Genomic DNA, 72089 nt, shown 5'->3' on the forward strand with positions numbered 1-72089 from the left:
GAATCAGATCTCTTGCTGAACTGTCACTGCACTCTCTGTTTAGGAGTCTGCTTAAGTATCGATAGGGCAGCTGTGACAGGACTGTGCTCAGGAAAGCTGGCTGGTGAATTTCAAATGTTGACCGTTAACAGCTAAGGGGAACGTGCTAGCCCAGAATGCTGATGCTCGTTAGCTCTTTCTCCCAGGAGCGCTTTCATTGCAAACTGCAAATCGCGATTACAAGAACACTGTACTATAGATTCTTCATCTGTGATTCCCCTGTTCACTGCAAAAACTTTCTGCCTAACCAACCATGGGAAGTTGCTTGTTTCCTAGAAAGCTGCATTAGAAACTGAATCTCTTGCTGAACTGACACTGCACTCTCTGTTTAGGATTCTGCTTAATTATAGATTGGGCAGCTGCGAATGGACTGTGCTTAGGAAAGCTGACTGGTGAATAGAAAAGGTTGACAGATAACAGCTAAGGGGAACATGCTAGCCCAGAATGCTGCTGCTCGTTATCTATTTCTCCCGGGAGCGCTTTCATTGCAAACTGCAAATCGCGATTACAAGAACACTGTGCTATAGATTTTTCATTTGAGATTCCCCTGTTCACTGCAAAACCGTTTTACCTAACCAAATATAGGAAGTTGCTTTTTTCCTAGAAAGCTGCATTAGAATCAGATCTCTTGCTGAACTGTCACTGCATTCTCTGCTTAGGAGTCTGCTTAAGAATAGATTGGGCAGCTGTGACAAGACTGTGCTCAGGAAAGCTGGCTGGTGAATTTCAAACGTTGACCGTTAACAGCTAAGGGGAACGTGCTAGCCCAGAATGCTGATGCTCGTTAGCTCTTTCTCCCGGGAGCCCTTTCAGTACAAACTGCAAATCGCGATTACAAGAACACTGTACTATAGATTCTTCATCTGTGATTCCCCTGTTCACTGCAAAAACTTTCTGCCTAACCAAACATGGGAAGTTGCTTGTTTCCTTGAAAGCTGCATTAGAATCTGGTCCCTTGCTGAACTGTCAATGCACTCTCTGTTTAGGAGTCTGCGTAATTATAGATTGGGCAGCTGCGACAGGACTGTGTTCAGGAAAGCTGGCTGGTGTATTGGAGACGTTGACCGTTAACAGCTAAGGGGAACGTGCTAGTCCAGAATGCTGCTGCTCGTTACCTCTTTCTCCCGGGAGCGCTTTCATTGCAAACTGCAAATCGCGATTACAAGAACACTGTACTACAGATTATTCATCTCTGATTCCCCTGTTCACTGCAAAATCTTTTTTCCTAACCCAATAAAAGAGGTTGCTTTTTTCCTAAAAACTGCAGACAATCAGATCTTTTCCTGAAAAGACGCTGCATTTTCTATTTAGGAGTCTGCTTAAGTATCGATAGGGCAGCTGCGACAGGACTGTGCTCAGGAAAGCTCGCTGGTGAATTGGAAACAGTGACCGATAACAGCTAAGGGGAACGTGCTAGCCCAGAATGCTGATGCTCGTTAGCTCTTTCTTCCTGGAGCGCTTTCATTGCAAACTGCAAATCGCGATTACAAGAACACTGTACTATAGATTCTTCATCTGTGATTCCCCTGTTCACTGCAAAATCTTTCTGTATAACCAACCAAGGGAAGTTGCTTGTTTCGTAGAAAGCTGCATTAGAATCAGATCTCTTGCTGAACTGTCACTGCACTCTCTGTTTAGGAGTCTGCTTAATTATAGATTGGGCAGCTGCGACAGGACTGTGCTTAGGAAATCTGGCTGGTGAATAGAAAAGGTTGACCGATAACAGCTAAGGGGAACATGCTAGCCCAGAATGCTGCTGCTCGTTATCTATTTCTCCCGGGAGCGCTTTCATTGCAAACTGCAAATCGCGATTATAAGAACACTGTACTATAGATTCTTCATCTGTGATTGCCCTGTTCACTGCAAAACCTTTCTGCCTAACCCAATATAAGAGGTTGCTTTTTTCCTAGAAAGCTTCAGAGAATCAGATCTTTTACTGAACAGACACTGCATTTTCTATTTAGGAGTCTGCTTAAGTATAGATTGGGCAGCTGCAACAGGACTGTGCTCAGGAAAGCTCGATGGTGAATTTCAAACGTTGACCGTTAACAGCTAAGGGGAACGTGCTAGCCCAGAATGCTGCTGCTTGTTTGCTCTTTCTCCCGGGAGCGCTTTCATTACAAACTGCAAATCGCGATTACAAGAACACTGTACTACAGATTCTTCATCTGTGACTCCCCTGTTCACTGCAAAACCTTTAAGCCTAACCAACCATGGGAAGTTGCTTGTTTCCTTGAAAGCTGCCTTAGAATCTGATCTCTTGCTGAACTGTCAATGCACTCTCTGTTTAGGAGTCTGCGTAATTATAGATTGGGCAGCTGCGACAGGACTGTGTTCAGGAAAGCTCGCTGGTGTATTGGAGACGTTGACCGTTAGCAGCTAAGGGGAACGTGCTAGTCCAGAATGCTGCTGCTCGTTACCTCTTTCTCCCGAGAGCGCTTTCATTGCAAACTGCAAATCGCGATTACAAGAACACTGTACTATAGATTATTCATCTCTGATTCCCCTGTTCACTGCAAAATCTTTTTTCCTAACCCAATAAAAGAGGTTGCTTTTTTCCTAGAAAGCTGCAGAGAATCAGATCGTTTACTGAACAGATACTGCATTTTCTATTTAGGAGTCTGCCTAGGTATCCATAGGGCAGCTGCGATAGGACTGTGCTCAGGAAAGCTCGCTGGTGAATTGGAAACAGTGACCGATAACAGCTAAGGGGAACGTGCTAGCCCAGAATGCTGATGCTCGTTAGCTCTTTCTTCCTGGAGCGCTTTCATTGCAAACTGCAAACCGCGATTACAAGAACACTGTACTACAGATTCTTCATCTGTGATTCCCCTGTTCACTGCAAAATCTTTCTGTATAACCAACTATGGGAAGTTGCTTGTTTCCTAGAAAGCTGCATTAGAATCAGATCTCTTGCTAAACTGTAACTGCATTCTCTGTTTAGGAGTCTGCTTAAGAATAGATTGGGCAGCTGTGACAGGACTGTGTTCAGGAAAGCTGACTGGTGAATAGAAAAGTTTGACCGTTAACAGCTAAGGGGAACGTGCTAGCCCAGAATGCTAATGCTCGTTAGCTCTTTCTCCCGGGAGCGCTTTCAATGCAAACTGCAAATCGTGATTACAAGAACACTGTACTATAGATTTTTCATTTTTGATTCCCCTGTTCACAGCAAAATCGTTTTAGCTCACCAAATATAGGAGGTTGCTTGTTTCCTAGAAAGCTGCATTAGAATTAGATCTCTTGCTGAACTGTCCCTGCACTCTCTGTTTAGGAGTCTGCTTAAGTATAGATTGGGCAGCTGTGACAGGACTGTGCTCAGGAAAGCTGGCTGGTGAATTGCAAACGTTGACCGTTAACAGCTAAGGGGAACGTGCTAGTCCAGAATGCTGATGCTCGTTAGCTCTTTCTCCCAGAAGCGCTTTCATTACACACTGCAAATCGTGATTACAAGAACACTGTACTATAGATTCTTCATCTGTGATTCCCCTGTACACTGCAAAATCTTTCTGCCTAACCAACCATGGGAAGTTGCTTTTTTCCTAGAAAGCTGCATGAGAATCTGATCTCTTGCTGAACTGTCACTGCACTCTCTGTTTAGGAGTCTGCTTAAGTATAGATTGTGCAGCTGCGACAGGACTGTGCTCAGGAATAGTGGCTGGAGAATTGTAAACGTTGACCTTTAACAGCTAAGGGGAACGTGCTAGCCCAGAATGCTGCTGCTCGTTAGCTCTTTCTCCCGGGAGCGTTTTCATTACAAAGTGCACATCGCGTTTACCAGAACACTGTACTATAGATTTTTCATTTGTGATTCCCCTGTTCACAGCAAAATCGTTTTACATAACCAAGTATAGGAGGTTGCTTTTTTCCTAGAAAGCTGCCTTAGAATCTGATCTCTTGCTGAACTGTCACTGCACTCTCTGTTTAGGAGTCTGCTTAAGTACAGATTGCGCAGCTGTGACAGGACTGTGCTCAGGAATACTGGCTGGTGAATTGCAAACGTTGACCGTTAACAGCTAAGGGGAACGTGCTAGCCCAGAATGCTGATGCTCGTTAGCTCTTTCTCCCGGGAGCGCTTCCATTGCAAACTGCAAATCGCGATTACAAGAAAACTGTACTATAGATTCTTCATTTGTGATTCCCCTGTTCACTGCACAATCTTTTTTCCTAACCCAATATAAGAGGTTGCTTATTTCTTAGAAAACTGCCTGAGAATCAGATCTCTTACTGAACTGTCACAGCACTTTCTGTTTAGGGGTCTGCTTAAGAATAGATTGGACAGCTGCGACAGGACTGTACTCAGGAATACTGGCTGGTGAATTGTAAACGTTGACCGTTAACAGCTAAGGGGAACGTGCTAGCCCAGAATGCTGCTGCTCGTTAGCTCTTTCTTCGTGGAGCGCTTTCATTGCAAACTGCAAACCGCGATTACAAGAACCATGTACTACAGATTCTTCATCTGTGATTCCCCTGTTCACTGCAAAACCTTTCTGTATAACCAACCATGGGAAGTTGCTTGTTTCCTAGAAAGCTGCATTAGAATCAGATCTCTTGCTGAACTGTCACTGCACTCTCTGTTTAGGGGTCTGCTTAAGAATAGATTGGACAGCTGCGACAGGACTGTGCTCAGGAATACTGGCTGGTGAATTGTAAACGTTGACCGTTAACAGCTAGGGGGAACGTGCTAGCCCAGAATGCTGCTGCTCGTTAGCTCTTTCTCCCGGGAGCGCTTTCATTGCAAACTGCAAATCGCGATTACAAGAACACTGTGCTATAGATTCTTCACCTGTGATTCCCCTGTTCACTGCAAACTCTTTTTTCCTAATCCAATATAGGAGGTTGCTTGTTTCCTAGAAAGCTGCATTAGAATCAGATCTCTTGCTGAACTCTCACTGCACTCTCTGTTTAGGAGTCTGCTTAAGTATAGATTGTGCAGCTACGACAGGACTGTGCTCAGGAATAGTGGCTGGCGAATTGTAAACGTTGACCGTTAACAGCTAAGGGGAACGTGCTAGCCCAGAATGCTGATGCTCGTTAGCTCTTTCTTCATGGAGCGCTTTCATTGCAAACTGCAAACCGCGATTACAAGAACACTGTACTACAGATTCTTCATCTGTGATTCCCCTGTTCACTGCAAAACCTTTCTGTATAACCAACCATGGGAAGTTGCTTGTTTCCTAGAAAGCTGCCTTAGAATCTGATCTCTTCTGAACTGTCACTGCACTCTCTCTTTAGAGTCTGCTTAATTATAGATTGTGCAGCTGCGACAGGACTGTGCTCAGGAAATCTGGCTGGTGAATAGAAAAGGTTGACCGATAACAGCTAAGGGGAACATGCTAGCCCAGAATGCTGCTGCTCGTTATCTATTTCTCCCGGGAGCGCCTTCATTGCAAACTGCAAGTAGTGATTACAAGAACACTGTGCTATAGATTCTTCATCTGTGATGCCCCTGTTCACTGCAAAACGTTTCTGTATAACCAACCATAGGAAGTTGCTTGTTTCCTAGAAAGCTGCATTAGAATCTGATCTCTTGCTGAACTGTCACTGCACTCTCTGTTTAGGAGTCTGCTTAAGTATAGATTGTGCAGCTGCGACAGGACTGTGCTCAGGAAACCTGGCTGGTGAATAGAAAAGTTTGACCGATAACAGCGAAGGGGAACATGCTAGCCCAGAATGCTGCTGCTCGTTATCTATTTCTCCCGGGAGCGCCTTCATTGCAAACTGCGAATAGCGATTACAAGAACACTGTGCTATAGATTCTTCATCTGTGATTCCCCTGTTCACTGCAAACTCTTTTTTCCTAACCCAATATAGGAGGATGCCTGTTTCCTAGAAAGCTGCATTAGAATCATATCTCTTGCTGAACTGTAACTGCACTTTCTATTTAGGAGTCTGCTTAAGTATAGATTGGGCAGCTGCGAAAGGACTGTGCTCAGGAAAGCTCGCTGGTGAATTGGAAACCTTGACCGTTAACAGCTAAGAGGAACATGCTAGCCCAGAATGCTGATGCTCGTTAGCTCTTTCTGCCGGAAGCGCTTTCATTGCAAACTGCAAATCGTGATTACAAGAACACTGTACTATAGATTCTTCATTTGTGATTCCCCTGTTCACTGCAAAATCGTTTTACCTAACCAAATATAGGAGGTTGCTTGTTTCCTAGAAAGCTGCATTAAAATCAGATCTCTTCGTGAACTGTCACTGCACTCTCTGTTTAGGAGTCTGCTTAAGTATAGATTGGGCAGCTGCGACAGGACTGTGTTCAGGGAAGCTCGCTGGTGTATTGGAGACGTTGACCGTTAACAGCTAAGGGGAACGTGCTAGCCCAGAATGCTAATGCTCGTTAGCTCTTTTTCCCGGGAGCGCTTTCATTGCAAACTGCAAATCGTGATTACAAGAACACTTTACTATAGATTTTTCATTTGTGATTCCCCTGTTCACTGCAAAATCGTTTTAGCTCACCAAATATAGGAGGTTGCTTGTTTCCTAGAAAGCTGCATTAGAATCAGATCTCTTGCTGAACTGTCCCTGCACTCTCTGTTTAGGAGTCTGCTTAATTATAGATTGCGCAGTTGTGACAGGACTGTGCTCAGGAAAGCTGGCTGGTGAATTGGAAACAGTGACCGATAACAGCTAAGGGGAACGTGCTAGCCCAGAATGCTGATGCTCCTTAGCTCTTTCTCCCGGGAGCGCTTTCATTACAAAGTGCACATCGCGATTACTAGAATACTGTACTATAGATTCTTCATCTGTGATTGCCCTGTTCACTGCGAAATCTTTCTGCCTAACCAACCATGGGAAGTTTTTTTGGTAGGGACAATAGCTTTTTTCAAGTTATTCTTAGTTGCGTCTAATTTCTACTCATAGGCTGTTTTGTTTTTGTTTTTCTCCTATAGGAATAGGAGAAAAAAAAAAAAGCTCCCAAATTACAGCCTGTTAGCTAACGAACTTATGGCAGCACAAAGCCCTAACAGTGACACCGATGAACAAGTAAGGACTCTCCTTTGGCAAGAAAATGCTCATTTTGTTCAAAAAGTAGGCTACGCCACACTAGAAAGTCTTATGCTGTTGACCTAAGTCGTGACTTGGGGAAGACAACCGTTTGACCAGCTAAACACAGATTACTCTCTTTGATGATTTTCAAGCCAGAATGCTTGAATTAACATACTGTATTACTTTGTGGTATTGTCCTCTTAAGCCTTAGCTCCTATACATGGTTGCAATTGCTCAAGAGAAGTTAAATTGAAGCTAATACTTAGAGCAGGGATACAGAAAAGTGTGCAAGGAAATGCTTTTAGCACAATTAATATTTAGAATGCTGAATAAAAACAAAGCTTTATTAAGGTTAGACAAGTTACTTTATTCACTTTGCTTTCTATTTCTTCAAAATGAATCTTTGAGATTAAAGAGGGGAGTCTGGAATGATGCTATTTGTCAAAATAGCAATAGAACATTTGATGTAAGTGTGCTCCAGAGGCAGCCAACAAAAATGAAAATATTTGGAAGCATCTCTTCCAAACCCAAACAAGCTAATGCTTTTAGCAAACTGCAGAGTGAGGTAAGCCTTACTATCCTTGGGTTCGGAAAACATTACCATCCATGAAGTTTTATTTGCTACTTGTCGGTCCATGGAAACTCAACTGGTTCTTCCATACATGATTCATGAGGGCAAAGGTCTTCAAAAATTTCCACATCCTCCTGAATGATTCTCTGTCTCTTATAATCTGCTTCTTCTTCCTCTTGTATTACGTCATGCTTCTTTCCTTTGCACCGTGCAGTTCTGCCATATTACTATTCATTTCCCTTACAGATCACCCTTGTTTTCTTTCTCTGTATTTTATCTATATTTGTTGGTACACAAAGTGGAACTTTCTTTGTTATATCTGTCTTTGAATCAGGGACTAGACGAATATGACAAGAATTGATACAAGGGACAGATTGTGTTCATTTCAAAAAGGATTTATTGAAAGGTAATGACATTTGCTGCTGGTTCAAATCTGAAGGGAGCGAGAGGTCGGTCAGTTCACTGAAGGGGCAAAAAATTTAAAATGGTTGGAGTAGATTCAGACCAACTTGTTCAGATGCCTCTTTTTCACTTGAAGCAAGGAAAATTCTAGTAACAGAACCGGAGGGGGAAAAAACCCACAACCAAAAGTGTAGAACATGTAATAGTATCTTTAAAGCTACTAAATTAAGAGAAAACGAATTGAGGATGGCAAATCTTACAAAAAGTACTACGCGATGTTTTCTAGCAACCAAGTATATAAATAATTTAGTTTTATTTTTAAGTGTAACAAAATAATGCTGAAGGTAATCAACCAGAGAGAAATGACTGCTACTTTATAAGTTTTCTTGGTCTCTTTGAATGTGAACATCATTTTATAAATGTAGTATCATCGATGGGTATTCAGAAATAAACGTACTTCTTGGATTCCAGCACCGGAGATGCCAATTTGCCATGGAAATACCCTTTCAAAATTGACCCAATCTTATGCTAAGCAGCACAAAATGTTGACTTTCCTACAGGCAAGATGAATTTAGAATGGATAAATCTTGTTGAATATCTTCAGACTGAGAGCACTGATGATGATGGAGTTGTTGTTCTATTATGATTGCTGGAATTAATTTGTTTTAGGAAGATCTGAGGATACACCTCCTGAAACTGCTGGGAATTATTTATTCTGAAGTCTTATCTGTCTGCTTCCAAAACAGAGACATTTTAAGATTTTATGCTTTGATGTAAGCAACTGTGTTTATTCTCTTGAATAAATATATCATGTAGTATTAGTATAAACAGGATTCTAAATAGTTAATATACCTGTATTTTGAATAAGTAGTCAGTGCCATCAGCAAGATGATCATGTTTCTTAACAGCAATACACGTTATTTTTGGCTTGGAGACACAGAGCACCCACAGGCACACCCCTTACAAAGCTTTTTTTGTTTTTTATCTTGAACCAAAGCACTTAAACATTTTGATTTAGAGTAGTTTGTTTTGTATAGTAGACTTTCAGCGTATAAGCATTAGCATTTATTCCAGCAAAATGTGCACTACTTTAAAAAGCAGACTTTTTTGTCTTCACAGCAATCCATTGTTAGATCTTTACACTTCTATAGAATATCTCGGTTTGTGTTATCCAGTAGCTTATTGTTAAGGAACCTGTGTACTGGTGTTCACAATTAGGTGAATGGAACTATGTTAGCCAGATAGATCCCGAGTTATGACATTGGCTATTCTAGATAGAGCTTTATTCAAAGATTATTCAGTAGCAGAATTTGTTGCTCATTTAATGACATTGAAAACATCTTTTTTATCCACCTTTTTCTCCCGTGGTAATCCTAATTTTTAATAGTGTTTGATAATTGTATCTTGTATAATTGAAACATTGGGGAAATTTCCTCCCACAAATCACTTAATTTGTACTTAAAGCTGCGTTCACTTTTTTCCACTTTTTCTCCCACTGTGAAAACCTTCAGCTTTGTTTCTCTGGAGGTTAAAGTATACTATATTAACTGTATTAGTTAATGTAGTATTTAGGGACTTATCAGTCTTGAAATGATTACTTTAAGGAACAGAAAATTAAGCGTTCTAAAAACACTTTTCAAAAACTATGTCTTGAGACTGATTGTAAGTTCACTCATATAAGAATAAGCTCTATCTTAATATGTTATTTGAAATGAGGCATCGGAATCATTTTCTCTAAAAGCATTTAACTTCCATTTTTCTAAATAATATAAGTGTAGGGGTCCTCCTTCTAGTCTCATGTGGAAACACAGTAGTGATGGTTTCAGGTGGAACGAAGATTAAATGAAGTGCTGCAGATCCAAAAAAACCAAATCTGCTGCTCTCCAGGTATCGCCTTGGAGAGCCGAGCAGCCCCATGAAAAAATCCAGACAACTGCCGATTTTGACGAATTTCACTAGTTAAAAGTATCCATTTAGCAGAAATGTTATGGGTGGTTTTTTACGTTACCTTTTGTTAACAAGTTCCTTTTCTTTTGAAATAGATTTTAATTTGTTTTTTTTCACCCAAATCAAACTACTCCAAAGAAACTTCCAAAAATCTAGACTGTGAACATAAAGTCAGTGTTGTAATGCGTGAAAGAGTGGAGAACAAACTAGGTTTGTTAGTGTTCCGCAGTTTTCTAAATGAAACTGAATGATATTACTGAATCGGTACAGTGATTATCTGAATAATTTACTACTTTGAGGTAATTATAAGGGTACATTTTTAAAAAAATAATTTAGTTTTACCTCTACTTGGAATCACTTGAAGTACTTAGAATACATTTCATGGTTTAGTAATTTGAGAAATCATAAAAAATTATTACAATTAAGGAAGTAGTTAATAATGTATATCTTGTTTATTTGTTTTATGGAAACCAAAGTAATTCTTGTTTAAATTGTAAAAGAGTTTAATTTAAGTAGTGGCAGGCAGATTAATCCTCTGGGTACTGAGAGTGGGGCTTGATTGCTTCTAGACAGGAATGCCTTTTATTATTAGTGCAGGATATTGGAATACGTGCCTGGTTCGATGCTGGAAATGGCCATACTGGCTGAATTCAGTGGTCTCTTTGTTTACCTTTCTTTGTTCAAAAACTAGCTAACTGCACGTGCTTTTGGATTTCAGAAAAAAAGTCTTACTTAGCCTACTTATCGTCAGCTTAATTCCACCTGGAACACAAGACCTGTGTAGGTTGGCAGCAGAGTTGCCAGAGAATTGGAGGAATTGGTAGGGACCGTTGTCCATTTTGCCTCTGTAAAGCTGACCAGAGACAAAGGAAAGTGAGCAGAGCATTGTGTAAAATCTTAATTATTTTCTATTTTATATAGGGCTGCACACATCAGCTGAGATGGTGGTGTAGGGGAGAAATAGTGTTCAGAAAGGAAGTCACCTTTGAGCATAGAGTTTCCAAGAGGACCAGAATATAATACTAAGCCACCCGTTTAATTTGCTTGGAACAGTCGCAAGGCATTTATCTTTACAAGCTCTGTTGGCACAGTTGTTGTTGTCCACAGCACAGAACAAATTCAAAGAAACTATTTCAAAAAGGCACGGTTTCTCTTTGAATGATGAGTTGTCCTGAGAGAGTAACCATATAGTATTATTGAAACAAAGGAACATCAGGGGAAGGAAGAAAAGAAGGAAAAAGAAGGGAGAAAATACACTGCAACTGCAGAAAGAGTTAAGCCATTTTTCTAGTAACACGGTTTATTTCACAAGTGTCTGACTCATTGGGCATAACCAGCACAGTTAAATTACAAAATTACTATTTGGTTCTTTTTTATTGGCTACAATTCAAAGCTGCTTAAAGCCTTCCAAATTTAATACCCCCAACTCTTTCCCAAGAACATTACCTTTTATTTTCAGCATTAAACTGTATAAGATACCCAGAAGACTACATGTGAGCTCACCCTCCATGATAGGAGCTAACAGAGTGTATCACTTGTTCATGATTTCCTATTCTCCTGTAAATTGGGAGAGGCGGGAGGAGCACTGGAATGCCAATTTTGTACTGTCAGCAGTTCTTTTGTGGGCTCGAGCTCAGGCAGTGCACAGCAAGGTAATTAATTGTGGAATGTTTCCAGCTCTTCACTCTGAGTTACCGTTTAGCAACCTGTCAAAACTAAACTAATAAGCCCATTGCATGTATTTTGATGTGCTTACTTTACTTTAACTGTTGGGATGCTGTTACTCTTTCCCTCTTTTTTGTTCAAATGAAGTTAACATGGAAGAAAAGACCTTCTCACAGAGACATGATGCTTCCTTTATGTTGCTTTGTCTCCTGGAAAATTCATTTGGATTAAAATATCAGAGATTTTTATGAGTGTATTTTGTAAATTTGCTCTCCTTCTGCTCCACCTCCTATTCTCAAATGAGGAGTTTCTTTGGTTGATTGCATTGCAGGTGTGAAATGATTATTTATAACTGTAATTGCTTAATTAAATTGTATTTTATTGGTGCAGATTAGCACAGAATTTTCGTATAAATTTTGACAGGTGACTTCTCATATGTATTTTGAAAGTCAAATAGTATATCTATTTATAATGGAATTAGATTTTAAAGTGTCTCAGAATCTGCTTAACTTGGGGATGAAAAATCAGTGTTTAGCAACAACGTTATTCAGAGGAAGATATTTTAAATTCTATTAATTTCTCTTTATTTCTAAAAGGACCCATAATCTGTAACACACACACATACACACATGCAGTTTAACATGTGCAAGAGTTCCTGCTTGCTGCAAGTTAGCATTTGGTTTAAGTTGTGACTGTAGCTGCAACATTGTATTTGAGAAAGTGGAGCTGTCTTCCCTTCTGGAAGAAATATATTGGCCAATTTGGTGATACACATGATGGATTTCAAGGTTGTCAGTGTTGCCATATTCTAATATACTTAATCTAGATTTAACTGTACTCCCCTTGAGAGATTTGTTGTTTATCAAACTTACATTTAAGGTATTTCTTTTGTTCTCTTTTCCCCCTCTAATTGTTTATTAATAACACTGAAGGTTTTTTCTTTCCACAAAAAGAAGAGACCTGTAGGAGCATAGGATGGAAAGGCACTGGGTATTGAATACACTGTAAGCGCAGATTAAATCTTTGCTGTAAATATCCTTCTGCCAATATATTGCAAACATCAGTTGTGAGGAACCACATTATCCGCAACAAACGACCTTACTGACCATCAGGATTTGCTTTATGTTTTGTTTTTCCTTTTAATTTATCCCTGCCAAAAATCATCTATTGACATTTCCTTGGACTGAATCCAGATTCCTCTTGTGAGCAAATTGATATCGGGCAAAGGTGTTAAAGTTGTCTTAAATTTGCCCTGTCTGTTGATGAATTATTCTAGCATAGGCAATTTGGCAATAGAGTTTGGACAAATGAGAGAGACAATTCATCTTCAGGAGATGCTCAGTTTCAAAAACAAAAGGTAAGAGGAAGAATAAAAGTAAAAAAATGGCTTGATTTTCTTTTTACTGGATGAAAAACATAACCTGGGAAAGGAATACTTGCAGGTTTTGAGAAATAAGGAATATAGCTGAAAACAAGGACAGTGATGCAGCACTAGAGGCGGGAGTTGCCTAAAAACTGAGGAAACAAAATGTACTTTAATTTTTTACTTCAAAAAAACTGCATTGTGAGCATGTTTTAGGGATGGCAGCTTTCATGTTAGTGGGAAGCTGAACCCTAAGTGTGTGGACAAACATGATGGCCTTGTACGTGCTGTTGATTGATTCATAGGCTTAATAGGTTCATGGCTACACTTCCATTTAATTACTTGTATTGTTAGTCTCTTAAGGTGTGGAATGGATGTTATACTGCCTTGATTTGTTGATTTTGACAGGTTTTTTTTTCCTTATAGATACCTAAATTCTTTTTGTTTGTCCTTCAGTGACCACCTGGTTGGAAAATGTTTTTCCTTGGAGGTACACGAGCACTTCCCTGTGAAGCAACTAGCAGTTCTTTTGTTCGCAGAGTTTGAAGTGGTTTTTTTTTTCATTGGCACGTTCTTGAAACCTAAGATGTGAGATTTTTATGCTGGTAAAATCTTAATATTTTAAAATATTCCTGGAATAATACATTGAAGCCTCCTTCCTCTATTTAATAACGTGAAAACTGATTGTATATATGTCTAAAGAGCCATATTAATTGCTTCAGGAATAAGCCTTTAATGCATTTTTGTGTATTCTTGAATTTATGAGTGTTCTCGTGTTCTTACTTTCCTACCGTTTTCTTTCCTCTGTCCTAATATCTAGATATATAAATATCAATATGGAAGAGTTTTCTTGCTTTCTACGCTTGTATTATTCTACTGACTATGGAAGGAACTACCCTACTTTCATATAGAACTGACTCTAGTATCCTGTTTTGTTACATCTTGGCCATAGATGTTTCAGGGGAGTTCTTTTGTTTGTTTTTTGCGGGGATTTTCGGGAAAGGGTATTTTAGCAGGTAAGTTGTTAGCTTTGCATCCTGGGAGTACTTTTGCAGTTAATATAGTGATGTTTGCTGACTTCCCAGGAGCTAATAAGTCTCCAATAATTATCAAGATAAAGCTTACCGATACACAAATAATGAAGTAAGTATTTACTACCAGCAGAAATTACCCTGTTTACAGTAGGTATGGTGTTTCCAAAGAGAATCATAAATAAGTAAAACCATGTATTCTACATCTGAGCAATAACCGTGAATTTCTTTCTAAATACTGAGATTCATATTAAATGTTGATACGTGGCAGTGTATGTCCAGTACCTACATTTCCTGGAGCACCAATAAATTGACAGTTGATGAGATTATAAAAAATACATTGAGAAAGGTTTCTAGTTTGGGGATTTTATGAAACTCTTAAAATAATAATGATAATAATAATAATTATGATGATGAAACTCTTAAAATAATACTTATAATAATAATGATAATGATAATAATAATAATAATCCCAAAGCCTTACAGCGGGGTAAAGCTCTAAAAGTAAAGTAATGTGAGGGAAAAGGACACGAGATCCTCTGAGTGAGATACTGATCTCAGGAGATCTGAATTCTTTTCTGAGTTCTGACACAGTTCTTGTGTAAGTTGGGAGATGTTTCTTTTTCCACACAAAGCTCTCAAATCGATAATTTGCTTAATATCGGAGAGATTCACAGTACCTTCTCCATGTAGTTGCCTTCTACCTTAGTCTAAGGGAACTGCTGCTTTCTCTGAGCAGACCAAGAGATGTAATTCAAACTTCAGATTTCCAAGGTACATAATATGAGTAACGTGCATTATCTTTCAAGACTTCAGTAGTTTTGAACTAAAAAAAGGTAAAAATAATTAATTAATTAATTTTTATATAATTTTCTTAATATTTTGAGAAATGCTGCTTGATTCTCAGCTACAAAGAAATGTAAGAGTCATTAAATTGTGATAGAGATTGATACATTTTAACCATGTGTGAATCTTCAGATTCTTTCAATCTCCATTTATAAAGTCTTTTAGGAAGAAAACCTCAACTCTAGTGCTGCATCCAGTTGTCTCAGAGATACTACTTGATTTTATTATTTAACAAATAATCACAAGCTGTAAGGTTGACATGTTTAGCAATGTCTCCTGTCATTGCTTTGTTAAATCATTTGTCTTTTCCAATTTCACTTGTGATTTGAAAGGGAAGAGACAGTGAGGATGTCTGAGTCTTTGAAAAAAGTAGTTCTGAGGAAGTTCTGTGGTTGGTGACTGACGCAAAAAGAATCGTTACTGTGTATGCACTCAGAAACACACGGTTATCAGGAAGACGTCTATTGCACCCATTAGCTTTAGCCAACTCCCAAACGTCAAACTGCTCTGTCTCTCTATTTCAATCCTTTTTTGAAATATTTATAATTGAATAAATGGTCTCTAAAGTTCGTAATGTTGAAGGTCTGTCACTGAGCATCGTTGACGACTGTTGCTGTTGCTCACTGGTGTGTTGCAAGTTGCCATTCAGGCTGATAGCCTTCTGAGAGAGTGATAGAGAGACTGATAGATCTGATAGAGTTCTCATGGGGACCTGCAGCGCGGCTCAGCTGCCGACCGGCTGGCTGCACCATGTGTCGGGTAGTAACAGAACTACAGTCCCTCGTACCAGTGGTCATCTCCTAGATCTTGATATGTGGGAATACTGTCTTATGAAGAGAATTCAGCAGCGCCAAGACTCTCCTTCATAGGTCTCTAGAGCCTAATAAAATAAAATAGGGTAAATATTTACCTTTCACTAACCTTACACGCTTTGGCAGATCTTTAAAAGCAAAGGAACATGGAGTGCAATTTGTACACTTTTGTTTTCCAGCAGCGTTTATTTTTTGCATAAAATAGCTGATAGATAAGATTAGTGTTCATTATGATAAATGTGTAGCAACTGGTGATAGACTTCCTGGTAAAGCCTAATAAATTTTAAGCCATTAGAGTTTCTTTGACATATTTTTGCAGTTTCCTCTTATTTCACAAGAATGATAGCTTGCCAGTGCTTGAAAGCTGGGATACAGCCACTTTCTTTTCTTAGCTCAGAGTGGAAGATGGTCTTTTGTGTAAATGTAAGCCAAAAGCACATAGAAGTAGAAGAAATCATGACTTTGATACTGTGAACTGTGAGAAAATAGTGTCCAAATAGTTGGTGTATAAGATGAAAAATTATGAGCTCGTGCCACTGAGGATAGCTGAGCTGCTGTATTACCTGTCAATGCAAAGTTACTTTGAACAAATCTGAAGCAGAACAGGGTTATACAAAATCGGTACTTTACGTCTTGTGATCATAGTGCTGCTGATCTGGTACAAAGAATCCTTACGGTAGATACAGAACCTGCCAGGCTGCAGCCTTAGAGTCTGAGAAAGGACTTGTTAAAGTACGTGGAAGAGAAATAGCAAAAATAGGAAAGATGTGGGAACACTGCAAGAATATGTACACAGATATAAGAGAAAAAAAATAAAAAAAATAAAAAAACTTCCTGGCTTGCGTGTTGGCAGGACAGAAAATGACTTGGAGGATGATCAGAGTAACCATTTCCTTCTGTACTTCAAGAAACAAGACTGACTGCCTTGTAAATAAGGGAACAAAACAGAAATAGCCCTTAAAGAATGGACTTGGTTAGACTCCAAATTCATCCAGAAAGAAATTGTGTTATTTTAATTACAAGTATAATTTAAGGTAAAAAAATAATCATCTTGTTTGGCTTTGTGCTGCTATGTGTGCTGCAATAATCTAAGCTTGTATGGCACAAATATTCTGGAAGGGCATCACATTTTTATTGGAAAATGTCAAAAGCAGATAATCCACTATTTTTCTTTCAAGCTCAGTTCAATACTTAGTTGTTCATATCGCTAGATTTTTGTTTTATCTGGCCCGCAGGTTCTTTCTGTGGACTAGTTAATTGCATTAGAGCAACCCCATTAAATGGTATAACTCCGTAGTAGTGGATCTGAGTTTAGTTTAGAAATGAAGTTACACCAGGGATCAAATCCAGCTTAGGGAAAATATCTTTACTGCAGTCAGTGAGGGGCAAGATGGAGGAGAATGGCTTTCAAATCCCAGGTTAAGATTGAGCTTGAAGTTAAATCAAACAACTTTCAACTTGCAAACAATTTCGCTAAAGAAATCTTTGAAGGAAAATGAATATGATACCCCAGGATACCGGGGTATAAGTATGATTTTACAGAACCATTCTTTGAGTTGAATGCCTTTATGGTATGAGCTGATGTGAAAAAAAATTGAGATATGAATTTTGATTTTAAATACACATTTAGTGGGATGATAATTTGCTTCCATTGGTTTTCTGTAATATTTGGAGGTGGCCAGAAGTTCGGCAGGATTTTACAATTTCTGATATTGTGCACTACTTTAAACACCTTCTAAGCTAAGCAGCTCGTCGTTCAGAATTTAGAATTATATTTGATCATTGCTTATGCAGAAAATCATGCAGCTTTAAGCCTGTATTCGTATCCCCATAGGATAAATGAGACTTAAGCATGTTTTTCAGAGTTTTACTTAACTGCTGAAGTACTTTCCTCAGCGGATTTCCTTACCTGGCTCAAGCCCTTCATGCCTTGAAGTGCTCATTAGCTGCCTATTGATTCTGTTAAGAGACTGTAGTCTTTCTGGGCTTCTCCAAACAGTGATAAAATCACAGCTGACAGTTCCCTTCTCAGTGTTATTGGCTGCTGGCTGCTTATGCTATTGACAGAGCTGTTATTTGAAGACAAGTTAAGTAAATACTAAGCTTGCATTTCTGGGCTGTGATGCAGTTAAAAGTCACCTTTGTCGTAAAAACAGCTTCATTTCTCTGATTGTTTTGTGACTGTGGAGCAAAGGTGTCAAAGTTTCTTCAACAAAACTTTCTCTAGGTTTTTGTTGAAATCTTGCCTTTTTGGTCTTTACCTGAAGTTAATACTTTAAGAAAAATATGCCATTAAACCTGTTTTAACCTGTTGCTGAGAGACATGGTTTAGGGGGCGTTAGGAATGGGTGGACTCGATGATCCAGTGGGTCCCTTCCAACCTGGTGATTCTATGATTCTATCATTCTGTTTGTTCTTTTTTGTGCTACTTTGAGTGTTTCAGGTGTACAGTTTTTAGGAGGTGGGTTTATATCATGACATTACAAACACATGAGCTTAATTTTACTAATGTGAAACTCTAGTTCTGTATGTCTTCCAAGAGAAATGCACCTTCTGCTTTTGAAAAGTCTGAACACAAGCAATATAATAATGATGAGTATATATAACTATAAATCATCTTGAAATTTATAGTCAATAAAAATTACTTTTGACAGATTAAATTTACATACCCAGTTATTTATAATAAAATGAGAACATAAAATAAATCTGTTAGTAAATAAATTTTTCATCTTCATGGTAAAAGTACTTGAAAATTTTGAATAAGTCATTCAAGATCAAGTTCCTTTGGTATTACTGAGAAGAATAAACTACCCAGACAGATAGGCTCCATTGCAGTACAGTCTATCTGAGAAATCTTTGTAGTCTTGTAATACTGTTTTGAAGTTTGAAGCGTCACTCAAGCATTTTTAGATGGTGAGGGTTGTATTAAAAATCTAACAGGGAGATATTCTTTGAATTTATTCTTTCTCTTATCAGATTAAGTGAGGAAAAATGAACATAAAAAAGAAATGTGTCAAGATGTCAACAAACTCAGCTCTGCTGTCACATCAAATCCCTGGTCTGATATCAGAATAACTTCAAATATTCACACACAGTTGGGTAAGGCGCTCTGTAATGTAGACTTGCCATAATGCTCCATTAAAATATTTCTGGAAAAAATAACGGATTAAATGTTAAAACCTGCTTTTAATGTTCCTTAACTAGATTTACATAGTACATAATCTCCTTCAGAATTATTTTTCTAACCTGTAGAAATAATTTATTTATTGTAGTCATTCCATATTTGCTCACTGTAGTCTTTTGATATATAAATGTCAGCCTCTAGCTTGGAGCTCTGAAAACAGGCGAATAATATTCCTGGTAATTCACATTTAGAAATTGTGTTTCAAGCTGTGAACACAGTACTAACCTTTGTTTTATGAACATGAGAAAACCTCTTAACATATGAAATCAGAACTTATCTCATGCTAACAGATGGGAGAAATCTGTGCCATGCTTCTACGTCAGGAATTCACTAGAGTGAATATATTCAAAAAGCTATCTTCACATATTAGGGAGGAGGATTATTTTTATTAAGGATTCACAGGATGAGAGGGAGTTTTTGTGTTAGGGTAGCTGCTTTCATTATGCTTTTACAGTGAAGAAGTGGATTTGTGTACAGACAGAAAAGATATTTTTTACCCCAGGAGTGTCAGAGCAAAATTATCTAAAATTAGATTCTTTCAATGTTGAATTTTCATTTGATTTTCTTTTCTTCCCTTAAAAGAAGAGCTTCTCAGGAGTTAAAGATCAAATCCAATGTTTATCAGAGGTATTGAACTTCTTGGCACTTTTTCTAAATGATCTGCGTGTTTCTTTTATCATTGTTAATTTTATGAATATCCTATTAGATGCAAAATCAATATTTACAGATAAGACAATTGAAGTCGTGTAACAGAATTTATTTGGGAAGGGGGTATGGAATCCCTAAGTCTCAGGCGATGGTGGGCTGACCTTTGCTGACTGCCAGACCCAGCTGCTCGCCTGCTTCACCTCGTCAACAGGACGGGGGCAGAAAATGAGACGAAAAAGTTCATTGGTCCTGGTAAAGACAGGAACATCACTTGTCAGTGATCAAACAGTCTCAACTTGGTGAAAATTAATTACATTTATTGCCAATTAAAATTTGAGTTGATGGAGAGAAAGACTAAAATAGGAATACCTCCCCTCAGCCTGCTTACTTCCCAGCTGTAACCTTCTTTCCCAACATCTACCTCCTCCCTCACCCCAAGTGGCGTGGGGGGAGGTGGGAGATGAGGTTTTGTGTCCCATTTATGTGTTTAAACAGTGAGTATAAAAAATTAGGGTTTTTTTCATATTCAGTGTTAGGCTCTTTTGAATCATTTGAGCTCAGAGACTTAAGATACTGTCAACTCCGAGTGCTTATATAATTGCAGATCCTCTTTAGATTTTTCAGTATAGACATTTAAGTCTCCAGGAAAGTTCAGCTGAGTGTAGTTCAGATCCATACAGTTCTCTTCTATGGGAGAGCATAGAAGAAGGTAGGTCTCAACAGTGGGATTGGAACTAAGTTTCGCAACAAGGAAATGCTGCTGATTCTAGTCGTGACTTCACCACATGTATTTTTGAGATCAGCGGGGGAATTCCTTTATAGGTAAATCATATAACTTCTTTTTTAAAGAGAAAACATTATCAAGAAGAACAAAATCTATTAAAATCCAATCCAAAGCACCCCCTCCCAATCTCTTTTTGTCCGAACAGCAGTAAAAAAAGCCCTAATAAGGGTAGAATAGCTGAAGAATACTTTCTCCACATTAAGCTGTGTGTTTATAGTACTCCTTCATCAGCACTAATAACAAAAATACTATCTGGAATCTGAAGTCTAATTTGAGATGGCACCGATAAAGCATCTAACATGGCTTTGAATTTTCATTAATTCATCTGTTCTAAGTTTAATTTAAAATCTGTGTCTATCTTCAGGTTTTTAAAATATGCTCTATCTGGGTATACTTTTAAATTTTCTGACATGTAAGACTCTTGCTAGATTATATGGTGAAGGTGAATCGCTCTTGTACTTTATATCACTTACTACATCTTTTATATAACTTGAAACAGTAAATGTAATGTTGCCTGTGACCGTCATATTTTTACCTTCACATTATCAATAACAAGTCTTATAATGTAGAAATTAAAAAAAAAAAAAGAGAAAAAAAGGAAATTCTGTGGATATTATTATGAGAGTTTTTACACAGCATAGTTCAATTATTTGGTTCAGTAATGTTCAATAATTATTTCAACGTGGAAAGCCCTCACAATCCTATCCCTTCAAAACCTAAATGGTTTCATTACCAGTAACCAATTTACAAGGCAATTTCAAAATCTCATGACTCCTTGTCTGTCTGAGATTTACAGTCTCTAAGAAAAGGCCCTGGCTAGAAGATATGAATTAACAACTGATTAAGATGAGAGCACATATTCAGTCTCTTCGTTTCGTGTCCTCTCTCTCACTGCTGCCTCACAGCCGTGTTACTCATTCACCTGTTAAGGGAGACAGTGATGTGATTCCTTTTGTCATCCTATGTAAAAGTGGTTTGGAGTACAAGCCTGTGGCAGGGTTTGGTTTAGTTTTGTTCTTTAATGCCCAGAAATAGTTTATATTACGAAACACTTCCCATGGGTACTAAACTCATCTTTCTGCTTGATATGCCTGAGGACAAAATCTTTCTCCTGGCTAGATGTAAGCTACTTCAACATTTATTTTTTGATCCTAGGAAGATGAATATTCCCTCTTGAGACTAGTTTGGACCTTTGGGCTTTACTGTGTTTCTTCCTTAAGGGACTGAGTCCTCTTTGGAGACCCAGCATCTCTTTCTGGCTTCAGGTGTAACTTTATTTATGTAATTATTTATTTCATCCTTTAGAAGAGATCTAAAATCAGATTTCTGACAGCTTCAAAAATCCTTTTTAGCTTCAGAAACGGAACCAGTAACCGTGGTAATTTTGACCTTTTCCAGTGTTCAAGTAGTATGTTCTGTCCACCCCTGCAATTTGTCAGCAGTTTTAAGCAGACATTTAGTTACGCTCTTCTTGGCAAAACTGCAGTAATAGTGTGATCTTTAAACCCTTTCATATCCCCAAATCTACACTTAAAAAGCCAACTCACCCCCCCCCCAAACAAACAAACAAACAAACCCTGGTTTGATCTTTTAAGAGATTTGTCAGTTCTCAATGATCCCAATTTTCTATTTCATCTGCCTTTGGGAGAATGTCTTCCTTGGTAATATCTTCAAATGTATAACAGACTAAGGCCTTTGTTGTACTTTATTGTGTGGATCAAAAACTGTCTGAACAGCTGGACCTGGAGGATGATGAAGAGCAGAAAGCCACTTTGCAGTAAACGTCCTGGGGTTTCTTGTGGACTCCAGGTTGAAGGTGACCATGCAACGTGCCTCTGCTGCAGAGGCGCCAGCGGCATCCTGCGCTGCATGAGGGCAACTGCTGCCAGCAGGTCAAGGGATGTGATCCTTTGTTTCTCTCAGCATCATTGAGACGACAGCTGGAGTGCTGAGTCCAGTTCTTATTTTAATTTCTAAGATTCATAACGTTGAAGGAGAGAAATTTTTGAAAGAAAATAAGGAATTAACAGAACTGTCACCATAGGGGACTTGTCTTCTGCTATGCCTAGAAGCTTTGCTGTAGTCCCTTCAGGTACTGGAGGGTCGCTCTAAGGTCTCCTGGGAACCTTCTCTTCTCCAGGCTGAACAACGCCAACTCTCTCAGCCTATTGTTCCTTAAGCCTCTCGTTCCTCTGCCATCTTTTGTGAATCCTTTGGTTACTGTCCATATGGTGGTTGCTTTAACCAGACTTCATAAATGTTGAGTTCCTCTCAGTGATTCAAGTTTCTGGTCCGAGAGGGTCTTTGCCACTTTCGGTTGTTCCCATACTCTGGTGACAGAATCCCATCACATCCATGGATGCTTCCTGGGCCATATACCCCCAAGAGGTGACATGAATCCCTTCCCACACTCACGCTGAGTCCTTTATATCGTTGTATCCTCACTGACAGCTAGGTCTGAGCTCAAGAGCAGCTGCATTATCTCAGCCCACTGTCTGTTATGATTAATTTAGGGATGCTTGCAGAGCTACACAAATCGACTGGAAAACCACGGTGCTGGGAGTAATGTTTTTTTTTTGTTTCTTGGATAGCTCTTTGCTTTGCCATATGTAAGTGAGAACAAGGACAGCCCAGCCGCCAGTTCCCTTGACTTTCGGAAGGGGGAATTTGTGAGCGTGCCTGGCAATCGATTCTTGCTACCATCTGGTAAGTTGTCTTATTTACAGAGAAATATCCAAAGCATCTGGAACAATGACAATAAAAACGTATCAGCTCTCTGTACGTGCTAATGTAAGATGACTTTTAACTTTTTAGTGGACACTAGCACAACATCAAATAACTTCATCCTCTCAAACTGACCGAAGGATGAATATAAAACCCATAATGGCATTAAAATGCATCAGAAATAAAACTAACATAAGGTTTTATCTTTGGTCAGAAAACAAAAGTGCTTTTAAACTATCAAGAGCACAGTGTATGCTATTCTAATTTTTTTTCCACTTCCAGTTTCTGAAATATTTATTAAGTCATAATCTGTAAAAAAATGAATATTGCTTTCCTATAGAAGTACAGTACGTGTGCTATATTTCTTCTATAGCATCTTATTAAATATGGAACCTATGATTTTCTAGTCATTTGGGGGCCAGATTTGTCTTTTAGCAACAAAGCTAGCTCAGTTCTATGTTCTGATTGTCTGGGTATATTAGAAAGCTACATATCCAATAGGGTTGTTAAGAATTTCAATATTTCATAGATTCCACTGGTTTAGCACATCTCACTGTCCAAATAAAACATAGATTTAATGTTAAAAATATTAAATGTTTAAGCAGAAAGATCATGTGGTTCTATCAATAATTAAGCTTATCATTCCTTAATACAAAAGACGTATAATCAAGAACAATAAATGAAAGCATTTAGGATGTGTTCAGATAATATAAAAACATGACTTTTAATGAACATCACTAAATTTCTGGCTACAAAATTATAGGAGCAGCTACTTCAAAAAAAGAGAAAAAAGTGAATATTTGTTGTGTATCTCGGTATTTATGACTTTCTTCTGTCCTCTGAATGATACGCATTCTTCTCCAAGAAGATAAACTGTGAAGTAACTCAAATGAAACAAAAATGCTTTTGAATAAGTGGTTTTACCCATCTACTGTCGATTGTCTGACCCACTCCTGTTTATAGTTTTAATTCACTCTGAGGTTTCCAGATTGCCATTTGGCAATAATAATGCCATTTAAAGTCATAATTAGAATACATAAAAAGCAAATGGTCCCCAGGATGACTGAGAACACTTTAAATTTGGATCAGGGGCATGGAAACATTCTCAGTAGCTGTAACTCTTGAAGGTGGCCCGGCCGCGTCAGCCTGCGTTTGCCAGTCATGCAATTCAGTCTGTAGCCGGGGAAGATCCTGTGTGTTAGAGCATCGGTTAGGATTTTTATTTTGAAAAAAGCATTATATGAATAGAAGAAATCATTCTTGGAAATGCAGTTGTCCATCTGTGCCAGGTCTGGTTTGTTCTGCCTTTTCCCTGGGTGTTACAAAGCCATCTGCCCTCCCAAGCTGCGGGGAAGCACGGGCCACCTGCTGACCTGCACAAAGTGCCACTATTGTTACTTGGAGGGAGGAAATCACAAGACTGTTTTCCTCGTCGAGCCCCTCCACTGTTTATGCTGCTGCCTGAAGGCGTGTCAGAATTTTCCTACCCGGGGATGGTTACTTGTGTCCGTGGTGTCTGTGTGCTCTTAGCATCACTTTTAGGATCTGAAGCTGAACTAATTCTCATTCAGTTGTTCTTGGCCACCTTGAATATCACATTCAGATTGCGGAAGGGTTAGTCTGTACCTTCAAATATCGCTGCCACGTCCTGCTGCCTGTCCAGCGTGTTCTCTGAATCTCTTTGCCATTTGGATAATCTTATTTGTGATTTTTAGTCTCGATGGTAGTAGTCAAGTTAATGATTTCCTTATTTTAATAGTCTGGGGTTTATTATTTGAATTCTTAAACTGATATCAAAGCAAGTACTGCTAAGTGCTAGTGCTAACTGCGTGCCTAAAAATGAATGCAAAATTAAGGACTTTGGATAAATCAAAGTGGTTTAAGTTGAATTTTGTGTTTTCCAAAATACCTGAGGGGTGCAGAAGGCTTGCAGATTCTTTTGGTAGCCTAAGGGCTACCATCCTTCTGAATCATACCTTCTGAAGAAAGATGATTGAACTCTGAAGCTACCCTGTGTCTGATGATCAGCCATGTGGAACATGCAGCAGCTCTAGAGCACGTCACGGCTCTATGTCCATAGTGGGATCTAATAATTCCTGTTAGGATTGGCAGATAACGTCCCCAGGGATTTCTAGGAACCAAAATATTCTCACAGATATGTCAGTAAGGTCTGTCTCCCTGATGTCACTGTTATACCTCTCAGAACGTTGGTAGTAAAACACTAAAAATAGATATGGCCTTTTTTTTTTTCAATTATTTCTTGCATATTCGGGGCATGTGTTGACTGACATTTGAAAACCTAAAAATTAATGTTTGCTTCTATTTATGATTTAATTTTTTCATTATAATATATTTCATTTTTCCAAATGATAAACAGCTAAAGGAAGAAAGCAACCAATATATTACTTAGTATTTTTAAATTAACAGACTGGCTTATAGAAAGCGTTATTAATGATGTAATTGGTCTAAGTAGATGCAAATATGCATCAAATAAGTCATTACGGCAGAGACGGGGATTTTGCTGTTTGTATTAAGGTCTTGCATTTTAGATCTGTACCCATCAAGGGATTTTTAACTGCGTAGTTTTATATTGCTAAATTGGGTAAACACAGTTTCAATAGTTCACCCCCCTCCTTTTTTTTTTTTCTTACCAGATGCAAGTGTCTGGTAGTTTCAAAAATCTGAATTAATGGTCCTGGTTTATCTACATATACTGTGGGAACATTGTAATTTAAAGCTGATTATGTTAAATCACGGTGTTATTCTTGTGATAAATGCAGTTAGCTAAAGGGTGTACTTCTATCAGTGCAAAATCTTCACTTGGTGTTATTCAGGGCAGTCTTTAAATTGTCTTCATAAGTATCTGCTGTAAGAATGCTGCATCTGAGTGTGAGATATAGATAAGGACATCTCAAAATGGCTTGTAGCCGATATCTAAACTTTGCTATAAATAATTTTCTGAAATGCATTATTGCCCAGCAATATTTTCAGGAAATTTCTGCAGTTATCACCTATTTAAAGCAACAACCACCTTGTGGTCTCACCTCTAGTTTTTGAGTACCACTTATAAAGAAAGGAAGGAATTCAAATATAGTTCAAATCTCCAGATCTTTAGTTTTCAATAGTGGAAAACTATCTTAATTTATTTTTTTTTTAAATAGGATTTTTTCATATACCATATTTTTTCAAACCGAGCTGCTTCTCGGCTCGGCTGTGAGGAGCTCCACCATTACATTACATGTCCTTATTTGGCGTTGTTTACCAGCGAGAAGCCAACCATTCTTCCCGGTTTTCCACAACAACCTTAAAATTAGACCTTGGAATGTAATGGAATGCCCCCATGCCGAGGCTCCGCCCTTCCCTCGAGCTTCAGCCACCTTTAGGCCCCGCCCCCGAGCCCCGCTACTCATTCTGAGGCTCCGCCCCCAGCCCCCCTCCCCATACGAGGCTCCATCCTCTCCACGAGGCCCCGCCCTCTCCCCGGTGGCTCAGTCACATTTAGGCCCCGCCCTCTCGAGGCCCTTCTCCTCATCACGAGGCTCCGCCCCCTCCTCGCAGGCCCCTGGGCTGATGGGGCCACGCCCCGGCCCGCAATGGCCATTGCACGAGGCCGTGTGCAGCGCGCGCCCCTCGGTCCAGAGCGCAGTGCAACGCAGTGCGGCGGGAGGGGGGCGGCCATGTCGCTGCCGCTGCCCCCAGCCCCGACGCCCGCCACCGGTAAGCGGGGAGCGCGGCTGCTGGGTGCCCTGGGAGCTCAATGGCTGCGCCCTCATGGGCCCCGCGGGGTCACCCTCCCCCCAGCCTTGCTCCCCCCTCCCTCCTCCCTGTCCCCATCCCTCAGCTCCCCCTCGTCCCTCTCATCCCCTGGCATCTCTCTCCTTCCCCCCACCCCCCACCCGGCCCCATTCCCTTTGCGCTCCCTCCTCCCTGTCCACCCTTCATTCCACTCTTCCCCCATCCCCCTCTTCATCCCCCTCTTATTCTCCCTCATACCCTCCCGTGTTCTTGTCAATTCCCTTTCTCGCCCCCCCCTTCCCCCCCCCACCTGGCATTCCCTCCCCTCCGGTATTCCCTCCCCCCACCCGGCATTCCCCCCCCCCCCCCCCCCCCCCCCCGGCATTCCTCTCCCCCCTCCCCCCCCCCCCTGGCATTCCCCTCCTCTGCCCGCAGTGACCCTGTCCTGCTGCCGCCCGGACCAGTTCCAGGGCGAGCCCGGCGCTCCCGGCTTCCACAGCCACTGGCTCTGCCATGGGCATCCCAGCTGCACCGGTGCTGAGGACGAGCGCGGCTGTGGGATGGCGACCCCAGCAGAGCCGAGCCCCGAGGACACCCAAGTGACCCCTGACGAGCCGAGCTTCAAGGACACCCAGGTGACCCCTGAGGAGCCGAGCCCTGAGGGCACCCCGGTCACCCTGCTGCGGAGCGGGGCTGTGCTGCCTGGCGCACGCAGGTGTGGGGCTCTGCTCCCACGTGCTCTGGAGCTTCCTTTGGCACAGCCCTGTTGGCTGGCTGAGGTCCTTGAAAGCGCTGTTCCAGCTTCCCTTACCCTGCAGTTTTCTGTGAGGCACCATGGATGTGGTGGGGAGGGTGGTTACTGCACGTGTCAGAGGCTCTATTTGTAATCTATGCCTGCACCAGCTCAGCTGCGAGGTGGGGAGATGAGCTGCAGTTTGGTTGCCATGACTGACTTGTGTTGACTTTTTCCGTAGATTTTTATCTACGTTTCTTTCCTCAAAAGAAAAATAGCTTAGAAACAGCTTCATCCTGCCTCTGGTATTGAGAGCACCTTTTCCCATGCTTGTCTCTCACGTGCCTGCTGCTGGAATACCTGGATGTACCTGGCAGATCTCAATTTGTACGAGGGCATAAGATCCTCTTTTACTTTCATCAGTCTAGGCTTGAAGTGTTCAGACGATGCCTGATTTCCCCCTTGAGCTGAGGTTCTAGATTTCAGAAACCACACTTTAGAGAGTTTCCTGGTATTTGCTGGAATTTCCTGCCATTTCCCGGTGCACTGAGGAAAGCTTAGGATGCTGCAGCTACAGCTGAGGTGCAGGAGAAAAATGGACAACACGCAGATCAATGTGATCAAGATGTTGAGGGTTTATTTGAGTTCAGATAGCATCTTATATATCTTTTCCCTGCGATCATGCAGCTAGTTCTGACAGTGACGTTTACATATCCTAAACAACTAAGCCATAGCAATTGGATAATGAATACTGTTCACGCGAAGATCAAATGCTTACTTGGTTAGTTAGCTTTGCATATTTTACGTGATTTTCCCCTAAGTTATCATGATTTCTACTTTTCTAGCTTACACCTCCCTCTCAGCTTCTGGGCATACAGCCATAGCTTACTGCTGCTATCCGTTGTTTCCTCTTACCGCACTGTTCGTCGTCCTTCAAGGGCATCGTGGCCTTCGTTAACATAATATGTTTCTACAGTTTCCCCCCTTCTTTTCTTCGACAACTAGAGCATGTAGTTGTTGATATTGGTTTTTTATCATTCCTTGGACACATTGTAGTATGCAAGGAATTATCCTTAAAGTCACCATGATCACCAGTAAAATGATTCCAATTTTCATATCTAGTTCTTGGAGCCAACCTCTGATGCCCCATCCAGACAACAACTGCCTTAACCAATCTGAATCATTGTTATGTTGTCATTGTTTCATCAAATCCTTTAACTGTTTCACTTGATGATGTATTGATTCAGGGTGATCAGATAAATTAACTGTGCAAACATTTCTGCTCTTGTTACAATCGTCTTTGATGGCTGATTAGATAAAAATTGCCATTTTATAATTGTCCAAATTGGTTTCAACCTATTGCATTATTAACCCAACAGGCTGATAAGCGTTGTTGATGATCAAAAAATCCACAGGCCACCCATATACTACACGATGTGCTTGTCTGTTGCTTACTGCATTTTCTATTTTTCCCAGCGTTTGTTCTGCTTCCTTTGTTGGTTTCCTTGGTGCTAATATATCCGTATCTCCTTTTAACAACTCAAACAAAGGTAACAGCGTTTGATTTTCTACCCCTATCAAATTCCTGATCCAATTGATATTACCCAGCAAGATCTGCACATCGTTAAGTGTTTGGATGTTAATTCTAAATGATACCCTTTGAGGTATGATGGTTTTATCCAAATTTTTCACCCCAAATACATCCATGGTGCAACACTCTGCACCTTTTCTGGTGCGATTTGCAATTGATGTTTTTGCAACATGTCGCATTATTCGTCTTTATACCTTTCCAAACTATCTTTCCCTGCCACTATTATATTATCCATATAATGATACACTAATAGCTGTGGATATTTTTTCCGAAAACCTTGTAGGGCTTGGTCAATGTAAAGTGAACACATTGTTGGCGCATTTTTCATCCCTTGTGGTAACACCACCCATTGATACCTCTACACCAGTCCCTGCCTGTTTGTTGACGGACCCAAAAAGGCAAATTTTTCACTGTTGCTGGGGTCAAGAGGTATAGTAAAAAACCAATCCTTTAAGTCACTAACTAAAATGTTCCAGTCTCTATAAACCCTTGAGGACTGACCAGCGGCCATCCTTCAGGGCAGTCTTTTTCTGCCATGACGGTGACATCCACACCAGTATCCACCAACATAGTTATTTGAATTGTCTGATTTTCTAATATCAATGTCACCTTTAATGGTGGTTTTGATTTTTGCATTTCTAATGCCCATGTTATCTGTTTTTCTTGTCCTGTCTGTAGATCCGAAGCCTCCACTTGCCCTTTGGGCAGCTTTACTTTTAAAAGGTACTAATTGTGCTATTAGACCGAATGCCTGACCCAGAGTAACAAAACCAAACATATCAGGTGACCATCAAATCGTCTGTGGGCTTTTCTCTGAGTAATGGCTTTTTCAATTTTGCCCAAAGTTTGTTGTGCCTCACTCCTAAGAGTAGTCTGCCTTAAGAAGATCAAATAATGGACTTAGTTCTGCATTAGTAATACCCAGATAAGATTTAACTCCATTGATTTGTTCCCAGGAGCTGTTGTAAATCACTTTAACTACTGTTTGCCATTTGACTTGCTGAGGTTCAATGATGGCATTCAAAATTTTCCACTCAAAATATTTCCAGGTTTGAATTTTTTCAGGTGCGACTTGAAGGCCTATTTTCGCTAATACAATCTTTGGAATGGTATTAATTGAGCAACACAACTGCTTTGGATGATATACACAGCTGGGAAAGGCATATAAACCATAGCTTGTATTTGTCCAGTAAAATCAGAATTGATAACACCAGGTTACACAAAAAGACTTTGCAAAGTAACACTCGAATGACCCACTAACCAAGCACATAAACCATTACCGATAGGACCAAAAGCTTGGAGCCACATTGGCAAGCAGGGCCTGGGACAGTGCAGACAGTGGGATTCAAGAGGTGGAGTGAGAGCTCCAAACACTCTCCTTGCCCTGGTGGAGCCTGGACGCTACCTGGGGAGTTTCCAGGCATGGACCTTTCAGCCTGACCAGTGTGCCTGGGGAGGTCATGGAACTGCTCCACCTAAAGCTCTGCTAAAGCACCTCCAGGTGATTGGAGTCAACAAGGCTTCTCCAATGTCAAGTCCTGCCTTACCAACCCAGTGGCCTTGTAGGATGGTCTGACCACATCAAGGGACATGGGAAATGCAATGAACGTCATCTGCCTGGACTGGTGTAGAGCCTTTGAGACAGTCCCTCGCCACATCCATATCTCTGAACTGGAGAGAGAGATACAGTAGTTTGAGGGGTGGACTGTTTGGTGGATGAGGAATTGGTTGATGGCTGTATCCATAGGGTCGTGTTCAATGGCTCCATGTCCAAACAGAGATGAGTGATTGGTGTCCATCACTGGTACATACTGGTTTCAATGCTATTTAATATCTTCATTAATGACTATGAGATTGGGGGTACCCTCAGGGATTTTGCTGATGACACCAAGCTGTGTGGCACAGGTGACACCCCTGAGGGATGGGACATTATCCAGCGGGACATGGACAGGCTAGAGGGGTGGGGCTGTGTGAACGTCATAAGGTTCAACAAGGCCAAGTGCAAGGTCCTATATCTGGGACGGGGCAATCCCAATCAGAAACCCAGGCTGGGAGATGAATGGATTGAGAGCAGCCCTGAGGAGAAGGACCTGGGATGCTGGGGAATGAGAAGCTCCACACGAGCCAGAAACATGCACTCGCAGCCTAGCATGTAGAACCGTGTCCTGGGCAGCATCCAAAGTAGTGGGCAAGCCAGGCCAGGGAGGGGATTCTGACCCTCTGCTCCACTCTGGTGAAACCCAACCTGGAGCCCTGCACTGTTTTCCTTTGAGGGTGGGGAGAATTTGGCATAGGTTGACCAGAGAAATCATGGCTGCCCCGTCCCTTGAGGTGCTCAAGGCCAGGCTGGATGGGTCTTGGAGCACCCTGATCCAGTGGGAGGTGTCCCCGCCATTGGCAGGGAATGGAAACTGAATGGGTTTGAGGTCCCTTCCAACGCAAACCATTCCAGGATTCTATGGATCAGTGGGTTGGTGTGGCCTCACTATCACATCTTAGAAGGTTCCTGCTGTCCCCGAGCAGGGACGATGTGAGGGCTGCACTCCAGGGTCCCCGCAGCAGCTCCAGCCCCCAGGCCACCAGACAGCCCTGGCTCGCTCACGGGCCAGCGCACGGTGCCCGTGAGCCCAACCTTCTTCCCTCCCCCTGAGACCTTCTTCTCCTCCTGCCCCGGGCAGTGACTGCAGCCCCTGCTGCCGACTCCGCTGCGGGCGCTGCCAGGTGCCTCTTGCCAGGGCTGATTGTGCTGTCCAGCCATGCAGCATGACCACGGCTCCCGCTGGGAAATCTCTACCCTCCATTCCTTCCTCCATAGGTACTTGCACGGTATCTCCCACCGGCTGAGAACACAGAAGATATCCTGACGGCTGTTGAGGTGATGGGGAACTCCAGCGTCTTTCAGAAGGAGGTGATAAGCCTCATGCGGGATGCGTTCCTGCGTGAACCTGACTTCTGGCTGGCAGAGGTACATGTCCCATGGCAAGGATGCCCTGCCCTTGAGCCCTGCCAGACCCTGTTCCTCCCTTTATCCCTCTCAAATCCAGGGGTCTCAGGCACCTGAAGTCACCTCACTAGGGCAGGGAGGGATGGAAATGGCAGCTGAGGCTCCAGGGGCAGCAACATACTCACCTGGGTCCCCCTTTCAGATACCAAATATCATGACATACATCTGTGGAAGCCTGGAACACCGCAACTCGAGCTCAGACCAGGAGATTGTGGGGTCGCTGCTTTTCTGGATGACCAAGCACTACCCCATGGAAGTCGTCACAACATTGTGGAGGAGGTTTCCACCAACTGACAGGTACCAGCTCCAACAGCCTTGAGGGTTGATCCCTGTGGGGAAAGGGACCCAGAGACTCTCTGGATGACAGTGCCGAGGATGTCCAGAGGAGGCCACGAGGATGATCCGAAGGCTGGAGCACCTCCCATATATGGACAGGCAGAGAGAGCTGGGGTTGTTCAGCCCAGAGAAGAGAAGGCTCCAGGGAGAACTTAGAGCATCTTCCAGTCCTGACATGGGCTCCTGGAAACCTGGGAGGGTGTCTTGATCAGGGAGTGCAGGGAAATGACGAGGGGAAAGGTTTTGATCTTAAAGAGGGGAGACTGAGCTGAGACCTGAGGAAGAAATGCTTTCTTGTGAGGGTGTGGAGGTCCTGGGCCAGGTTGCCCAGAGCGGTTGTGGCTGCCCCATCCTTGGAGGCCAGGATAGATGGGCCTTGGAGCACCCTGATCCAGTGGGAGGTGTCCCTGTCCATGGAAGAGGTTGGAACTGGATGGGCTGAAACCCCTTGAAGCCCAAACAATTCCATGATTCTGTCACTCTAGAAATGCAGGGCTGCCCTGGGGAGGAGGGCCCTCCTTCCCACCATGCTTTCCAGCCGGACGTTGAGAAAAATTCTTCTCCCAGAGAGCAATGGAGCACAGCACTGGAACAGCTTCCCAGAGAAGCAGTCACAGGAAACCTGATAATAGTCAAGAAGCCTTTGGCCAACACTCTCAGCCACACAGTCTGAATCATACGATTGTGCTGTACAGGGACAGGAGTTGGACTCGATGGTCCTTGCAGGTCCCCTTCACACTCAGGACATTCCGTGATTCTCCATGATTCTCCCAGCCCAACAATGAATACCTCCTTGCTAGTCTCCTGCTTCCCAGGCCAGCCCAGCTGAGGGCAAAGTCCGTGTCCTGGAGGGCTGCCCCAGGCCAGGCTGCGGTGGCCAAGGCCGCTCTGCTGATAGACTGCTCTGCCTTGCAGCTCTGCCCTGCCACTCTGGGAGCTCATGTTCTCCATGCCGCTGACACTGGATAAGATTTTGAAGGGGCTGTCTCTGCTCCTGCAGGACAGACAGGAGAAGGACTGTGATGCCCTCCCGGAGGACTCCTGCATCCTTCTCTTGGCGGTGAGTTATCAGGAAAAGCCCAAGTGTCCTTGTCCTCAGCTTCTGGTGGAACAAGGAGCTTCATGCCGCCAGGTCACTCCCTGTTGCCTTTCTTCCAGATGCTGGCCTTCGAGGATTGCGAAAATGAGGATATTGTGGCAAAGTACAACATCTGGAGGATTCTGAGACACTCGAACCCAGTGATGCTCTCGCTGGTGCTCAGGGCCCTTCTGACACTGTTAGAGAGGGCTGAGATGGTGAGCAGAACATCGGCAAGGGGAACCACACTGGCAAGCAGAGGCTGGGACAGTTGGGACAGTGGGATTCAAGAGGTAGAGTGAGAGCTCCAAACACTCTCCTTGCCCTGGTGGGGTCTGGAGGCTGCTTGGGGAGTTTCCGGGCGTGGAACTTTCAGCCTGACCACTGTGCCTGGGAAGCTCCACCTAAAGCTTTGCTAAAGCACCTGCAGGTGATTGGAGCCAACAAGGCTTTTCCAATGTCAAGTCCTGCCTTACCAACCCAATGGCTTTGTGTGATGAGTGACCACATCAGTGGATACGGGAAATGCAATGGATGTCATCTGCCTCAACTTGTGTAGAGCCATTGAGACTGTCCCTCACCACATCCTTCTCTCTAAACTGGAGAGAGAGAGATGTTGGTTTGATAGGTGAACTGTTTGGTAGATGTGGAATTGCAGGCAGAAGCACAGGCTTGGTGGAGAATGAATGGGGAGCAGCCTTGAGGAGGAGGACTTGGGGTGCTGTGGGATGAGAAGATCCACGTGAGGCACCAATATGTGCTCGCAGCCCAGAAAGCCAAATGTGTCTTCTGCTGCATCCAAAGCAGTGGGAACAGCAGGGAGCAGGAGGGTATTCTGCACCTCTGCTACGCTCCGGTGAGAGCCCAGCTGGCATCCGGTGTCCAATTCCAGACTCCTCAACACAGGAGGGACATGGATCTTTTGGAGCAAACCCTAAAGGAAGACACGGAGATGGTCTGAGGTCTGGAGAACCTCCCACATGAGGACAGGCTGAGAGAGCTGGAGTTGTTTGGCCTGTAGAAGAGAATGCCCCAGGGAGACCCTAGAGCAGCCTTTAGTCCTGAAATGGGCTCCAGGAAAGCTGGGGAGGGGCTCTTCATCAGGGAGGACAGGGAGATGATGAGGAGGAATATTTTCGAGTGAAAGACGAGAGATTGAGATGAGATCTTAGGAAGAAATGTTTTCTTGTGAGGGTGAGGAGGCCCTGGCCCAGGTTGCCCAGAGCAGTGGTGGCTGCCTCTTCCCTAGAGGGGTTCAAGGACAGGTGCGATGGAGCTCAGAGCAACCGCATCTGGTTTAAAGACATCCCTGCTCCTGCAGGGGCTTGGACTGGATGACCTGTAAAGGTCCTTTCAAATACAAACAGTTCCATGATTCTGTAACCTTTTCACTACAAGGAAATTTGCTTTTTCATACAGGCACGAAAAATGCTGGGCCTCCTCCCATACGTGATGGAAGTCATGAATGATGGCAATAGCGACATCGTGTTGAAGGCCCTGCAGGCCATTTTAAGAGTGACGGGTCACCTGAAGAAGGAAGCCAGACCTTTTGCTGTGCAGCTGACAGAGAAGCTCCTGCCTGTCTTTAATCATGTAAGGATGATGATGGAGCCTAGTCCTGCAGCTCAAACATGCCAGACGCACCCGAGGCAGAAGCTTCTAGTCCCCCCGACTCCTGTGGGAGAACTGGGGAAGCCATGTTTTCCTGTGACTGTGGGGTGGCCCTGGCCCAGGTTGCCCAGAGCAGTCATGGCTGCCCCATCCATGGAGGGGTTCAAGGTCACTTTGACTTTGAGCAACCTGATCCAGTGGGAGGTGTCCCTGCCCGTGGCAGGCGGTTGGAACTGGATGGGCTTTGAGTTCCCCGCCAGCCCAAAGAATTCTATGCTGTCTGAACACCTCTAGGGATGGGGACTCCACATCTCCCTGGGCAGCCTCTACCTGTGCTTCTTCATTCTTTCAATAAAGAAATTGTTTCCCGTATTCAACCTGATCCTCTCCTGGTGCAACTCAAGGCCGTTTCCTCTCATTCTGTCCATTCTTACTTGGGAGAAGAGCTCAGCACCCACCTCAGCACAATTTCCTTTCCGGGAGCTGCAGAAAGCGATGAGGTCTCCCCACAGCCGCCCCTTCTCCAGGTTAAACAGCCTCAGGTCCCAAAGCTGCTCCTAGAACCCTGGGGTTCCACCCCTTCGCCAGCTCTGTTCCGTTTTCTGGACATGCTCCAGCCCCTCCATGTCCTCCTTGGAGCGAAAGGCCCAACACTGAACATGGAGGGGACTCTTTGGCTGCTGCCCAGTTCCCAGGGGTTGCACGGGGCTGGGTTTGGGATGAGGGGGGCTCTTTCCCGAGGACACGGGGGAATCCACCCACCCACCTGTGTGGGGCTATCCTGGTGCCTGTGGTGGCTGCCCCACCCCTGGAGGTCTTCAAGGCCAGGCTGGATGGGCCTTGGGCAGCTGATCCAGTGGGAGGTGTCCCTGCCCATGGCAGGGGTTTGCAACTGGATGATCTTTAAGGTCCTTTCCAACCCAAACCGTGATGCCACGATTCTACAATTCTGTGATTCTATATGCATGAATTAAGATGTCCAAATCAAGCTTCTGTATAAGCCAAGTTACCACACCCACAAACAGATACTAGTGAGTATAACTATGCCACAGCAGACACACACGCAGCTTGTGTGCTTATGAAAACTAGGAAACCAGACCTTGAAATCTGTTTTCTAGTACCCAGTACCCTAAAATTACCACAACTAATTCACATGCAAAAGTTCGCTGATCCAGTATAGTATCGTGGAACCACTAGGTTGGAAAGGACCTACTGGATCATCGAGTCCAACCATTCCTATCAATCCCTAAACCGTAGCATCCACTACAGACAATAATAGTATCTTCACTGGCACTGAAGCACACTGACAACAACTGAAGATAACAATAAGAAGTTCAGAACAAAACATAACAAGGCATCACATGAAATGCGAGCGTTACTAAAACGATGGGGCTCATGTTTAAAGTTTTGCTCAAAAAAGGTTAAAAATAAGCTAACTCTAGCAGATGTGTACCACACAAAAGACAAGTATTCCAGGTAGAACAACAGAAAAACATTTATTAATTCTTCTTTTTAATTCTAAGGAAACCTATGTAGGCCTTGCCGTTTGGTAGATAATCCGTCTTCACACTGAAAGCAGCATAGTTAAAAAATAATCTTGTACTGTGTTAAAACCGTTGCTATTAAGTAGACTAACATCCCTTCATTCCCATTCACTCTTGCACAGCAATGAAAGCTCAATTCTGGTTTAAGGTTTCACTCAATTGCAGAGATGCCAATGGCACTATTTCAGAACTCCATGGTATCAGAAATGTTTGTTGCTATTAGCATGCAGACTGTTAAGTTTATCAAAGGGTGTGTTATAAATAGCTTAGAGCTATTAGAAATGCAACGATTAGCTGATAAATTAATAAGACAGACAGGCAAATTATCAGCCATGGCACTCCTAACATAATTAGCACAAATTAAACAGGATCACAGATTACTGCAGCTGTTGCACAAAATAAGAGCATCTACTTCAGCTGTTCAATAACTCACATATTTTAACACAAAAAGTACACTAGACAATGCTCAAAAGATGAAAAAGGAGACCCCAAGATAACAATCACAAATATTCATTGGTAATTCTCTGCCCGCGAGTTGTTTATAGTAAATGGTATAGTAGATACTGGTTGAGATACAGGCAGAGAGAGCGGGGACGGGTTGAGATACGGGCAGAGAGAACGGATACGTGTGGGGATATGGGCAGAGAGACAGGATACGGGCGGGGATACAGGCAGAGAGACCAGATATGGGTAGGGATACAAGTAGGGACACGGGCAGAGAGACTGGAGATGGGTGGAGATAAGGGCAGAGAGACCAGATACAGGCTGGGATACAGGCAGAGGGACTGGATATGGGCGGGCATACAGGCAGAGAGACCAGAGACTAGTTGATATACGGGCAGAAATACCGGAAATGGGCGAGGATATGGGCAGAGAGACCAGAGACGCGTTGAAATACGGGTAGAGAGACCAGATACAGACAGACATATGGGCAGAGATACGCTTTGAGATATGCTTTGAGATAAGGGCATGTAAGGCTTCCTGCTAACCACTATTGTGAAAGACCCACGAAGCGAAGCAGGAAAATTAACGATGGGACTTACCACAGACCCATACCCCAACACAAGATGCGCAAGAACAAGCTCATCCAAAGTATAAGGTGATGATGACTACTAGCCTTCATCGGGGACCCCAAAATCGACCACTGATCCCAGGAGGAGCGTGCAGGCATATGGGCAGGGATCATCTCCATGAGGTTCTTTGGCCTCTCACCTCCATGGTGCCATTCTCCCGTACCAGTACACACCAGTGGGTGGGCTCAGGTTTGTAGTGGTGTGGGTGGCGGTCGGTGGGGCAGAGGCTGCTGCACCGCGGTTCCTCCTTGGCCGGGCTGAAGAGCGTCCCCAAGTCCCCGTAGAGCATTCCTTGTCACCTTCCTGCTGTCCTGCCTGAAGACGGGACAAGAAAAGTGATTTTAATGCCCAGCTATTTTTCCAACAGGAAAAAGGACAGTGTGGGACAGCAGTGTCTCTGCCGGCTGAGGGAGGGAACATCAGGGATGGCTTCAGCCTGTTTCTCAGCAGGTTCCCCTGGAGCCCCAGGGACACCTGGAGGGAGCCCCGAGGGGGCAGAGAAAGGGCAGCGGAAAAGGCAGGCAGCCAGGGGAGAGGAGGGAGGCAGAGAGAGGGGAAAGGCAGGGGGGTGATTTCTGACTCAATTGTGCATATTTAAGCCCTTTTGCTTAAATATTTCTATTTGGGGAGAAAAATGTGAACTTTGAGGGGAAAAAAAGGGGAATTTGGGGAGAAAAATGTCAATTTTGTGGGAAAATGGAAAATTTGGGGGGAAAATGTGAATTTAGGGGGAAAATGTGAATTTTGAGGAAAAATGGGAATTGGGGCAAAAAACAATTATTTTTTATAGAAAATGGGACATGTGGGAGGAAATATGGAATTTGAGGAGAAAATGGGAAAATCGTTGTGAAAAATAGAAATTTGGGGCAAAATATGTGAATTTTGAGTGAAAAATCGGGAATTTGAGGACAAAAATGTTAATTTTGAAGGAAAACGGAAAATTTGTATGGAAACAAGAAATTTGTGGAGAAAATGGGAAATTTTTGGGGGGAAAATGGGAAATCTGGGGAGAAAACCGGGATATTTGGGAGAAAAGGGGAATTTTGAGGAGAAAATGGGTGGGAAAATGAATTTTGCTGGGGAAATGGAAACTTTGTGGGGAAAGCCAGGAAATTTGGGGAAAAATGCATCCTAGAGCAACCCAGTGCCCTCCCAGCATGTCCCAGTGACTCCCAGTATGTCCCAGTGCCCTCCCAGTGCTCCCAGTATGGCAGCAGTAAGGTACCAGTGTGGGACCAGTGCTCCCAGTATGGTCACTAGGGACACCAGTATAGCACCAGTAAGGCACCAACACAGACCGGTGTGGCACCAGTGCTCCCAGTATGGACACAAGGCACACCAGTATGGACACCAAGGCTCCCAGTGCTCCCAGTATGGCACCAGTGAGGTACAAGTGTCGGACAAGTCCTCCCAGCATAGCACCAGTATGGACCAGTAAGGCACCAGTCTGGGACCAGGGCTTCCCAGTGACTCTCAGTGCATCCCAGTGACTCCCAGTACCTCCCAGTTCCTCCCAGTGACTCCCAGTGAGTCCCAGTGCATCCCAGTGCCCTCTCAGTGCATCTCAATGACTCTCAGTGCCTTCCAGTGCATCCCAGTAACTCCCAGTGCCTCCCAGTCTGTCCCAGTGCCCTCCCAGTGACTCCCAGTCCATCCCAGTGTCCTACTAGTGCCTCCCAGTGATTCCCAGTTCATCCCAGTGCCCTCCCAGTATGTCCCAGTGACTCCCACTGCTCCCAGTGTTGCAGCAGGAAGGTACCAGTGTGGAACCAGTACTCCCAGTATGGACCAGTAAAGCATCAATGTGGGACCAGGATGGGATCCGTGCTCCCAGTACAAACACAAGTCACACCAGTATGGACAACAGTGCTCTCAGTATGGCACCAGTATGGACCAGTAAGACGCTAGTGTGGGACCAGGATGGGACCAGTGCTCCCAGCATGGACACCAGGATGGACACCAGAGCTCCCAGTACAGCACCAGTATGGGCAAATAGGGACACCAGCCACACCAGCACTCCCAGTATGGCTCCAGTACAGCCCAGAAAGACATCGGTATGGACAACAGTGGTCCCAGTATGGACACCAGCACACCCGGTGTTCCCAGTTTGGCACCAGTACAGACTAGTCGGAGACCAGCGGGGGCCCAGTGCTCCCAGGATGGACACAGGATGGACACTAGGGCTCCCAGTACAGACCTGTAAGGCACCAGTACGGACCAGTATGGCAACAGCATGGGACTAGGGCTCCTAGTGGCAGCACTGGGAGGGCACTGCGCCATACTGGGCTTCACTGGGAACACAGGCTTGGACTTTATTGCCCTGGCGGGGGGAAGGGGGGCATTAAAGGCAGTTGGGAGGGAGTCCCCGTCCCTCCCAATCCAGACCAGTAAGGCACTAGTGCAGGACCTGTATTCCCAGCCTGGAAACCAAGACCGAAAGCAGGCCCTCCTAGCGGTCCCAGTCCCTCCCAGTCGCCTCCCAGTTCCTCCCAATCCCCTCCCAGGCCCTCCCAGTCCCCTCCCAGGCCCTCCCAGTCCCCTCCCAGTCCTTCCCAATCCCCTCCCAGTGCCCTCCCAGTGCCCTCCCAGTCCCCACCCAGTTCCTCCCAATCCCCTCCCAGGCCCTCCCAGTCCCCTCCCAGTCCCTCCAATCCCCTCCCAGTGCCCTCCCAGTGCTCTCCCAGTCCCCACCCAGTTCCTCCCAATCCCCTTCCAGGCCCTCCCAGTCCCCTCCCAGGCCCTCCAATCCCCGCACAGTCCTTCCCAATCCCCTCCCAGTCACCTCCAATCCCCTCCCAATCCCCTCCCAGTCCTTCACAATCCCCTCCCAGTCACCTCCAATCCCCTCCCAATCCCCTCCCAGTCCTTCCCAATCCCCTCCCAGTCACCTCCAATCCCCTCCCAATCCCCACCCAGTCCTTCACAATCCCCTCCCAGTCACCTCCAATCCCCTCCCAATCCCCACCCAGTCCTTCACAATCCCCTCCCAGTCCCCTCCCAATCCCCACCCAGTCCTTCACAATCCCCTCCCAATCCCCTCCCAGTCACCTCCAATCCCCTCCCAATCTCCTCCCAGTCACCTCCAATGCCCTCCCAATCCCCTCCCAGTTCCACCAATCCCCTCTCAGTCCCCCAAATCCTATGCCAGTCCCTCCCAGTCCCTTCCAATCTCCTCCCAGTCACACCCAATTTCCAGGGGGGAAAGGGAATAGAGGAGTGTGGTCACGTGACACAAGCAGTTCCCATGGGGGGTGTGTCACGTGACCTAAGCATGTTCAGTCCATATCACATGACCCAGGGAAGTCCACCAGGTCTCACATGACCTAAGCATGTCTGATTCATGTCACGTGACCTGCACACATCAAACGAGGTGTCACATGACCTAAGCGTGTCCACTTCATGTCCTACAAAGGTCACATGACCTAAGCATGTCCGATGGAGATCACGTGACCTAAGTATGTCCAATGGAGATCATGTGACCTAAGTGTGTCCAATGGAGGTCACTTGCCCTAAGCGTGTCCCATCCATTTGACGCCCCCCCAGGCGTCTCTGCTGGCGCTCCCATGACGCAGGCGTGTTCCTCCCCCCATGCGTCGCCGGGGCTGCTCACGACCCCACCAGGCAGCTCGAGCCAAGCAGGCACCGGTTCCCAGCAAAGCCCAGAGCGCGTGGAGGGACCTGGCCCACAGCCACCAGCACCCCACCTGCCAAACCAGTACAAACCAATACGGACCAGTAGGGACAACTCACCTTCCCCCAGCAGCCTTTAACCCAGGGCGTCCCACTTCCCCCCACTTCCTCCCAGTTCCTCCCAAGTGCTTCCCAGTTCCTCTCAGGGACGGCCTCACAGCCACCACGACCCCATCTGCCAAACCACTACAAACCAGTATGGACCAATGAGAACCCCCAGTGCCCCCTCACTGCCTCCCAAGCCGTATACAGGGAGTGGGAGACCCACGCTTATGAGATTGGGACCCATATCTATGGGGTGGGGGGTCACCTATAAGGGACTGGGACCCATATCCTTGGGGCTGGGACCCATATATGGGGGACTGGAGGTCACATACAGGGGACTGGGACACACATCTGTGGGGCTGGGACCCATATATGGGGGGCTGGGGGTCACATATAGGGGGACTGGGACACACATCTGTGGGGCTGGGACCCATATACAGGGGACTGAGGGTCACATATAGGGGACTGGGACACACATCTATGGGGCTGAGACCTATACAGGGGGGACTGAGGGTCACATATAGGGGACTGGGACACACATCTATGGGGCTGAGACCTATACAGGGGGGACTGAGGGTCACATATAGGGGACTGGGACGCACATCTGTGGGGCTGAGACCCATATAAGGGGGACTAGGTGCCACCTATAAGGGCCTGGGACCCACACCTGTGGGGCTGGGGGTCACATATATGGGGCTGTACCCCAATCTATGGGGCTGGGACCCACATCTATGGGTCAGGGCTCCGATCTACGGGCCCTACTCCCACATTGGGATTTGTGTCCCAGCTCCTGTTCCCAAGCCCCCAGGTCAGGATCCATGGCCTGGGTTTCCCACCTCAGCACCCAACCCTGCTCAGGAGTAAGGATCTGGATCCCAAAGCCCGGCCTCCTAGAATCATTTGCTTGGAAAAGACCTTGGAGATCATTGAGTACAACCATTCCTGTCCTCTACTGAACCAGCCCTGAGCACCTCATCTACCCGCCTTTTAAATCCCCCAGGCATGGTGACTCCACTGCCACGGCCCAAGAACACTTTCAGTGAAGACATTTTCCCTGATGTCCATCCTAAACGTGCCCTGGTGCAACTGGAGGCCATTTCCTCTCGTCCTGTCACTGGGGAGGAGAGACCAGCATCCACCTCACCACGACCTCCTGTCGGGTGGTTGTAGACACTGATGAGGTCTCCCCTCAGCCTCCTCTTCTCCAGATTCAACAGCCCCAGGTCTCTCACTGCTCCCGAAGCCCTGGGCTCCAGACCCTTCCCCGGCTCCAATCCCCTTCTCCAGGCACGCTCCAGACCCTCAATGTCCTTCCTGGCGCGACAGGCCCACACCTGAACCCACGATTCGAGGAGTGGGGACCTGAGGGTAGTTGAGAAGGCTTTGGACAAGGCCCTCAGACACAAGGGGCGAATGCTTGGGGTTGTCCTGCGCAGGGACAGGAGTTGGACTCAATGACCCTTGTGGGGCCCTTCCAACTCAGGACATGCCACGATTCGGTGGTTTCTTGTCCTGCTGTGTTGGGCAGGTTCAGGGCTGCTGTGCTGGGCCCTTCTCTCTTCCACCCTTTCTCCTCATGCTCCACTTGGTGCCTCTCACGCCCTTCCAGGGCCACCCTGCCCCTCCCTGCCATGTTGCCAAGTCACGGGGGTGACCCTCTGTGACCTCACTTTGGGACCACCCCCTGCACTGCATGTGGTAACGGTGGCTGCAGCCCTCAGCCCTCAGTGTCTGACAGGACAGTGCCGGGACAGGCAGCAGAGCTCACAGCTCCTGAGCAGAGCTCACGCCTCACCCCGTGGTGCCAAAGCACCTCCCTTTCTTAGTCTGTACCGTGTCCCAAAGGATGGCAGAAGGACCTTCCAGCTGCCCCAGGGTGGCCCTGGAGGAGGAGGTTTCTGCGCAGGTGAGCAGCTCTGCACCGGGGCCCCATGGCGTGTGTACGGAGCAGCCCCTAAAGATCAGGGGGTGAGGGGGCCTGGGGGGCTGGGCAGGACTCAACACCAGCATCAGGGAAGGGGATTCTGTCCCTCTGCTCCGCTCCCACCTGGAGCCCTGCGTCCGGTTCTGGAGTCCTCAGCACAGGAAGGACTTGGAGATGTTGGAACGGGTAGAGAGGAGGCCATGAGGAGGACCCAAGGGCTGGAGCACCTGCTGTACAAGGACAGGCTGAGAGGGTTGAGGTTGTTGGAGAAGAGAAGGTTCCAGGGAGACCTTAGAGCAGCTTCCAGTCCTGAAAGGGGCTCCAGGAAAACGGGGGAGGGGCAGGGACAGGATGAGGGGAGTGGTTTTGAGCTGAAAGAGGTGAGATTCAGGGGAGATCTTAGGAAGAAATGTTGCTCACTTGCTCGAGGGCCAGCACACGGTGCCCGTGAGCCCGACCTTCTTCCCTCCCCCTGGGACCCTCTTGTCCTCCCCCGGGCAGCGACTGCAGCCCCTGCTGCCGGCGCCACTGCAGGCACTGCCTGGCGCCTCTCACCAGTGCTGCTTGTGCTGTCCAGCCACGCAGCATGACCACAGCTCCCACTGAGACATCTCTACCCTCCCTTCCTCCGTAGGTACTTGCACAGTGTCTACAAACAGCGAAGACAGATGTTGTCCTCACGGCCATCGAGTCGATGACGGATTCAAGCCCCTTTCAGTGGGAAGCAGAAAGACTCATGCAGAATGTCATCATGCACGACCCTGCCATCTGGCTGGCAGAGGTAGGTGCCCCATAGCAAGGTTGTCCTACCCCTGAGCCCTGCCAGACCCTGTTCCTCGCTTCATCCCTCCCAGATCCAGGGGTCTTGGGTACCTGAATCCAGCAGAGGGATAGAAAGGGCAGCTGAGGCTCCAGGGGCAGAACCATCTTCACTTGGGTCCCTTTCAGGTACCAAAGGTCATGACCTGCATCCATGAAAATATGGATCACCTCAACACAGAGTCAGCCCAGGAGATTGTGGAGTCCCTGCTTTTCCTGATGACCAAGCACTACCCCAATGAAGTCGCCACAATGTTGTGGAAGATATTTCCACCAAAGCACAGGTACCAGCTCCAGCAGCCTTGAGGGTTAGTTCCTGCAGGGAGAGGGACCCAGAGACTCTCTAGGAGCCAGAGCCAAGAATGTCCAGAGGAGGCCACGAGGATGGGAGATTCTGTGATTCTCCATGCTCCTCCCAGCCCAACAACAAACACCTCCTTGCTCCTCTCCTGCTGCCCAGAGCAGACCAGCTAAGGGCAAGGTCCAAATCCTGCAAGGCTGCCCCAGGCAGGGTGGCAGTGGCCAAGGCCACCCTGCTGATGGACCTGCTCTGCCTTGCAGGTCTGCCCTACCATTCCGGGAGCTCATGTTCTCCATGCCCGAGACACTGGAGATTATTTTGAAGAAGATGTTCCTGCTCCCCCAGGACAGACAGGAGGAGGACTGTGATGCCCTCCCTGAGGACTCCTGCATCCTTCTCTTGGCGGTGAGTTATCAGGAAAAGCCCCAGGTGCCCTTGTCCTCAGCTTCTGGTGGAACCAGGAGCTTCACAGTGCCAGGTCACTCACTGCTGCCTTTCTTCCAGATGCTGGCCTGCAAGGATTGGAAGAATGAGGATTTTGGGGCAAAGTACAACATCTGGAGGATTCTGAGGCACTCAAGCCTGGTGATGCTCTCGCTGGTGTTCAGAGCCCTCCTGAGGCTGTCGGGGAGAGCTGAGATGGTGAGCAGGGCGTCAGCAAGGGGAGCCACATTGCAGCCATGGCCCAGGACAGTGGGATTCAAGAGGTGGAGTGAGAGCTCCAAACACTCTCCTTGCCCCCGGTGGGGGCCTGGGGCCTACCTGGGGAGTTTAAAGGCATGGGCCTGTCAGCCTGATCTCTGTGCCTGGGAAGGTCATGGAACAGGTCCTCCTAGAAGCTTGCTAAAGCACATGGAGGTGACTGGAGGCACCCACCATGGCTTCTCCAATGTCAAGTCCTGCCTTAGCAACCCAGTGGCTTTGTGTGATGGAGTGACCATATCAGTGGATACAGGAAATGCAATGGATGTCATCTACCTGGACTTGTGTAAAGCCTTTGAGACAGGCCATCCACTACATCCTTCTCTCTGAATTGGAGAGAGAACCCAAACCATTCCAGGATTCTATGGATCAGTGGGCTGGCATGGCCTCACTGTCATTGCTTAGAGGGATCCTGCTGTCCCCGAGCAGGGACGATGTGAGGGCTGCACTCCAGGGTCCCCACAGCAGCTCCAGCCCCCAGCCCACCAGACAGCCCTGGCTCTCTCGAGGGCCAGCACACGGTGCCCGTGAGCCCAACCTTCTTCCCTCCCCCTGGGACCCTCTTCTCCTCCTCCCCCGGGCAGTGACTGCAGCCCCTGCTGCCGACTCTGCTGCGGGCGCTGCCAGGTGCCTCTCGCCAGGGCTGCTTGTCCTGTCCAGCCACACTGCACGACCACGGCACTCACTGGGACATCTCTACCCTCTCTCCCTTCCCCAATAGGTACTTGCACAGTATCTCCCACCAGAAAAGAAGACCGATGTCGTCCTCATGACCATCGAGGCGATGACAGATTTAAGCCCCTTTCAGAGGGAAGCAGCAAGACTCATGCAGAATGTCATCATGAAAGCCCCTGCCTTATGGCTGGCGGAGGTAGGTGGCCCATGGAAGGTTGCCCTGCCCTTGAGCCCTGCCAGACCCTGTTCCTCCCTTGATACATCCCAAATCCAGGGGTCTCAGTTACTTGAAGCCACCCGAATAGGGCAGGGAAGGAGGGAAGGGGCAGCTTCGGTTCCACGGGCAAAATGATCCTTACTTGTGTCCCCTCCAGGTATGCAAGATCATGACCTGCATCCATGAAAATATGGAACACCTAAACAGCGTGCCAGCCCCGGAGATCGTGGACTCACTTCTCTTCCTGATGACCAAACATTACCCCAGGGAAGTCGCCACGACGTTAGTGACGATGTTTCCACCAACTGACAGGTACCAGCTCAACACACTTGAGGGCTGATCCCTGTAGGGAGAGGGACCCGGAGACTCTCTGGATGACAGAGCCAAGAATGTCCAGAGGAGGCCATGAGGATGATCCGAAGTCTGCAGCACCTCCCATACACACACAGGCAGAGAGAGCTGGAGTTGTTGAGCCTGGAGAAGAGAAGGCTCCAGGGAGAACTTAGAGCATCTTCCAGTCCTGAAATGGGCTCCAGGAAAGCTGGGAGGGCCTCTTGATCAGGGAGTGCAGGGAAATGTCGAGGGAAAAAGTATTGATCTTAAAGAGAGGAGACTGAGGTGAGACCCGAGGGAGAAATGATTTCCTGTGAGGGTGGGGAGGCCTTGGGCCAGGTTGCCCAGAGCAGTCGTGGCTGTCCCACCCTTGGAGGCCAGGATAGATGGGCCTTGAAGCACCCTGATCCAGTGGGAGGTGTCCCTGCCCATGGAAGGGATTGGAACTAGATGGGCTGAAACCCTTTGAAGCCCAAACCATTCCATGAATCTGTCACTCTGAAACTGCAGGGCTGCCCAGGGGAGGAGGGCCCTCCTTCCCACCACGCTTTCCAGCCCCACAAAAGCCCTGCAGAAGACAAAGCTGGCAAAGCCAGCCCAGAGCTGAGGCCCTTAAAGTTGATGAAGGATTTAGAGGGCAACCAATAAGACAAGAGGCAAGACAATAAGACAAGTCCCTTGGTCCGTTCAGCCTGGGGAAGAGGAGGTTGAGGGGAGACCTCATCACTCTCTACATCTTCTTCACTTGAGGAGGATGAGGAGCAGGCGCTGAGCTCTTCTCCCTGGACGTGAGGGCATGGCAGGAAGATGCCAGGAGACAGTTAGGTTGGACATTGGGTAAATGTTCTTCTCCCAGAGAGCAATAGAGCACTGGAACAGCTCCCCAGGGAAGCAGTCATCGCACCAAGCATGATAATAGTCATGAAGCCTCTGGCCAACATCCTCAGCCACATGGTGTGAATGATAGGGTTGTCCTGTACAGGGAAAGGAGTAAACTCGATGGTCCTTGTGGGTCCCCTCACACTCAGGACATTCCAGGATTATCCATGCTCCTCTCAGCCCAACAAAGAACACCTCTGTGCTCCTCTCCTGCTGCCCAGGCCAGCCAAGCCAAGGGCAAGGTCCATGTCCTGCAGGGCTGCCCCAGGCCAGGCTGTGGTGGCCGAGGCTGCCCTGCTGATAGACTGCTCTGCCTTACAGCCCTGCCCTGCCACTCTGGGAGCTCATGTTCTCCGTGCCTGAGACACTGGAGGAGCTTTTGAAGGGGCTGTCTCTGCTCCTGCAGGACAGACAGGAGAACGACTGTGATGCTCTCCCAGAGGACTCCTACATCCTTCTCTTGGCGGTGAGTTATCAGGAAAAGTCCAAGTGTCCTTGTCCTCATCTTCTTGTGGAACCAGGAGCTTCATGGTGCCAGGTCACTGACCGCTGCCTTTCTTCCAGGTGCTGGCCTTCAAGGACTGGGAAAATGAGGCTATTGCAGCAACGTACACTATCTGGCGGAGCCTGAGAGACTCAAACCCACTGATGCCCTTGCTGTTGCTCAGGGCCCTCCTGAGCCTGTCGGAGAGAGCCGAGATGGTGAGCAGGGATTCGGCAAGGGGAGACACATTGGCAAGCAGGGCCTGGGACAGTGCAGACAGTGGGATTCAAGAGGTGGAGTGAATGCTTCAAACAGTCTTCTTGCCCTGGTGGGGCCTGGAGGCTGCCTGGGGTGTTTCCGGGCATGGACCTTTCAGCCTGACTACTGTGCCTGGGGTGGTCATGGAACTGCTCCACCTAAAGCTCTGCTAAAGCACCTGCAGGTGACTGGAGCCAACAAGGCTTCTCCAGTATCAAGTCCTGCCTTACCAACCCAGTGGCCTTGTAGACTGGAGTGGCCACATCAGTGGACATTGGAAATACAATGAACATCATCTGCCTTGACTTGAGTAGAGCCTTTGAGACAGTCCCTCACCACATCCATATCTCTCAACTGGAGAGAGAGAGATGGTGGTTTGAGGGGTGGACTGTTTGGTGGATGAGGAATTAGTTGATGGTTGTATCCAAAGGGTTGTGTTCAATGGCTCGATGTCCAAATGGAGATGAGTGATGTTTGGTATCCCTCAGTGGTACGTACTGATTTCAACGCTGTTTAATCTCTTCATTAACGACTATGAGACTGGGGGCAGCATCAGAAAGTTTGCTGATGACACCAAACTGTGTGGTACAGGTGACACCCCTGAGGGATGGGACATTATCCAGCGGGACATGGACAGGCTAGAGGGGTGGGGCTGTGTGAACGTCATAAGGTTCAACAAGGCCAAGTGCAAGGTCCTACACCTGGGATGGGGCAATCCCAATCACAGATCCAGGCTGGGAGATGAATGGATTGAGAGCAGCCCTGAAGAGATGGACCTGGGATGCTGGGGAATGAGAAGCTCCACATGAGCCAGAAACATGTGCTCGCAGCCTAGCATGTAGAACTGTGTCCCGGGCAGCATCCAAAGCAGTGGGACAAGCAAGGCCAGGGAGGGGATTCTGCCCTTCTGCTCCACCCTGGTGAGACCCAACCTGGAGCCCTGCACTGTTTTCCTTTGAGGGTGGGGAGGCCTTGGCATAGCTTGACCAGAGAAATCATGCCCGCCCCATCCCTGGGGGTGTTCTAGGTCAGTCTGGATGGGTCTTGGAGCACCCTGATCCAGTGGGAGGTGTCCCCGCCATTGGCAGGGAATGGAAACTGAATGGGTTTGAGGTCCCTTCCAACGCAAACCATTCCAGGATTCTATGGATCAGTGGGTTGGTGTGGCCTCACTATCACATCTTAGAAGGTTCCTGCTGTCCCCGAGCAGGGACGATGTGAGGGCTGCACTCCAGGGTCCCCGCAGCAGCTCCAGCCCCCAGGCCACCAGACAGCCCTGGCTCGCTCACGGGCCAGCGCACGGTGCCCGTGAGCCCAACCTTCTTCCCTCCCCCTGAGACCTTCTTCTCCTCCTGCCCCGGGCAGTGACTGCAGCCCCTGCTGCCGACTCCGCTGCGGGCGCTGCCAGGTGCCTCTCGCCAGGGCTGCTTGTGCTGTCCAGCCATGCAGCATGATGACAGCTGCATCTGAGACATCTCTACCCTCCCTTCCCTCCTCCGTAGGTACTTGCACGGTATCTCCCACCGGCTGAGAACACAGAATTCATCCTGACAGCCATTGAGGTGATGTGGAACTCCAACATCTTTCAGAAGCAGGTGATAGGACTCATGGAAGATGTATTCCTGCGAGAACCTGCCTTCTGCCTGGTGGAGGTAGGTGGCCCATGGCAAGGCTGCCCAACCCTTGAGCCCTGCCAGACCCTGTTCCTCCCTCAATCCCTCCCAAATCCAGGAGTCTCAGGCACCTGAAGGCACCTGAATAGGGCAGGGAGGGATGGAAAGGGCAGCTGAGGGTCCAGCAGTAGCAACATACTCACCTGGTTCCCCCTTTCAGCTACCAAACATCTTGACGTACCTCCGTGAAAGCCTGAAACACCTCACCTCAAGCTCAGACCGGGAGCCTGTGGAATCACTGCTTTTCTGCATGTCCGAGCACTACGCCGCGGAAGTTGCCAAAACATTGTGGAGGACGTGTCCACCAACTGACAGGTACCACCTCCGACAGCCTTGAGGGCTGATCGCTGTGGGTAAAGGGACCTGGAGACTGTCTGGATGACGGAGACACGAATGTCCAGAGGAGGCCACGAGGATGATCCAAAGGCTGGAGCACCTCCCATATAGGGACAGGCAGAGAGAGCTGGGGTTGTTCAGCCCAGAGAAGAGAAGGTTTTAGGGAGAACTTAGAGCATCTTCCAGTCCTGAAGTGGGCTCCTGGAAACCTGGGAGGGTGTCTTGATCGGGGAGTGCAGGGAAATGACGAGGGGAAAGGTTTTGATCTTAAAGAGGGGAGACTGAGCTGAGACCTTAGGAAGAAATGCTTTCCTGTGAGGGTGAGGAGGCTCTGGGCCAGGTTGCCCAGAGCAGTTGTGGCTGCCCCATCCTTGGAGGCCAGGATAGATGGGCCTTGGAGCACCCTGATCCAGGTGTTCCTGCCCATGGAACTGGATGAGCTGAAACCCCTTGAAGCCCAAACCATTCCATGATTCTGTCACTCTAAAAATGCAGGGCCGCCCTGGGGAGGAGGGCCCTACTTCCCACCATGCTTTCCAGCCCCACAAAAGCCCTGCAGAAGATGAAGCTGGCAAAGCCAGCCCAGAGCTGAGGCCCTTAAAGTTGATGAAGGATTTAGAATGGAAGCAGTAAGACAAGAGGCTGAAGTCCCTTGGTCTGTTCAGCCTGGAGAAGAGGATATGAGGGCATGGCAGGAAGATGCCAGGAGAGGGTTAGGTTGGACATTGGGAAAAAGTTCTTTCCCAGAGAGCAATGGAGCACCAGAACAGCTCCCTAGGGAAGCAGTCATGGCACCAAGCCTGATAATAGTCATGAAGCCTCTGGCCAACACCCTCAGCCACACGGTGTGAATCATGGGGTTGTCCTGTGCAGGGAAAGGAGTAAACTCGATGGTCCTTGTGGGTCCCCTCACACTCAGGACGTTCCATGATTCTCCATTCTCCTCCCAGCCCAATAAAGAACACCTCCATGGTCCTCTCCTGCTGACCAGGCCAGCCAAGCCAAGGCAAGGTCCATGTCCTGCAGGGCTGCCCCAGGCCAAGCTGCGGTGGCCGAGACCACCCTGCTGATAGACTGCTCTGCCTTACAGCTCTGCCCTGCCACTCTGGGAGTTCTTGTTCTCTATGCCCGAAATACTGGAGGAGCTTTTGAAGGGGCTGTCCTTGCTCCTGCAGGACAGACAGGAAAAGGGCTGCTGTGCCCTCCCTGAGGACGCCTGCATCCTTCTCTTGGCGGTGAGTTTTCAGGAAAAATCCCAAGTGCCCTTGTCTTCAGCTTCTGTTGGAACCAGGAGCTTCACGGTGCCAGGTCACTCACTGCTGCCTTTCTTCCAGGTGCTGGCCTTCAAGGACTGGGAAAATGAGGCTATTGCAGCAACGTACAGTATCTGGCGGAGCCTGATGCTCTCAAAGCCAGCGATGCTCTCACTGGTGCTCACGGCCCTTCTGAAGCTGTCGGAGAGAGCCGAGATGGTGAGTAGGGCATCGGCAAGGGAGCCACATTGGCAAGCAGGGCCTGGGACAGTGCAGACAGTGGGATTCAAGAGGGGGAGTGAATGCTTCAAACACTCTTCTTGCCCTGGTGGGGCCTGGATGCTGCCTGGGGAGGTCATGGAACTGCTCCACCTAAAGCTCTGCTAAAGCACCTGCAGGTGATTGGAGCCAACAAGGCTTCTCCAATATCAAGTCCTGCCTTACCAACCCAGTGGCCTTGTAGACTGGAGTGGCCACATCAGCGGATACTGGAAATACAATGACCATCATCTGCCTCGACTTGAGTAGAGCCTTTGAGACTGTCCCGCACCACATCCTTCTCTCTGAAATGGAGCGAGAGAGAGATGGTGGTTTGAGGGGTGGACTGTTTGATGGATGAGGAATTGGTTGATAGTTGCATCCAGAGGTTCGTGTTCAATGGTTCGATGTCCAAATGGAGATGAGCAATGTCTGGTGTCCCTCAGTGGTACATACTGGTTTCAACGCTTTTTAATATCTTCATTAACGACTGTGAGATAGGGGGCACCCTCAGAGAGTTTGCTGAGGACACCAAGCAGTGTGATACAGGTGACACCCCTGAGGGATGGGACATTATCCAGCGGGACATGGACAGGCTAGAGGGGTGGGCTGTGTGATCGTCATAAGGTTAACAAGGCCAAGTGCAAGGTCCTACACCTGGGATGGGGCAATCCCAATCACAAACCCAGGCTGGGAGATGAATGGAGTGAGAGCAGCCCTGAGGAGAAGGACCTGGGATGCTGGGGAATGAGAAGCTCCACATGAGCCAGAAACATGCGCTCACAGCCCAGAAAGTAGAACCATGTCCTGAGCAGCATCCAAAGCAGTGGGACGAGCCAGGCCAGGGAGGGGATTCTGCCCCTCTGCTCCACTCTGGTGAGACCCAACGTGGAGCCTTGCACTGTATTCCTGTGAGGGTTGTGAAGCCTTGGCATAGGTTGACCAGAGAGATCATGGCTGCCCCATCCCTGGGGGTGTTCAAGGCCAGGCTGGATGGGTCTTGGAGCACCCTGATCCAGTGGGAGGTGTCCCCGCCATTGTTGGGGAATGATAACTGGATGGGTTTGAGGTCCCGTCCAACCTAAACTGTTCTAGGATTCTATGGATCATTGGGCTGGTGTGGCCTCACTATCCCTTCTTAGAGTTTTCGTGCTCTCCCTGAGCAGGGATGATGTGAGGGCTGCACTCCCGGGTCCCCGCAGCAGCTCCAGTCCCCAGGCCACCAGACAGCCCTGGCTCGCTCGAGGGCCAGCACACAGTGCCCATGAGCCCAACCTTCTTCCCTCCCCCTGGGACACCCTTCTCTTCCTCCCCCGGGCAGCGACTGCAGCCCCTGCTGCCGGCTCCGCTGCAGGTGCTGCTGGGCACCTCTCACCAGGGCTGCTTGTGCTGCCCAGCCACACAGCACGACCGCGGCTCCATCTGGGACATTTCTACCCTCCCTTCCTATCTCCTTAGGTGCTTGCACGGTGTCTCGGATCAGCTGAGGACACAGAAGTCATCTTGGCGGCCATTGAGGCAATGTGGAACTCCAGCGTCTTTCAGAAGGAGGTGATAAGACTCATGTGGGATGCGTTCTTTCACAGTCCTGCCTTCTGGGTGGCGGAGGTAGGTGGCACTGACAAGGTTGCCCTGCCCTTGAGCCCTGCCAGACCCTGTTCGTCCCTCAATCCCTCCCAAATCCAGGGGTCTCAGGCACCTGAAGGCACCTGAATAGGGCAGGGAGGGATGGAAAGGGCAGCTGAGGCTCCAGGAGCAGCAACAGCCTCTCTTGGGTCTGCCTTCCAGATACCAAACATCATGACGTACATCCGTGAAAGGCTGGAACACCTCAACTCGAGGTCAGACCGGGAGATTGTGGAACCACTGCTTTTCTGGATGTCCGAGCACTACCCCACAGAAGTCGCCACAACGTTATGGAGGAGGTTTCCACCAACTGACAGGTACCAGCTCCAACAGCCTTGAGGGTTGATCCCTGTGGGGAGAGAGACCTGGAGACTCTCTGGATGACAGAGCCAAGAATGTCCAGAGGAGGCCACAAGGAAGATCCGAAGGCTGGAGCACTTCCCACACACAGACAGGCGGAGAGAGCTGGAGTTGTTGAGCCTGGAGAAGAGAAGGCTCCAGGGAGAACTTAGAGCATCTTCCAGCCCTGAAATGGGCTCCAGGAAAGCTGGGAGGGCCTCTTGATCAGGGAGTGCAGGGAAATGATGAGGGGAAAAGTTTTGATCTTGAAGAGGGGAGACTGAGATGAGACCTGAGGAAGAAATGCTTTCTTGTGAGGGTGTGGAGGCCCTGGCCCAGGCTGCCCAGAGCAGTCGTGTCTATCCCACCCTTGGAGGCCAGGATAGATGGGCCTTGGAGCACCCTGATCCAGTGGCAGGTGTCCTTGCCCATGGAAGGGGTTGGAACTGGATGGGCTGAAACCCCTTGAAGCCCAAACCATTCCATGATTCTGTCACTCTAAAACTGTAGGGCCCCCCTGGGGAGCAGGGCCCTCCTTCCCACCACGCTTTCCACCCCGATATTGGGAGAAAGTTCTTCTCAGAGAGCAATGGAGCACAACAATGGAACAGGTCCCCAGAGAAGCAGTCATAGCACCAAACCTGATAATAGTCAAGAAGACTCATGCCAAAACCCTCAGTCACACGGTGTGAGTCGTGCGGTTGTCCTGTACAGGGACAGAGTTTGACTTGATGGTCCTTGTGGGTCTCTTCCCACTCAGGACATTCCATGATTCTCCATGCTCCTCTTAGCCCAACAATGAACACCTCCTTGCTCCTCTCCTGCTGCCCAGGACAGCCAAGCCAAGGGCAAGGTCCATGTCCTGCAGGGCTGCCCCAGGCTGGGATGAGGTGGCCAAGGCTGCCCTGCTGATAGACCATTCTGCCTTGCAGCTCTGCCCTGCCACTCTGGGAGCTCCTGTTCTCCATGCCCGATTCACTGGAGGAGCTTTTGAAGAGGCTGTCCCTGCTCCTGCAGTACAGACAGGAGAACTACTGTGATGTCTCCCCTGAGGACTCCTGCATCCTTCTCTTGGCGGTGAGTTATGCGGAAAAGCCCAAGTGTCCTTGTCCTCAGCTTCTGGTGGAACCAGGAGCTTCATGCCACCAGGTCACTCACTGTTGCCTTTCTTGCAGATGCTGGCCTTCGAGGATTGTGAAAATGAGGATATTGTGGCAAAGTACAACATCTGGAGGATTGTGAGACACTCGAACCCAGTGATGCTCTCGCTGATGCTCAGGGCCCTTCTCACACTGTTGGAGAGGGCCGAGATGGTGAGCAGAACATCGGCAAGGGGAACCACATTGGCAAGCAGAGGCTGGGACAATTGGGACAGTGGGATTCAAGAGGTGGAGTGAGAGCTCCAAACACTCTCCTTGCCCTGGTGGGGCCTGGAGGCTGCCTGGGGAGTTTCCAGGCATGGACCTTTCAGCCTGACCGCTGTGCCTGGGAAGCTCCACCTAAAGCTTTGCTAAAGCACCTGCAGGTGATTGGAGCCAACAAGGCTTCTCCAATGTCAAGTCCTGCCTTACCAACCCAGTGGCCTTGTGTGATGGAGTGACCACATCAGTGGATACGGGAAATGCAATGGATGTCGTCTGCGTGGACTTGTGTAGAGCCTTTGAGACAGTCCCTCACCACATCCTTCTCTCTAAACTGGAGAGAGAGAGATGGTGGTTTGATAGGTGAACTGTTTGGTGGATGTGGAATTGCAGGCAGAAGCACAGGCTTGGTGGAGAATGAATGGGGAGCAGCCTTGGGGGGGTGGACTTTGGGTGCTGTGGGATGAGAAGATCCACGTGAGGCACCAATATGTGCTCGCAGCCCAGAAAGCCAAATGTGTCTTCTGCTGCATCCAAAGCAGTGGGAACAGCAGGGAGCGGGAGGGTATTCTGCACCTCTGCTACGCTCCAGTGAGAGCCCAGCTGGCATCCTGTGTCCAATTCCAGACTCCTCAACACAGGAGGGACATGGATCTTTTGGAGCAAGGCCTAAAGGAAGACACGGAGATGGTCTGAGGTCTGGAGCACCTCCCATATGAGGATAGGCTGAGAGAGTTGGAGTTGTTTGGCCTGGAGAAGAGTACCATGGAATCATAGAGTCATAGAATGACCAGGTTGGAAGGGACTCACTGGGTCATCAAGTCCAACCATTCCTAACACTCCCTAAATCATGCCCCTCAGCACCTTATCCACCCATTCCTTAAACACCTCCAGGGAGGATGACTCAATCACCTCCCTGGGCAGCCTATTCCTGTGCCTAATGACCCTTTCCATGAAAAATTTTTTCCTGGAGGAGCTTGAAGACTTGCCCCTTGTCCCGTTCCCTGTCACTTGGGATAAAAGGCCAGCTCCCTCCTCTCCACAACCTCCTTTCAGGTAGTTGTAGAGAGCAATAAGGTCTCCCCTCAGCCTCCTCTTCTCCAGGCTAAACAACTCCAGCTCTCTCAGCCGCTCCTCGTAAGACTTGTTCTCCAGCCCCCTCATCAGCTTCATTGCTCTTCTCTGGACACGCTCCCGAGTCACAACATCCTTCTTATGGTGAGGGGCCCAGAACTGAACACTCAAGTTGCAGTCTCACCAGTGCTGAGTACAGAGGGAGAATAATCTCCCTGGACCTGCTGCTCACACCGTTTCTGATACAAGCCAAGATGCCATGGGCCTTCTTGGCCACCTGGTCACATTACTGGCTCATGTTCAGTCAGCAGTCAACCAACACCCCTAGGTCCTTCTCCTGTGGCCAGCTTTCCAGCCAGACTTCTCCTAGTCTGTAGCACTGCATAGGGTTGCTGTGCCCCAAGTGCAGGACCCGGCATTTGGCTTTGTTAAACCTCATGCCATTGGTCTCAGCCCAGCGGTCCAGACTGTTCAGATCCCTTCGCAGAGCCTCCCTACCCTCCAGGAGATCCACGCTTCCACCCAGCTTAATGTCATCCGCAAACTTGCTGAGGGTGCACTCAATGCCTTCATCCAGGTCATTGATAAAGACATTGAACAGAGCTGGACCCAGTACTGAGCCCTGAGGAACCCCACTTGTAACTGGCCTCCAGCTGGAGTTAACTCCATTGACCACCACTCTCTAGGCCCGGCCATCCAACCAGTTTTCAACCCAGGAGAGTGTGCACCCATCCAGGCCAGAGGCTGACAGTTTCTGAAGCAGAATGCTGTGAGAAACTGTGTCAAAGGCTTTACTGAAGTCCAAGAAGACTACATCTACAGCTTTTAGAGCAGCCTCGAGTCCTGAAATGGGCTCCAGGAAAACTGGGGATGTGCTCTTGATCAGGGAGGGCAGGGAGATGACGAGGGGGAATATTTTTGAGCTGAAAGAGGGGAGATTGAGATGAGGTCTTAGGAAGAAATGTTTTCTTGTGAGGGTGAGGAGGCCCTGGCCCAGGTTGCCCAGAGCAGTGGTGGCTGCCCCTTCCCTGGAGGGGTTCAAGGACAGGTGCGATGGGGCTCGGAGCAACCGCATCTGGTTTAAAGACATCCCTGCTCCTGCAGGGGCTTGGACTGGATGACCTGTAAAGGTCCTTTCAAATACAAACAGTTCCATGATTCTGTAACCTTTTCACTACAAGGAAATTTGCTTTTTCATACAGGCACGAAAAATGCTGGGCCTCCTCCCATACGTGATGGAAGTCATGAATGATGGCAATAGCGACATCGTGTTGAAGGCCCTGCAGGCCATTTTAAGAGTGACGGGTCACCTGGAGATGGAAGCCAGACCTTTTGCTGTGCAGCTGACAGAGAAGCTCCTGCCTGTCTTTAATCATGTAAGGATGATGATGGAGCCTGGTCCTGCAGCTCAAACATGCCAGACGCACCCGAGGCAGAAGCTTCTAGTCCCCCTGACTCCTGTGGGAGACTGAGAGGAGATCTGGGGAAGCCATGTTTTCCTGTGAGTGTGGGGTGGCCCTGGCGCAGGTTGCCCAGAGCAGTCACGGCTGCCCCATCCATGGAGGGGTTCAAGGTCATGTTGGCTTTGAGCAACCTGATCCAGTGGGAGGTGTCCCTGCCCGTGGCAGGCGGTTGGAACTGGATGGGCTTTGAGTTCCCCGCCAGCCCAAAGAATTCTATGATTTTATGATTTTGAGGTTGTCCTGTGCAGGGACAGGAATTGGGCTCGATGACCCTTGTGGGTCTCTTCCAGCTGAGGACATGCTATCATTCCGTGCTTCACTTTGGGCAGAGAGCTACTGGTGCTGAAGTCCTGTTGTCCTTCTCCCTACTAGGAGTCCTGCAAGGCGAGACAGATCTCCATCATCCTCTTCAGAGACCAGATGAAGAGCGTGGTGCGCAGGAACAAGAAACAGATGAAGAACAATGTGCGAATGGCCCTTCTCCCGCTCTTCTTTCATTTGAACGACGAAACAGAGAGGGTGGCCAAGGTATGGAGGGAAGAGACTCCAAGGCATTTGGGTCAGGGCACGTCCCAGCTTCCTATGGCCACTGGAACAAAGTCAAGAGGAGGGGAACACGTGGTTGTGGTGCCATCTCCCAGCTTCTACTGCTCCACAGGCATCCGAGGAAGCGCTCCTGGCTGCAGCACAGTTCCTCAGATGGGCGCAGCTCAGACATCTCATCCAGACGCAGCAGACGTGGAGTATTGCGGAATGCTTGGTAAGGACATATCCTAAAGTTTGGGCGAGGGCTGCCTCATGTGTCTGCAGTGTGGGCCTTGCCTGCCCTGCTCCAGGCTGGAGCCCACAGCCCCCTGATCCAGTGGGAAGATCCTGGCCATGGCAGGGGGATGGAACTGGATGGGATTGGAGGCCCTTTCCAGCCCAAGCTGTTCCAGGATTCCATTCCCATACCCCTGTGCTCTCTCCAGCTGGCGCGGCACAGGAGCAAGGCTGAGGAATACTTAGATCGGAGCGTGCCGTACCTGAAGGATGCTCAGAAAGACTTGCGCTTGGCAGCTGTGAGGTTCATTGGTGAGCCACCACCCCTGGGTCTCTCTTTTGGTACACCCTGGCCCCAGTTCCTACGATGGCACTGGGGAGCAAAGGGATCTGACGGAGCTCTGTCCCTAGGGCTTGCTGCGCGACATCTCAGGGACCAAAGCCCAGAGAAGACATCAAAGATCTGCTGCGGTGAGGAGGGGCAAGGTTGGGTTAGCCAGGCCTGGTGGGAAAGGAGACAGTGAGTGAGCAGGGCGCCACCTTGCCTGGTCCTGCTCCAGGAAACGTGTCTGGGGCAGTTGGGGCATTCCTGCACAGCAGCTCTCTCCTGGCTGGGGCTGGTGGGGTCTGGAGGGGATGCTCAGGGGTCTCTGTAGACACGGGGCTTCATCTCGGCTCTGTTTGTTTCCACCACAGTCCTTGAGCCCATGACAGAAGACAGCGACATCGCAGTCCGTTCCCTGGCTACACAGACCATCCTCATCGTGAGCCGTCCAAGGCAGCAGTCAAGAGCCAGGCGCATTCTGCAAGCGCTGTGCTCCTGGGGCCTCTGAGCCAGGCAGAGGTGCTGGAGGTGCTTGCAGGGAGAGAGGTCATGGAATCATAGAATCACAGAGTCATCAAAGACCTCTAAGCTCATCCAGCACAACCATCGGCCCCACCCACCGTGCTGAATAAACCACGTCCTGAAGAACCACCTCTACGTGGCACGGCGCTGTTGTGTCGAGGGTTGGACCAGATGGTCTTAGAGGTCTTTTCCAACCTTAACGATTCCATGGTCCTATGATCTACATGCTGTCTGAACACCTCTAGAGATGGGGACTCCACATCTCCCTGGGCAGCCTCTACCTGTGCTTCTTTATTCTTTCAATAAAGAAATTGTTTCCCATATCCAACCTGATCCTTCCCCGGTGCAACTCAAGGCCGTTTCCTCTCATTCTGTCCATTCTTACTTGGGAGAAGAGCCGAGAACCCACCTCACCACAATTTCCTTTCCGGGAGCTGCAGAGAGCAATGAGGTCTCCCCTCAGCCGCCCCTTCTCCAGGTTAAACAGCCCCAGGTCCCAAAGCCATACCCAGAACCCTGGGGTTCCACCCCTTCGCCAGCTCTGTTCCCTTTTCTGGACATGCTCCAGCCCCTCCATGTCCTCCTTGGAGCGAGGGGCCCAACACTGAACATGGAGGGGACTCTTTGGCTGCTGCCCAGTTCCCAGGGGTTGCACGGGGTTGGGTTTGGCATGAGGGGGGCTCTTTCCCGAGGACACGGGGGAATCCACTCACCTGTGTGGGGCTGTCCTGGTGCCTGTGGGGATTTGGGGTGGAGGGGGTCCCCCATGTGCACGCTCACACCTCCTGCCCTTCCCGTCCTCCACGTGTGCTTGTGTCATGGAATGCGGGATGGGTGGCAAAAGGCGTGCAGGGAGGGAAGGGGGAGGGAAGGGGGAGGCACCATTTCTGGTGTTGGGGACACAACTTTATTTGAGGGAAAGGTTGCTATCACAAGAGGTAAAATTCTTCCTTAATGCTTCCCGCTTGGAAGTCAACCCTGGCATTTTGTGGGCACTGTCGACAGCGACATCCATCAAGGGGAGAAGCACATCGTGTCCTACTCACATTATCACTCCCACAGTGGGATTTCCAAGTTGTCCCGCCCTGTGCCTTTATGCCAGGCATTTTTTTCTGATCTGGCAGACTGCACCGGCTTTGGGGGATGGAAGAAAAGGAAAGAGGTGAGCTCAAGAGTGCAACACGGGGCTGAGATGTTTCTTGGAAGCACTGCTGTTCATCTTCTTTGTTCCCCTCACAGATAAAACAGCCCAGAATTGTGATCCTTTTGCAGGACGGAGAGGAAGAACAGCATTGATGGATGATGGAGAGGAAGTACTATGGCTGGTGGAGAAGAAGAGTACTGTTGGGGGGCGAATGGGAGGAAGAGCAGTGCATATGGATGATAGAGAGGAAGAAACTGGACGACAGGCAGGAGGAGTGGCATGGACAGACAAAGGAGAGGAAGAGCAGCAGACAACGGCACTGCAGTTTTGTAGTAGACTGCGCCAAAATAACTCCCAGCAAGGTCCGACCAAGGCAGAATGCAATACAAACACAATTCTAATCCAGCCAACCCAGGGACAGAAACAAAGCCCAAAGCCCGGCCCCTCCCAGATAAACTCCTTGCCCTGGTCGTTTACAGTCAATGTACCCCCTTGGTGCACGGGCCAAGCCGCTGCTCTACCTACCCCTGCCTGCACATCACCCATCACCAGCAGAGCCTCTGCACCAGCTCAACCAGTTTGGAACTGGGAATGCTAGGACTCTGCGATGGGCTGGGAACTGGGCTGACCAAGCTGCTGCCTGGGAAGCATTATCTCAACAAAATTCCAGCCAAAAGGTGGGGGGGGTCCCAACTTGCCAGGAGTCAAAAGCAATTTAAGGGTTCAGTTTCATCCCTGACGCTCCTTAAATGCTGTTTTGTTTGGATATAATATAAAAATATCCAGCACAGTGTTTTGATTGGAGTTAAATCCCTGACTAACACTGGATCTGGGAGTGAAATTGGGATTGGCCGCAGGCCTGTGGCACATCATATGATCATAGAATAGTTCGGGTTGGAGGGGAACTTAAAGATGATCCAGCTCCAACCCCCCTGCCATGGGCAGGAACACCTCCCACTAGATCAGGCTGTCCAAGGCCCATCCAACCTGGCCTTGAACACCTCCAGGGATGCGGCAGCCACCACTTCCCTGGGCAACCTGTTCCAGTGTCTCACCGCTCTCATGGTGAAGAAATTCTTCCTAATGTCTAGTCTCAATCTGCTCCTCTGCAGTTTATACCCATTCCCCCTGGTTCCGTCCCCACAAGCATTTATGAACAGTCCCTCTCCAGCTTTCCTGTAGCCCATTCAGGTACTGGAAGATCACTATAAGATCTCCTCGGAGCCTTCTCTTCTCCAGGCTGAACAAGCCCAATTCTCTCAGCCTGTGCTGCTATGGAAGGCGCTCATCTTTGTAGCGTCCTCTGGACCCCTTCCAACAGCTCCGTCTCCTTCTTACTTTGAGGATTCCAGAACTGGACACAGTATTCCAGATGAGGTCTCCCAAGAGAGGAATAGAGAGGCAGAATCCCCTCCCTCGCCCAGCTGGCCATGCTTCTTTGGATGCAGCCCAGGATACGACTGGCCTTCTGGGCTGAGAGCCTAAATCTGCCCTTCTCCAGTTTATACCGACTGCCCCTAGTCCCATCACCACAAGCCTTGGTAAAAAGTCCTTCTCCAGCTTTCCTGCAGCCCCTTCAAGTACTGGAAGGTTGCTATAAGATCTCTTTGGACCCTTCTCTTCTCTAGGCTGAACAACCCCAGGTCTCTCAGCCTGTCCTCGTATGGGAGGTGTTCCAGCTTTCATTCATCCTTGTAGTCTCCTCTGGACCCATTCCAACAGCAACATCTCCTTCTTACATTAAGGATTCCAGAACAATACTCCAGATGAGGTATCGCAAGAGAGGAACAGATGGATGGAATCACCCTAATTTTTAACGTTAAACAATAATTTAACAGAAGTCTGTGTATTGAACAAGCACTAATACCAAAATACCTCTTAACTCAACGTAATTCTTATAAATGTGGGACACTTTCATAACCTGCCCCAACACTGAGGAATGTGTAGCATAGTTCCTATCGTCATACGCAGAAATCAGACCACACAATAAAGAGCCAAAGCACAATCACGCAAATTCAGGTCAAAGCAGTCATAACTTTGGGGTTTTAGCTTTAATTTTGAGCATCCTAATGACTGTAATCACAATCGCGCTGTGTTTCAATCTCTTTGTTTGAATCTCCCACATTTGAGTCAGGCCTAGAAGACATTTGATGGGGAAAAAACACCTAGAGCTGTGCCTGGGAAACCACTTGGAAAAGAGCACACAGCTCTGCAGAAACATAAAGTCACTGCCTTGTTCCCACCGTTCAGCAGAAGCAGAGTAGTAAGAGTTAAACCGAAAGATCATTATGGAAAATGGGGAGGGGGGGTGGAAGACTTCAACTGTCCAATTTTGCTCAGCAAATTTCACTTCCAGTTCTGTCACAGCAAGTGCAGACTAACCCTGCCCTCCCTTCAAGAGGCAATATGATTTCTGAAGTAAAAATCAATGCCTGTTTGCATATCTTGTCTGTTTTCTTTAAAAAGAAAACCTTGAACCGATTCACTCTTTCAATAGGGAAAGTAGAAAAATACACATTCTTCTGAATCCAAGGAGAAAATGGATCAGTTGTGAAAAAGCGATTTAAACATATTTCATACTGCCATGTATTCTGTTTTTCACTGGGAAGCATACACAGCTAGGTGTGGGGAGGGACAAGGGGCAATGGCTGTAAACTGGAGAGGGGCAGACGGAAGGAGGGATTTCTTCACCATGAGAGTGAAGAAACCATGAGGTTGCCCAGGGAAGTGGTGGCTGCCCCACCCCTGGAGGTGTTCAAGGCCAGGCTGGATGGGCCTTGGGCAGCTGATCCAGTGGGAGGTGTCCCTGCCCATGGCAGGGGTTTGCAACTGGATGATCTTTAAGGTCCTTTCCAACCCAAACCGTGATGCCACGATTCTACAATTCTGTGATTCTATATGTATGAACTAAGATGTCCAAATCAAGCTTCTGTATAAGCCAAGTTACCACACCCACAAACAGATACTAGTGAGTATAACTATGCCACAGCAGACACACACGCAGCTTGTGTGCTTATGAAAACTAGGAAACCAGACCTTGAAATCTGGTTTCTAGTACCCAGTACCCTAAAATTACCACAACTAATTCACATGCAAAAGTTTGCTGATCCAGTATAGTATCGTGGAACCACTAGGTTGGAAAGGACCTACTGGATCATCGAGTCCAACCATTCCTATCAATCCCTAAACCGTAGCATCCACTACAGACAATAATAGTATCTTCACTGGCACTGAAGCACACTGACAACAACTGAAGATAACAATAAGAAGTTCAGAACAAAACATAACAAGGCATCACATGAAATGCGAGCGTTAGTAAAACGATGGGGCTCATGTTTAAAGTTTTGCTCAAAAAAGGTTAAAAATAAGCTAACTCTAGCAGATGTGTACCACACAAAAGACAAGTATTCCAGGTAGAACAACAGAAAAACATTTATTAATTCTATCTTCTTTTTATTTATTAATTTATCTACTAATTCTTCTTTTAATTCTAAGGAAACCTATGTAGGCCTTGCCGTTTGGTAGATAATCCGTCTTCACACTGAAAGCAGCATAGTTAAAAAATAATCTTGTACTGTGTTAAAACCGTTGCTATTAAGTAGACTAACATCCCTTCATTCCCATTCACTCTTGCACAGCAATGAAAGCTCAATTCTGGTTTAAGGTTTCACTCAATTGCAGAGATGCCAATGGCACTATTTCAGAACTCCATGGTATCAGAAATGTTTGTTGCTATTAGCATGCAGACTGTTAAGTTTATCAAAGGGTGTGTTATAAATAGCTTAGAGCTATTAGAAATGCAACGATTAGCTGATAAATTAATAAGACAGACAGGCAAATTATCAGCCATGGCACTCCTAACATAATTAGCACAAATTAAACAGGATCACAGATTACTGCAGCTGTTGCACAAAATAAGAGCATCTACTTCAGCTGTTCAATAACTCACATATTTTAACACAAAAAGTACACTAGACAATGCTCAAAAGATGAAAAAGGAGACCCCAAGATAACAATCACAAATATTCATTGGTAATTCTCTGCCCGCGAGTTGTTTATAGTAAATGGTATAGTAGATACTGGTTGAGATACAGGCAGAGAGAGCGGGGACGGGTTGAGATACGGGCAGAGAGAACGGATACGTGTGGGGATATGGGCAGAGAGACAGGATACGGGCGGGGACACAGGCAGAGAGACCAGATATGGGTAGGGATACAAGTAGGGACACGGGCAGAGAGACTGGAGATGGGTGGAGATAAGGGCAGAGAGACCAGATACAGGCTGGGATACAGGCAGAGGGACTGGATATGGGCGGGCATACAGGCAGAGAGACCAGAGACTAGTTGATATACGGGCAGAAATACCGGAAATGGGCGAGGATATGGGCAGAGAGACCAGAGACGCGTTGAAATACGGGTAGAGAGACCAGATACAGACAGACATATGGGCAGAGATACGCTTTGAGATATGCTTTGAGATAAGGGCATGTAAGGCTTCCTGCTAACCACTATTGTGAAAGACCCACGAAGCGAAGCAGGAAAATTAACGATGGGACTTACCACAGACCCATACCCCAACACAAGATGCGCAAGAACAAGCTCATCCAAAGTATAAGGTGATGATGACTACTAGCCTTCATCGGGGACCCCAAAATCGACCACTGATCCCAGGAGGAGCGTGCAGGCATATGGGCAGGGATCATCTCCATGAGGTTCTTTGGCCTCTCACCTCCATGGTGCCATTCTCCCGTACCAGTACACACCAGTGGGTGGGCTCAGGTTTGTAGTGGTGTGGGTGGCGGTCGGTGGGGCAGAGGCTGCTGCACCGCGGTTCCTCCTTGGCCGGGCTGAAGAGCGTCCCCAAGTCCCCGTAGAGCATTCCTTGTCACCTTCCTGCTGCCCTGCCTGAAGACGGGACAAGAAAAGTGATTTTAATGCCCAGCTATTTTTCCAACAGGAAAAAGGACAGTGTGGGACAGAAGTGTCTCTGCCGGCTGAGGGAGGGAACATCAGGGATGGCTTCAGCCTGTTTCTCAGCAGGTTCCCCTGGAGCCCCATGGACACCTCGAGGGAGCCCCGAGGGGGCAGAGAAAGGGCAGCGGAAAAGGCAGGCAGCCAGGGGAGAGGAGGGAGGCAGAGAGAGAGGAAAGGCAGGGGGGTGATTTCTGACTCAATTGTGCATATTTAAGCCCTTTTGCTTAAATATTTCTATTTGGGGAGAAAAAAGTGAACTTTGAGGGAAAAAAAAAGGGGAATTTGGGGAGAAAAGTGTCAATTTTGTGGGAAAATGGAAAATTTGGGGGGGAAATGTGAATTTAGGGGGAAAATGTGAATTTTGAGGAAAAATGGGGAATTGGGGCAAAAAACAATTATTTTTTATAGAAAATGGGACATGTGGGAGGAAATACGGAATTTGAGGAGAAAATGGGAAAATCGTTGTGAAAAATAGAAATTTGGGGCAAAATTTGTGAATTTTGAGTGAAAAATCGGGAATTTGAGGACAAAAATGTTAATTTTGAAGGAAAACGGAAAATTTGTATGGAAACAAGAAATTTGTGGAGAAAATGGGAAATTTTTGGGGGGAAAATGGGAAATCTGGGGAGAAAACCGGGATATTTGGGAGAAAAGGGGAATTTTGAGAAGAAAATGGGTGGGAAAATGAATTTTGAGGGGGAAATGGAAACTTTGTGGGGAAAACCAGGAAATTTGGGGAAAAATGCATCCTAGTGCGACCCAGTGCCCTCCCAGCATGTCCCAGTGACTCCCAGCATGTCCCAGTGCCCTCCCAGTGCTCCCAGTATGGCAGCAGTAAGGTACCAGTGTGGGACCAGTGCTCCCAGTATGGTCACTAGGGACACCAGTATAGCACCAGTAAGGCACCAACACAGACCGGTGTGGCACCAGTGCTCCCAGTATGGACACAAGGCACACCAGTATGGACACCAAGGCTCCCAGTGCAAGTCCTTCCAGCATAGCACCAGTATGGACCAGTAAGGCACCAGTCTGGGACCAGAGCCTCCCAGTGACTCTCAGTGCATCCCAGTGACTCCCAGTACCTCCCAGTTTCTCCCAGTGACTCCCAGTGTGTCCCAGTGCATCCCAGTGCCCTCTCAGTGCATCCCAATGACTCTCAGTGCCTTCCAGTGCATCCCAGTAACTCCCAGTGCCTCCCAGTGACTCCCAGTCTGTCCCAGTGTCCTCCTAGTGCCTCCCAGTGATTCCCAGTTCATCCCAGTGCCCTCCCAGTGATTCCCAGTTCATCCCAGTGCCCTCCCAGTATGTCCCAGTGACTCCCAGTGCTCCCCGTGTTGCAGCAGGAAGGTACCAGTGTGGAACCAGTACTCCCAGTATGGCACCGGTATGGACCAGTAAATCACCAATGTGGGACCAGGATGGGATCCGTGCTCCCAGTACAAACACGAGTCACACCAGTATGGACAACAGTGCTCTCAGTATGGCACCAGTATGGACCAGTAAGACGCTAGTGTGGGACCAGGATGGGACCAGTGCTCCCAGCATGGACACCAGGATGGACACCAGAGCTCCCAGTACAGCACCAGTATGGGCAAATAGGGACACCAGCCACACCAGCACTCCCAGTATGGCTCCAGTACAGCCCAGAAAGACATCGGTATGGACAACAGTGGTCCCAGTATGGACACCAGCACACCCGGTGTTCCCAGTTTGGCACCAGTACAGACTAGTCGGAGACCAGCGGGGGCCCAGTGCTCCCAGGATGGACACAGGATGGACACTAGGGCTCCCAGTACAGACCTGTAAGGCACCAGTACGGACCAGTATGGCAACAGCATGGGACTAGGGCTCCTAGTGGCAGCACTGGGAGGGCACTGCGCCATACTGGGCTTCACTGGGAACACAGGCTTGGACTTTATTGCCCTGGCGGGGGGAAGGGGGGCATTAAAGGCAGTTGGGGAGGGAGTCCCTGTCCCTCCCAATCCAGACCAGTAAGGCACTAGTGCAGGACCTGTATTCCCAGGCTGGAAACCAAGACCGAAAGCAGGCCCTCCTAGCGCTCCCAGTCCCTCCCAGTCGCCTCCCAGTTCCTACCAATCCCCTCGCAGGCCCTCCCAGTCCCCTCCCAGGCCCTCCAATCCCCTCCCAGTCCTTCCCAATCTTCTCCCAGTCACCTCCAATCCTCTCCCAATCCCTACCCAGTCCTTCACAATCCCCTCCCAGTTCCTTCCCAATCCCCTCCCAGTTCCCTCCCAGTCCCTCCAATCCCCTCCCAGTTCCTTCCCAATCCCCTCCCAGTCACCTCCAATCCCCTCCCAATCCCCTCCCAGTTCCACCAATCCCCTCCCAGTCACCCAAATCCTATGCCAGTCCCTCCCAGTCCCTTCCAATCTCCTCCCAGTCCTTCCCAATCCCCTCCCAGTCACCTCCAATCCCCTCCCAATCCCCTCCCAGTTCCACCAATCCCCTCCCAGTCCCCCAAATCCTATCCCAGTCCCTCCCAGTCCCTCCAATCTCCTCCCAGTCCTTCCCAATCCCCTCCCAGTCACCTCCAATCCCCTCCCAATCCCCTCCCAGTTCCACCAATCCCCTCTCAGTCCCCCAAATCCTATGCCAGTCCCTCCCAGTCCCTTCCAATCTCCTCCCAGTCACACCCAATTTCCAGGGGGGAAAGGGAATAGAGGAGTGTGGTCATGTGACACAAGCAGTTCCCATGGGGGATGTGTCACGTGACCTAAGCATGTTCAGTCCATATCACATGACCCAGGGAAGTCCACCAGGTCTCACATGACCTAAGCATGTCTGATTCATGTCACGTGACCTGCACACATCAAACGAGGTGTCACATGACCTAAGCGTGTCCACTTCATGTCCTACAAAGGTCACATGACCTAAGCATGTCCGATGGAGATCACGTGACCTAAGTATGTCCGATGGAGATCATGTGACCTAAGTGTGTCCAATGGAGGTCACTTGCCCTAAGCGTGTCCCATCCATGTGACGCCCCCCCAGGCGTCTCTGCTGGCGCTCCCATGACGCAGGCATGTTCCTCCCCCCATGCGTCGCCGGGGCTGCTCACGACCCCACCAGGCAGCTCGAGCCAAGCAGGCACCGGTTCCCAGCAAAGCCCAGAGCGCGTGGAGGGACCTGGCCCACAGCCACCAGCACCCCACCTGCCAAACCAGTACAAACCAATACGGACCAGTAGGGACAACTCACCTTCCCCCAGCAGCCTTTAACCCAGGGCCTCCCACTTCCCCCCACTTCCTCCCAGTTCCTCCCAAGTGCTTCCCAGTTCCTCTCAGGGACAGCCTCACAGCCACCACGACCCCATCTGCCAAACCACTACAAACCAGTATGGACCAATGAGAACCCCCAGTGCCCCCTCACTGCCTCCCAAGCCGCATACAGGGAGTGGGGGACCCACGCTTATGAGATTGGGACCCATATCTATGGGGCGGGGGGTCACCTATAAGGGACTGGGACCCATATCCTTGGGGCTGGGACCCATATATGGGGGACTGGAGGTCACATACAGGGGACTGGGACCCACATCTGTGGGGCTGGGACCCATATATGGGGGGCTGGGGGTCACATATAGGAGACTGGGACACACATCTGTGGGGCTGGGACCCATATACAGGGGACTGAGTATCACATATAGGGGACTGGGACACACATCTATGGGGCTGAGACCTATACAGGGGGGACTGAGGGTCACATATAGGGGACTGGGACGCACATCTGTGGGGCTGAGACCCATATAAGGGGGACTAGGTGCCACCTATAAGGGCCTGGGACCCACATCTGTGGGGCTGGGGGTCACATATATGGGGCTGTACCCCAATCTATGGGGCTGGGACCCACATCTATGGGTCAGGGCTCCGATCTACGGGCCCTACTCCCACATTGGGATTTGTGTCCCAGCTCCTGTTCCCAAGCCCCCAGGTCAGGATCCATGGCCTGGGTTTCCCACCTCAGCACCCAACCCTGCTCAGGAGTAAGGATCTGGATCCCAAAGCCCGGCCTCCTAGAATCATTTGCTTGGAAAAGACCTTGGAGATCATTGAGTACAACCATTCCTGTCCTCTACTGAACCAGCCCTGAGCACCTCATCTACCCGCCTTTTAAATCCCCCAGGCATGGTGACTCCACTGCCACGGCCCAAGAACACTTTCAGTGAAGACATTTTCCCTGATGTCCATCCTAAACATGCCCTGGTGCAACTGGAGGCCATTTCCTCTCGTCCTGTCACTGGGGAGGAGAGACCAGCATCCACCTCACCACGACCTCCTGTCGGGTGGTTGTAGACACTGATGAGGTCTCCCCTCAGCCTCCTCTTCTCCAGATTCAACAGCCCCAGGTCTCTCACTGCTCCCGAAGCCCTGGGCTCCAGACCCTTCCCCGGCTCCAATCCCCTTCTCCAGGCACGCTCCAGACCCTCAATGTCCTTCCTGGCGCGACAGGCCCACACCTGAACCCACGATTCGAGGAGTGGGGACCTGAGGGTAGTTGAGAAGGCTTTGGACAAGGCCCTCAGACACAAGGGGCGAATGCTTGGGGTTGTCCTGCGCAGGGACAGGAGTTGGACTCAATGACCCTTGTGGGGCCCTTCCAACTCAGGACATGCCACGATTCGGTGGTTTCTTGCCCTGCTGTGTTGGGCAGGTTCAGGGCTGCTGTGCTGGGCCCTTCTCTCTTCCACCCTTTCTCCTCATGCTCCACTTGGTGCCTCTCACGCCCTTCCAGGGCCACCCTGCCCCTCCCTGCCATGTTGCCAAGTCACGGGGGTGACCCTCTGTGACCTCACTTTGGGACCACCCCCTGCACTGCATGTGGTAACAGTGGCTGCAGCCCTCAGCCCTCAGTGTCTGACAGGACAGTGCCGGGACAGGCAGCAGAGCTCACAGCTCCTGAGCAGAGCTCACGCCTCACCCCGTGGTGCCAAAGTTTCTCCCTTTCTCGGTCTGTACCGTGTCCCAAAGGATGGCAGAAGGACCTTCCAGCTGCCCCAGGGTGGCCCTGGAGGAGGAGGTTTCTGCGCAGGTGAGCAGCTCTGCACCGGGGCCCCATGGCGTGCATACGGAGCAGCCCCTAAAGATCAGGGGGTGAGGGGGCCTGGGGGGCTGGGCAGGACTCAACACCAGCATCAGGGAAGGGGATTCTGTCCCTCTGCTCCGCTCCCACCTGGAGCCCTGCGTCCGGTTCTGGAGTCCTCAGCACAGGAAGGACTTGGAGATGTTGGAACGGGTAGAGAGGAGGCCATGAGGAGGACCCAAGGGCTGGAGCACCTGCTGTACAAGGACAGGCTGAGAGGGTTGAGGTTGTTCAGCCTGGAGAAGAGAAGGTTCCAGGGAGACCTTAGAGCAGCTTCCAGTCCTGAAAGGGGCTCCAGGAAAATGGGGGAGGGGCAGGGACAGGATGAGGGGAGTGGTTTTGAGCTGAAAGAGGTGAGATTCAGGGGAGATCTTAGGAAGAAATGTTGCTCACTCGCTCGAGGGCCAGCACACGGTGCCCGTGAGCCCGACCTTCTTCCCTCCCCCTGGGACCCTTTTGTCCTCCTCCCCCGGGCAGCGACTGCAGCCCCTGCTGCCGGCGCCACTGCAGGCACTGCCTGGCGCCTCTCACCAGTGCTGCTTGTGCTGTCCAGCCACGCAGCATGACCACAGCTCCCACTGAGACATCTCTACCCTCCCTTCCTCCGTAGGTACTTGCACAGTGTCTCCAAACAGCGAAGACAGATGTCGTCCTCAGGGCCATTGAGGCGATGACAGACTCAAATTCCTCTCAGAGAGAGGCAACAACACTCATGCAGGATGTGATCATGCACGACCCTGCCATCTGGCTGGCAGAGGTAGGTGCCCCATAGCAAGGTTGTCCTACCCCTGAGCCCTGCCAGACCCTGTTCCTCGCTCCATCCCTCCCAGATCCAGGGGTCTTGGGTACCTGAATCCAGCAGAGGGATAGAAAGGGCAGCTGAGGCTCCAGGGGCAGAACCATCTTCACTTGGGTCCCTTTCAGGTACCAAAGATCATGACCTGCATCCATGAAAATATGGATCACCTCAACACAGAGTCAGCCCAGGAGATTGTGGAGTCCCTGCTTTTCCTGATGACCAAGCACTACCCCAATGAAGTCGCCACAATGTTGTGGAAGATATTTCCACCAAAGCACAGGTACCAGCTCCAGCAGCCTTGAGGGTTGGTTCCTGTGGGGAGAGGGACCCAGAGACTCTCTAGGAGCCAGAGCCAAGAATGTCCAGAGGAGGCCACGAGGATGGGAGATTCTGTGATTCTCCATGCTCCTCCCAGCCCAACAACAAACACCTCCTTGCTCCTCTCCGGCTGCCCAGACCAGACCAGGGAAGGGCAAGGTCCAAATCCTGCAAGGCTGCCCCAGGCAGGGTGGCAGTGGCCAAGGTCACCCTGCTGATGGACCTGCTCTGCCTTGCAGGTCTGCCCTGCCACTCTGGGAGCTCATGTTCTCCATGCCCGATACACTGGAGATTATTTTGAAGAAGATGTTCCTGCTCCCTCAGGACAGACAGGGGGAGGACTGTGATGCCCTCCCTGAAGACTCCTGCATCCTTCTCTTGGCGGTGAGTTATCAGGAAAAGCCCCAGGTGCCCTTGTCCTCAGCTTCTGGTGGAACCAGGAGCTTCACAGTGCCAGGTCACTCACTGCTGCCTTTCTTCCAGATGCTGGCCTGCAAGGATTGGAAGAATGAGGATTTTGGGGCAAAGTACAACATCTGGAGGATTCTGAGGCACTCAAGCCTGGTGATGCTCTCGCTGGTGTTCAGAGCCCTCCTGAGGCTGTCGGGGAGAGCTGAGATGGTGAGCAGGGCGTCAGCAAGGGGAGCCACATTGCAGCCATGGCCCAGGACAGTGGGATTCAAGAGGTGGAGTGAGAGCTCCAAACACTCTCCTTGCCTAGGTGGGGCCTG

This window comes from Cuculus canorus, unplaced genomic scaffold (genome assembly GCF_017976375.1).
Source record: "Cuculus canorus isolate bCucCan1 unplaced genomic scaffold, bCucCan1.pri scaffold_73_arrow_ctg1, whole genome shotgun sequence".
NCBI lineage: Eukaryota > Metazoa > Chordata > Aves > Cuculiformes > Cuculidae > Cuculus > Cuculus canorus.